The sequence below is a fragment of the Astyanax mexicanus genome, chromosome 2, assembly GCF_023375975.1.
Source record: "Astyanax mexicanus isolate ESR-SI-001 chromosome 2, AstMex3_surface, whole genome shotgun sequence".
Classification (NCBI taxonomy): Eukaryota; Metazoa; Chordata; class Actinopteri; order Characiformes; family Acestrorhamphidae; genus Astyanax; species Astyanax mexicanus.
This window is the reverse complement of record NC_064409.1, coordinates 23,394,929-23,455,876: the sequence shown is the minus strand read 5'-3', so window position 1 is coordinate 23,455,876 and position 60,948 is coordinate 23,394,929. Positions and strand designations below refer to the sequence as shown.

At 39.1% G+C, this 60,948-nt stretch overlaps 2 protein-coding genes across 3 annotated transcripts; both read left to right on the top strand.

The window, feature by feature from the left end:
- Nucleotides 1–1,231: 1,231 nt before the first annotated feature.
- On the top strand, nt 1,232–4,465 carry LOC111192916 (uncharacterized). The gene is made up of 11 exons (XM_049474332.1): nt 1,232–1,477; nt 1,589–1,633; nt 2,108–2,197; nt 2,332–2,408; nt 2,511–2,544; nt 2,776–2,861; nt 2,956–3,052; nt 3,144–3,209; nt 3,362–3,616; nt 3,941–4,009; nt 4,347–4,465. Exons 1-9 carry the CDS (start codon nt 1,439–1,441, stop codon nt 3,467–3,469), a joined length of 642 nt encoding a protein of 213 aa, XP_049330289.1. The 5' UTR covers nt 1,232–1,438; the 3' UTR covers nt 3,470–3,616; nt 3,941–4,009; nt 4,347–4,465.
- A 12,549-nt stretch (nt 4,466–17,014) lies between these two features.
- On the top strand, nt 17,015–30,772 carry mdm2 (MDM2 proto-oncogene). 2 transcript variants are annotated; one of them, XM_007241019.4, is made up of 11 exons: nt 17,015–17,151; nt 19,901–19,969; nt 20,137–20,211; nt 22,481–22,614; nt 23,014–23,063; nt 23,225–23,283; nt 24,549–24,621; nt 26,353–26,510; nt 27,948–28,091; nt 28,355–28,423; nt 29,128–30,772. In XM_007241019.4, the coding sequence occupies exons 2-11, from the start codon at nt 19,910–19,912 to the stop codon at nt 29,779–29,781; spliced, it is 1,476 nt and encodes a 491-aa protein (XP_007241081.2). In that variant the 5' UTR covers nt 17,015–17,151; nt 19,901–19,909; the 3' UTR covers nt 29,782–30,772. The 2 variants fall into 2 exon arrangements, with proteins under 2 accessions (XP_007241081.2, XP_007241080.2); XM_007241018.4 differs by lacking the exon at nt 17,015–17,151 and adding an exon at nt 19,649–19,783.
- Nucleotides 30,773–60,948: the final 30,176 nt, after the last annotated feature.

The window sequence follows — 60,948 nt, the reverse complement described above, 5'->3', positions numbered from 1 at the left end:
CGTTTTAATAAATAAGGTCGGACAAGTGTAGTTAAATTCATGCTATTAAATTCACTAAAGCCAACAAATGTACTGATAATTATTCAAGAGAAATAAGGCAAAATGCGCTGCGCCTCTCTCTCTCTCTCTCTCTCTCTCTCTCTCTCTCTCTCTCTCTCTCTCTCTCTCTCTCTCTCTCTCTTCACAGCCCGGAGCTGAATTCAGCGCAGGTTGAGGTTTTGGTGAGCTGTTTTCACGATTTGAAACTGAAACTAACCAAAACTTTTATTATTATGCGCAGAAAGCCTGTGATTTTTATCCCCAGATGCTATTTTTCCCGTTTTTTTTTTTTCAGTATTACAAGTCTTAGTCATTTTCTTTGGTCGTGTCGAGTGTTTCGTTTCTTATTTTTTTTTAATTCGTTAGATTATATTTTTGTCAACATTTTGGGTTTATTTTCGTTTGTTATTTTTCTAATAATAATAGTAATTATATCATTTATTTTCTTTTGTTCATTTTATGGGGTAAGTAACGCAAGTGTTTATTTTCCTGCTTTTTATTTTATTATTTTATTTTTAGATTTCTTTTTTAACTTTTATTTTATTTTTAGCACAACAAATTAATCTACCTTCGAAAATTAAATGGATTTTTTTTAGCCGTCTAGCTCTATCTATACCGGCTCTTTTTCTCCTGAACTTTCACAGAAAAAAATATATTTATATTATATATTTTTTTATATGTGTATTGTGTATTTGTATTGTATATTGTATTGTGTATTTGTATATATTATGTGTGTGTGTGTGTGTGTGTGTATGTTTGCTTTGTTTTCACATTCTCAAAAAATGGAGCTCCAGGGGCGGATTTTCAGGACAGCAGGAAATAAAATATTTAAAAATAATAATAATTTATATTATAGTAATATTATATTATATTTTTATAAAAAAAAACTTTTCCTTACCCAATTTCTAACTCCCCTTCATATCAGAAAAAATATAACTGATAACTGCTAGAGGGAGCCCGCGAGTCAGTCCAAAATGAATGGGGTGAATAGAGCTAGATTGCTAAAAAAAAAAACAAATTAAAAATAGTTAAAATCCACTTTTTCAGAATTTCCATTTATTTTTCAAAAGTAGATTAATTTGTTGTGCTAAAATAAAATAAAGGTTTAAATAATAATAATAATAAAAAAGATTAGCACGAAGATTCCATTTGTGTTTTTATTCGAACTCTTCGGAGCTCGTGAGTGGCAGCGGCAGCAGCAGCGGAAACTCTTTGACAGAAGGACACTCTACAACTCTTAAACACCAGTTTACTGTTTTATATTCACTGTTTTAATATCTGTATTATCTTTTAATTACTGTATAATTGTATTATCTTTACTGTTTTTCACTTTTTACTAATTAATTGTATTTTTGTTTTTCAGGTTACTGTAGCGGCTGAGGGAGCTCACCGGTCAGGTATGGATCCCCAGTGGAGGAGCGAACCTCTTCCAACAGTGGTGAGTAAACTGGAAACTTCTCACATTTTACACAAAATTCACCCTCAGTAACACTCAGAAAAAACAGAGCTGGATTAGGACAGGAGTTTAAATCAGGGCTTTGTTTTTCAGGCGCAGTCAGGAGACTTTTCTTTCAGGACTCGTCCTGTGTCTCCGGTGAGTCTCTCACTAACTGTTACACCTGCAGCTACTAACTTTCAGACCCGCTCAGAGCGCTTATTATAAAACCTCAGATTTACTGATATAACGTTATACACAACATTTAACTAAACCAGCTTTAGACTGGAGTTTTTGAGTCAACGTTCATTTCTGAAGAGGGTTCTCTGAGTATCCACTGTGCACTCTGTGGAATTTACTAACCTAGTTTAGCTAAGCTAGGGTTAGATAGCCAGCATATATTGTAAAGGAGCTAGTGAAATTATTTAACACTTATTTGTATTGTGTATTTTCCTGTTCTTTTCGGATTTAGATTTGAAGGGAAGGAAATTACTCTTAAAAATATGTGCATATGTGATTCATAACAAATGTGGTTATAGTTTTAGGTAAATATTATACATACAATATGACATTTGGTAATAATAATAAAAAAACGAGGCAGTGATGAGCTGACTGACATACGATTGTCTGCAGTGGCAGGGTGATGAGCCAGCCGCCTGGGAGGAGCCCCCGCCGTGTCAGCCCGGGTCTCTCGAGATGAAGCGGCGGGCCCACATTAAGATGGTGAGAAAAGCACAATAAACAATTAAAGTGTAATCACGTATCATTGTCATACATCTCTGTTTTAGCAGCATCACTAATACGTACAGCTCTGCTTTCACTGAATCTCTATTAACATGAAATTTTATTGTTAACAGTGGATAGAAGGTCAGCTGGAGGGACTCCTGCCCACCTCCCACCCAGAGTCTCCATTGCTTTCGACTACACCTGCAAGGTATCACAGCCTCCTTACCTGCCCCTCTACCACCCTGACACCTCCCATTCCCTCTTTCTGATTCTGAATTACCACCCTGACACCTCCCATTTTCTCTTTCAGGTATGGCTGCAAGACTCTGGTGGCGATTGCGGAGGCAGAACCCTGGAACAGGCTGGACACTAAGAGTTTCTGGTTTATTCTGTATCCTCTCTACCATCTTCCAACTTTTGAAGATTTAAAGTTTTTAGGACACACATACAGTTTTCCCTTACACACACATACACACTATATATACACTTAAAGTATCCAGCTTTCTGCTTCTGTGTGTCTCGCTATCCCTTTACTACTGTAATACTGTTAACTTCCCCACTGTTGGACTCCTAAGCAATTATCTTTATCTGTTTTTGGACAGTGTGAGGAAGCCCGGATCGCGTCCCTCACCACCACCTACCCCCCGGAGACATTCAGCCAGTAAGACACTGCACTTTCATTCACCATCAACACTCAAATAGTCTCTTAAACACCTCACCACCAACAGTAGGACCTCTGTTTTTTCTCATTTCAGGTCAGATGGCCCGATGCTGGTGGCAGAGGCGGATCCCTCTTACAGGCTCGACACCACTGGACCAGTGCCTAGGATTATCCCAGGTCCAGCTGCACAGGTAAGAGTTTGCAATTAGTTCTATATCCTCTCTTTCTCTCTGCTATCTTCAAACGATTGAATATCTAAAGGTTTTAAGAAACCCATTCTAGGCTGTGGCTGACTTGGAGGACGACAGTGGAGAGGAGGAGTTCCTGGAGCAAGCTCCTATAACACAGGTCAGTCTGTAATTGTCTTATATTGTTACGTCTTTCTGCTTAGGCATGCCTTGCTGTTCTCTTGCTGCTGTAATACTGTCAATTTTCCCACTGCTGGATTCATAAGCAATTATCTTATCTTATCTTATCTTGTTTTATCTATTTTTGGACAGTGGGAGGAAGCAGAGGTAGCGTCGCTCACCACCACCTTCCACTCGGAGACATCCAGCCAGGAAGTCACTGCACTATTGCCCATCATTAACACGCACATTATTTCTTAACACCTCGCCACCAACATTAAAACCTCAATTTTCTCTCGTTTCAGGTCAGGTGTCGATGTCCTGGTGCTGGATGCAGAGGCGGATCCCTCTCACAGGCTGGACACCAACAGCACCGAGCCTGAGTCTGAGCCAGTGCCAGTTGCACAGGTGAGAGTTGGGAATCTTGCTGTCAGCTATAGAAGAGGTACCTGCAGTATCAGCTTGTTTAGATATTTTCCATGTATGACCCATTTACTGTATCTCATTTAGTAAAAATACTTTTTATTTAGTGATATAACAATACAGCAATTCTTAAGAAGAGGTTTAAACACCATTTTATTCTGTTTCACTTTCTTTAAAGTATTAAACTTTAACAATTTTTTGCAGTTAAATTATTAGTAAGGTGTTTTTTATTTCACTTTGTCTTTAAACAGTTATAGGTCTACAGTTCTTTGGTAAACCCCTCTATTTTTTTGACTCTGTCTCTTATAGGCTGAGGGGGATCTGGAGAACAGCGTGGAGGTCATGGTGGAGAGCATAGAAACAGCTCCCAAAAACAAGGTCAGAGTTTAGTTTTACCTAAAGCAGCAAGCAAAACGAGTTCACTCTTTAAAAGAACAGGGGTCTTAAAGTCAAATGTTCAGCACAGAACCATAAAACGTGTATATTTGTATGTACAACAAGACATTAGAAACCCATCTGTATTCCATCAGAAATAAGTTTAATATCATTTTAGGTCTGAGAAACATTTTTTAATATTGTAGGCGTATTAACGGGATATTATAGCAATTCTATTGTATGTCTTGTATGTCTACTGTTCTATTGCATGTGTATGGGATGTATATCAGAGGGTTTTACACCATGTCTTATGTTGTTCTGTATTGATGTTTCCCTGCAGAGAGGATGGCTACAGCGCTGCCTGAGACTCTGGAGGAGCACAGCCTCTACCCTACTTTCCTGCTGTCCTTACAGGGTAAATAGATTTAACAAAAAATGGAGAGGATAGATAGATAAATGGACAGATCAATATAAAGGGGGAGGACAGATCAATATAAAGGGGGGGACAGATCTGTAGAAAAGGGGAGGACAGATCAATAGAAAGGGGGAGGGCAGATCAGTATAAAGGGGGAGGGCAGATCAGTATAAAGGGGGAGGGCAGATCAGGCTGCAATTGTAAATAAGAAGTTGTTCTTAATGATTTGCCTGGTAAAATAAAGGTTTAAATAAAAAAAAAAAGAAAGGGGGAGGGCAGATCAATAAATCAATAGAAAGGGGGGACAGACTAATAGAAAGGGGGAGGACATCGATAGAAAGGGGGAGGGCAGATCAATAGATCAATAAAAAGGGGAGGGCAGATAAATAGAAAGGGGGAGGACAGATCAATAGATCAATAGAAAGGGGGAGGGCAGATCAATAGATCAATAGAAAGGGGGAGGACATCAATAGAAAGGGGGGGACAGATCTGTAGAAAAGGGGAGGACAGTTCAATAGAAAGGGGGAGGGCAGATCAGTATAAAGGGGGAGGGCAGATCAGGCTGCAATTGTAAATAAGAAGTTGTTCTTAATGATTTGCCTGGTAAAATAAAGGTTTAAATAAAAAAAAATAGAAAGGGGGGGGGCAGATCAATAAATCAATAGAAAGGGGGGACAGACTAATAGAAAGGGGGAGGACATCGATAGAAAGGGGGAGGGCAGATCAATAGATCAATAAAAAGGGGAGGGCAGATAAATAGAAAGGGGGGCAGATCAATAAATCAATAGAAAGGGGGAGGGCAGATCAGTAGAAAAGGGGAGAGCAGATCAATAAATCAAATCAATAGAAAGGGGGAAGGCAGATCAATAAATCAATAGAAAGGGGAAGGGCAGATCAATAGAAAGGGGGAGGACATCAATTGAAAGGGGGAGGGCAGATCAATAGATTAATAAATAGGGGAAGGACAGATCAATAAAAAGAGGAGGGCAGATCAATAGAAAAGTGGGACCGATCAATAAATCAATAGGAAGGGGAGGGCAGATCAATAGAAAGGGGGAGGACATCAATAAAAAGGGGGAGGACTGATCAATAGAAAGGTGGAGGGCAGATCAATAGATCAATAGAAAGAGGGAGGGCAGATAAATAGATCAATAGAAAGGGGGAGGGCAGATCAATAGAAAGGGGGAGGACATCAATAGAAAGGGGGAGGGCAGATCAATAGATCAATAGAAAGGGGGAGGACATCTATAGAAAGGGGAGGACAGATCAATAGGAAGGGGGAGGGCAGATCAACAGAAACGGGGGGGCAGATCAATAGAAAGGGGGAGGGCAGATCAATAGAAAGGGGGAGGGCAGATCAATACATCAATAGAAAGTGGGAGGGCAGATCAATAAATCAATAAAAAGGGGAGGGCAGATCAGTAGAAAGGGGGATGGCAGATCAATAAATCAATAGAAAGGGGGAGGGCAGATAGAAAGGGGGAGGGCAGATAGGTGGGTAGATAGGGGCGGGCAGATAGGTAGATAGAAAGGGGGAGGGCAGATAGGTAGATAGAAAGGGGGGTAGATAGGTAGGTAGAATGGGAGAGGGCAGATAGGTAGATAGAAAGGGGAAGGGCAGATAGGTAGATAGAGAGGGGGAGGGCAGATAGGTAGATAGAAAGGGGGAGGGTAGATAGGTAGATAGAGAGGGGGAGGGCAGATAGGTAGATAAAAAGTGGGAGGACAGATAGGTAGATAGAGAGGGGGAGAGCATATGGGTAGATAGAGAGGGGGAGGGTAGATAGATAGAAAGGGGGAGGGCAGATAGGTAGATAGAAAGGAGGAGGGTAGATAGGTAGATAGAGAGGGGGGTGGGTAGATAGGTAGATGGAGAGGGGGAGGGCAGATCGGTAGGGGGAGGATAGATAAATAGAAAGAGGGAGGATAGATTGAAAGAGGGGTAGATGGGAGATAGTAAGGGTAGATAGTAAGGGGGAGGGCAGATAGGTAGATAGAGAGGGGGAGGGTAGATAAGTAGACAGAGAGGGGGAGGGTAGATAGCTAGATAGAGAGGGGGAGGGCTGATAGGTAGATAGAGAGGGGAGGGTACATAGGTAGATAGAAAGGGGGAGGGCAGATCGTAGGGGGAGGATAGATTAAAAGGGGGGTAGATGGATACATAGAAAGGGGGAGGGCAGATAGGTAGATAGAGAGGGGGAGGGCAGATAGGTAAATAGAGAGGGGGAGGATAGATGAATAAAAAGGGGAAGGGCAGATAGGTAGATAGAAAGGGGGAGGGCAGATAGGTAGATAGAGAGGGGGTGGATAGATAAATAGAAAGGGGAGGATAGATTGAAAGGGGGTAGATAGGTAGATATGGAGGGGGAGGATGCATAAAAAGAAAGGGGGAGGGTAGATTGAAAGGGGGGTAGATGGGTAGATACTAATGGGGAGGGCAGATAGGTAGATAGAAAGGGGAGGGGAGAAAGGTAAATAGAAAGGGGAAGGGTAGATAGGTAGATAGGGAGGGGGAGGGCAGATATGTAGATAGAAAAGGGGAGGTCAGATAGGTAGATAGAAAGGGGGAGGGCAGTTAGGTAGATAGAAAGGGGGAGGGCAGTTAGGTAGATAGAAAGGGGGAGGGCAGTTAGGTAGATAGAAAGGGGGGAGGGCAGATAGGTAGATAGAAAAGGGGATGGCAGATAGGTAGATAGAAAGGGGGAGGGCAGATAGTTAGATAGAAAGGGGGAGGGTAGATAGGTAGATAGAAAGGGGGAGGGCAGATAGGTAGATAGAAAGGGGAAGGGTACATAGGTAGATAGAAAGGTGGAGGATAGATTAAAAGGGGGTAGATGGATACATAGAAAGGGGGAGGGCAGATCAATACATCAGTAGAAAGTGGGAGGGCAGATCAATAAATCAATAAAAAGGGGAGGGCCGATCAGTAGAAAGGGGGATGGCAGATCAATAAATCAATAGAAAGGGGGAGGGCAGATCAATAAATCAATAGAAAGGGGGAGGGCAGATAGAAAGGGGGAGGGCAGATAGGTGGGTAGATAGGGGGCGGGCAGATAGGTAGATAGAGAGGGGGAGAGCATATGGGTAGATAGAGAGGGGGAGGGTAGATAGATAGAAAGGGGGAGGGCAGATAGGTAGATAGAAAGGGGGAGGGCAGTTAGGTAGATAGAAAGGGGGGAGGGCAGATAGGTAGATAGAAAAGGAGATGGCAGATAGGTAGATAGAAAGGGGGAGGGCAGATAGTTAGATAGAAAGGGGGAGGGTAGATAGGTAGATAGAAAGGGGGAGGGCAGATAGGTAGATAGAAAGGGGGAGGATAGATTAAAAGGGGGTAGATGGATACATAGAAAGGGGGAGGGCAGATCAATACATCAGTAGAAAGTGGGAGGGCAGATCAATAAATCAATAAAAAGGGGAGGGCAGATCAGTAGAAAGGGGGATGGCAGATCAATAAATCAATAGAAAGGGGGAGGGCAGATCAATAAATCAATAGAAAGGGGGAGGGCAGATAGAAAGGGGGAGGGCAGATAGGTGGGTAGATAGGGGGCGGGCAGATAGGTAGATAGAGAGGGGGAGAGCATATGGGTAGATAGAGAGGGGAAGGGTAGATAGATAGAAAGGGGGAGGGCAGATAGGTAGATAGAAAGGGGGAGGGTAGATAGGTAGATAGAGAGGGGGAGGGCAGATAGGTAGATAGAAAGTGGGAGGACAGATAGGTAGATAGAGAGGGGGAGAGCATATGGGTAGATAGAGAGGGGGAGGGTAGATAGATAGAAAGGGGGAGGGCAGATAGGTAGATAGAAAGGGGGAGGGTAGATAGGTAGATAGAGAGGGGGCTGGGTAGATAGGTAGATAGAGAGGGGGAGGGCAGATCGGTAGGGGGAGGATAGATAAATAGAAAGAGGGAGGATAGATTGAAAGAGGGGTAGATGGGAGATAGTAAGGGTAGATAGTAAGTGGGAGGGCAGATAGGTAGATAGAGAGGGGGAGGGTAGATAGCTAGATAGAGAGGGGGAGGGCTGATAGGTAGATAGAGAGGGGGAGGGTACATAGGTAGATAGAAAGGGGGAGGGCAGATCGTAGGGGGAGGATAGATTAAAAGGGGGGTAGATGGATACATAGAAAGGGGGAGGGCAGATAGGTAGATAGAGAGGGGGAGGATAGATGAATAAAAAGGGGGAGGGCAGATAGGTAAATAGAGAGAGGGAGGATAGATGAATAAAAAGGGGGAGGGCAGATAGGTAGATAGAAAGGGGGAGGGCAGATAAGTAGACAGAGAGGGGGAGGGTAGATAGCTAGATAGAGGGGGGAGGGTACATAGGTAGATAGAAAGGGGGAGGGCAGATCGTAGGGGGAGGGCAGATCGTAGGGGGAGGATAGATTAAAAGGGGGGTAGATGGATACATAGAAAGGGGGAGGGCAGATAGGTAGATAGAGAGGGGGAGGGCAGATAGGTAAATACAGAGGGGGAGGATAGATGAATAAAAAAGGGGGAGGGCAGATAGGTAAATAGAGAGAGGGAGGATAGATGAATAAAAAGGGGGAGGGCAGATAGGTAGATAGAAAGGGGGAGGGCAGATAGGTAGACAGAGAGGGGGTGGATAGATAAATAGAAAGGGGAGGATAGATTGAAAGGGGGGCATAGATAGAACGGGGGAGGGCAGATAGGTAGATAGGGAGGGGGGGGCAGATAGGTAAATAGAAAGGGGGCAGATAGGTAGATAGAGAGGGGGAGGGTAGATAGAGAGGGGGAGGGCAGATGGGTAGATAGAAAGGGGGGAGGGTAGATAGAGAGGGGGAGGACAGATGGGTAGATAGAAAAGGGGAGGGTAGATAGGTAGATAGAGAGGGTGGGGCAGATGGGTAAATAGAGAGAGAGGGGCAGGGCAGATAGGTAGGGGGAGGATAGATAAATAGAAAGAGGGAGGATAGATTGAAAGGGGGAGGGCAGATAGGTAGATAGAGAGGGGGAGGGCAGATAGGTAGATAGAAAGGGGGGGATAGATGGAGAGGGGGAGGGCAGATAGGTAGATAGAAAGGGGGAGGGTAGATAGAGAGGGGGAGGGTAGATAGGTAGATAGAAAGGGGGAGGGTAGATAGGTAGATGGAGAGGGGGAGGTCAGATGGGTAGATAGACAGAGGGAGGGCAGATAGGTAGGGGAAGGATAGATAAATAGAAAGAGGGAGGATAAATTAAAAGGTTGGGTAGATAGAAAAGGGGAGAGTAGATAGGTAAATAGAGAGGGGGAGTGCAGATAGGTATATAGAAAGGGGGAGGCCAGATAGGTAGATAGAAAGGGGGAGGGCAGATAGGTAGATAGAAAGGGGGAGGGCAGATAGGTAGATAGAAAGGGGAAGGGTAGATAGGTAGATAGAAAGGGGAAGGGTACATAGGTAGATAGAGAGGGGGAGGGCAGATAGGTAAATAGAGAGGGGGAGGATAGATGAATAGAAAGGGGGAGGGCAGATGGGTAGATAGTAATGGGGAGGGCAGATAGGTAGATAGAAAGGGGAGGGCAGAATGGTAAATAGAAAGGGGAAGGGTAGATAGGTAGATAGAGAGGGGGAGGGCAGATATGTATATAGAAAAGGGGAGGGCAGATAGATAAATAGAAAGGGGAGGATAGATTGAAAGGGGTAGATAGGTAGATAGAACGGGAGAGGGCAGATAGGTAGATAGAAAGGGGGAAGGCAGATAGGTAGATACGGAGGGGGAGGATAGATAAAAAGAAAGGAGGAAGGTAGATAGAAAGGGGGAGGGCAGTTAGGTAGATAGAAAGGAGGAGGGTAGATAGGTAGATAGAGAGGGGGAGGGCAGATAGGTACACTTTAAAAAACAGAGGTATGATAGAGGTACACTCTTCATAATTGTACCCTCAATGGTACAATATTGGTCTTTACTGGGTCAGATTTGTTCCCATTGAAGTACAAAGTCATTCTTAACAGCAATAAGTACAGATTTGTACCATTTAACCAGCCAAAAGGTACAGTCATATGAAAAAGTTTGGGCACCCCTATTAATCTTAATCATTTTTAGTTCTTAATATTTGGGTGTTTGCAACAGCCATTTCAGTTTTATATATCTAATAGCTGATGGACACATGAGGTTTATTGTAATAACAGAAAATGTGCAATATGCATTAAACCAAAATTTGACCGGTGCAAAAGTATGGGAACCCTTATCATTTTATTGATTTGAATACTCCTAACTACTTTTAACTGACTTACTGAAGCACAAAATTGGTTTGGTAACCTCATTGAGCTTTGAACTTTATAGCCAGGTGTATCCAATCATGAGCAAAGGTATTTAAGGTGGCCAATTGCAAGTTGTTCTCCTATTTGAATCTCCTCTGAAGAGTGGCATCATGGGCTCACTCTTTCTACGGCTCTGGCCCTGGATAACCCCTCCTCTTTCCGGTGAACTTGAGCTTCTGGCTGCTGTGCCTGTAGGTTTACATGGTTTGAGGTGGTGAAGTGAGGCACAATTGTGACGATTTGAGTGCTCTAATCAATTCAGTGATTGCTGTGGACAGTGTTGTGCCAGTTCACAGCTTTTCTGAACTAGTTCAAGTTCAGTTCATTTTACTTTTTTCGTGAGATTTTTCACACTACGAGCTAGAAATCACTATACGTTCTTTGAAACTGCTCATTGTAGACATTTGCTCATGACACTGCAATTGTGGGTTTCATACCAATTGATGAAAATATTCATAAGGAGAATCGGTGTCTGTCTCCGTGCATCACTTCCACTAGCATTTTTTTTTAATTGCAGCGCTTTCTCGCACACACTCTCTCTTGTGCGCGCTCCGCGCTCTCCGCGTCGTTGCCAGTATGTTATTAACTAGCCAACGTTCATTTACAGGGATGTCTGCCGTTCATGACACATACTGTGAACTAATTCACATTCAAGTTCTTTATTAAAAAAGTGTTGCGTTCAGTTCAACGTTCACGGAAAAATGAGCGTGTTCAATATACGCGTGCTTTTGAACTCGTTCACGCACAACACTGGCCGTGGACAGGCCAAGTTCCGATTTAAAGACTTTAAGCTCTTTTTAGCTGCTCCGGTTTTTGCGGTGCTGCTGCTTTCTCTTTTGGTGAAGCTGTTTGATCCAGCTGTTATATTAATACCATTTTAACGGTCATTAGATTGTTTGTTTTTGTCCATTCTTTTGTTTTGTTTATATATACATATTTCCTTTGAGTGTGGCTTGGTTTGTTTAATTTCATCCCCAGACACGTTTTTCCATTTTTTCCTGTTTTTTTCAGTATTACAAGTTTTAGTAATTTTCTTTGGCTGTGTGGAGTCTTTTTTTTTTTTTTAATTCGTTAGATTATATTTTCGTCAACATTTTGGGTTCATTTTCGTTTGTTATTTTTCTAATAATAGTAGTAAATACATAATTGAGTTTCTTTTTTTTATACGGGCGAATAACGAAAGTAACGCCATAGTTACTTTTACTGGTAACTAGTTGCTTTTATAGTGGAGTAACTCAGTTAGTAACTCAGTTACTTTTTTGGAGAATGAACGAGTAACTATAACTAATTACCTTTTCAAAGTAACGTGCCCAACACTGGTAGTGTCTATTTATGGATAAAGTCCCGCCCTTCAGAAATAAGAGCCAGTCAGCTTGCTGTTTATGTAGAAAGAGGAAGAAATTCGTAGTACTGGAGTGGAAGCTCCGTCCTGTCTGTGGAGATCTGCACAGACAGTAGCCATAACGAGCCAAAAATACATTTTTGTGCATTTTTCAAAAATGCAAAAGTCAAAAATGAGAAACTATTCATAATGTTTTCAGCAAATTTCATCAGATTACATTTAAATATGTGTTTTAAATGGCAATTTGACCTTCAGTTTAGAGTATTTTGGTCTCTCCCCTTTTAAACTGATAAGACACTGATCTTGCATCATAGCATATAGGTGCCCGGCTGTGTTGCCTGGATTGCTTAGAAGTGTACTGACTTGCCTACATTGACTTTGGGTGGCATATTTTAGTCTTTACTTAGTTGGAGGGGAGGAGTTATAAACACAAACACAGTGAGCACACAAACAGGAGGTAGAGGGCACATTTAGAAAACAAATTAACAAAATTCACAAATAACGCACATAATTTTTGTGGAACTCCATGTTCCATAGTATATAAATAAAGTATATAAATAAAGCCATATCAACGATAGACGTTAGTTATGTTGTATGTTTATACATTAGTATTTAATTTTACACACAATTTGATAATACAATAATTTAAGCAACAAAAAAAAACACTTTCATTTACTGGCCACTTTAATAGAAACCACTTGCTGTAGTTTGCCCAGACATGACTGCATCCAGCACTAGATGAAGGGTAATTAGACAGACAGGGTGTGTAATTGTGTGTCTGTGTGTGTGTGTTTATGTGCACAGTCTGCCTCACAGAAACTAGCACTTCTTTGTCTCAACTTTTTAACCCAACACTCAAATAAAGTGTAATTAATCTAATGTTGCTATTATAATTACTTTTATAATAATGTGTACAGTAAGTAATTCCAGTTATTCCAGATTAAGCTCAGTGTTTGTGAGGAATGTGAGGCAGGCTGTGATTGGCTGGCAGCAGGATGCAGTTCGTCTGCTTTAATCTGAGGGTTTGAACTTTATCTTGGCTGTTTTCCAGCATCTCACTCGTCTAGGAACTGAGTCACCGTTCCAGCTCTACAAGCCCAAACATGTCGAGCCGAGAGGAACATGTGGTTCTAGAGTAAAGCCTGAGTCATTAAACTGAGGGAACACAGGAACGTGACTGAATCATTCCTCACTGAGCTCTGGAATGCAGGAATAATAAACACAACAGTGACCCATCAGAACAAGCCTGGTACATGTTTCTGATCCAGCCGTGGAACGTACCATGTATATTATGTATATATTCCTATAATACCTGTTCAAAATGTACGTGCATTGCCTCATCGACACCAATCTAACTACAGACTGTTCAGTCTGATTGCACTATGACAAGTTTATAGTAAATAACTGGCAAAAGTTGCCACTAATCTACTGTAAAAGTGTTAATATTTACTGCAATATTACTGTAACAGGTTGCAATTTGTCATGTATTTATATTACATAACTTTTCTTGAGTTTTTACAGGAACTGTACCTATAATCCAATTCAAAGAAATGGACTGACAATTCTTCAAAAGCCTTTAAAAGACAGTAATTTGCAGTAAATAATATTTATTCTGGCCTTATCCGTGCCATATCACTTATCATTAAAAATTTAAATTGCATTAGTATTTCTTCACAAAAGGAGACAACCACAATGTGACAAATCAAACATTATTTAAAACTGTCCAGATGGAGCAGGGTACAATATTAGGTATTTCTACAATATATAAGGCATAAATAGATTGCTATAAATATATGTAAAAATATAGTTTGCTATATTTGTTTCAGTAAATTTGGCATAAAAGGTCAACAGTCAAGAGATTAGTGCAGCTTCATCAAACCTGGTGACAGAGCAGAGCATCTACCGCTCTGGCTTCTGATTCTAGGATCAGAGGTTTAGGGTGTGTTGAGCACAGGTCCAACAGCCACACTGCCCTCCCTTAAAAAACGTGAACTGTAAATTAATTTAAGAAGAGTTTCCAGGAGGGGTCAGTGTGTCACATCAAAAGAAATTTAATAATTTAGATTCAAATCAGACACACAAACTATTATGTATATGGGGCAGGTGTATTAGCTTCATTATCTGGTCTAATTTAAATATTATAGCTAAAACATAAAAAAAAGATACTCAAAACTGAGTATGGATTTTTCAGGGCATCTGCTTACACTGAGCAGTGAAAAACAGTTTAGTTTTTCACATGAATCTGAATATGGCACTTTATTTTTTGAAAACAAACGCAAAATCCATTACTGACTGACTGACTGACTGGCCACACACATACACACACGCATGGCGTATCGCGTGTGTTTGCTAACCAGAGAGAACCTAGATTATTTGTAATCTGTATCAGTAAAATACAGATAATGCATTTTAGTACTTAACTGCAGTAATGAAGTAGATCTACTTCGTTACTGTAGGTTACATCTCTGCTGGTTACCTTATTTTAAGTTTAAGCCCTCAGTCCTCTTTCCTTGAAGTCCAAAATGCCACGTCATGGCATTCTACAAGTGCTTGAAGCTACCTGGCTAATCCTACCTAGTCAGACAACTATCTAATGCCAGTGACACTGGGAAGTGATATTGCCCCCAATTTATTTTTACAGGGTGAGTAGGGAGTGACAGTTAGTAATTTATTTAACGGTTAGCTTGTTACATTTAACTAATATAAAATTGAACCTGAACGATGTAAGTTAAGAAATAATATAAAAAGTACTTCTTTTTTTGTTTTGACAGTGGTGTGTATTGGACTTGGATACAAATTTTTGATTGGATACACGGATTTATTTCCCCACAGACATACTGTACTGTGCTTGATTTATACACACCATTTGAGATATAGTATCTCAATGCTTAAAATTCGTTTAAATAATAAACTGCATGCATCAAATATCCAAAGCTAGTTTGTAGACTAGGATCAAGAGCTTGATCATGAACAAACCTGAACAGTTTATATTGTTCAATTCAATGCACAAAAAACATGATTTTTCAGGTTGTTGTTGAGGCTTCTGCGCTTGTGCACATCTCCACAGCGCAGAGGGGCTTCTCCACCAGTATGCTGACTCTCTTCTGCAAAAACATGAGTGTTTTTGCTAAAGGACGGAGCTCCATGATTAACGTTAGGAGAAATCCTATTCACACAGCACTCAGTGGCCTGTCTCTTCATTTTTAAGATCTTTGAAGACAGGTCCCCAAGCTATGATAAACAGCCTGACCCATCCTGACCCGTCCTCATCTATTTGTAATTTTTTTATCACTCGTTGCACCCATTTAATCCTATTCATATTTAAAAATATACATTTAGCAACTCCTTGAAACACAACTAGAATAACTAGTAGTACTAAAAGTACTACAACTTTTAATCATTTACGTAATTTAGTTATTTACTCTATTATTATAAAGTAGTTTGTGTTGCATTTCAACCCTACTGAAAATATCTGTCTGGCCAACTTATGCTTGACCACCTTTACCACTGAAGACCAGCTTAGGCCACCTGATGTTAATAATAATAATAATAATAATAATAATAATAATAATAATAATAATAATAATAATAATGAGTAGTAGTTCTAATACCAGTAGTAGTGTTAGTAGAACTACAACTACTTCAAATAAAAAATTGTACTTCATTTTGCATAATTTAACAATAATATGTATTGAAATCATTATTAACGGGCAGGATTCTGTGCTGACAGTACTGGAATCCAGTTAATCAGCTATGAAACCAGGCATTGACGTTCCACTCAGTGTGAGAATCATTGATCCCATCACTACACACACACACATTTCTCCCTTTTATCCATAAGAAAGGTGTGAAAAAGAGTTGACACCAAAATTACAGTCCTCATAGTTTCTGATGACGAATAGGCATAGCTTCTTTAATCTCAAAAGTGTTTAAGTGATTTGATTTTTTTTGTTTCCTTTGTAATGTTTAGTGCATGTTTTAACTAAAATGCAGAATATTGGATGTGTTTATTTATTTATGTTAGTTTGTTTTAAAGATTCTTTAAGAATCCTGGAGCTCTATACCAAATCATACAAGTGATGCATGTTTTTTTTTTTTCTGTAAGGCAGCTTTAAATTAATCGAACATTTATTTTTGTATTGTGTGTTTTCTTGTAAACTTTTGATGGCTGTTTATTTGACCACAAAAGATAAATACATTTTATATACCAAAAATAAACTTATTTCAAACATTTTTCTATTTGGATCTAGATAATTATATACACACCTTGGCAAATTTAAGCCAAAAAATCAAATGCTATAAATGCATTGGTGCTTTGTATGTGAATCCCACTATTTTTTGCTGTTGTTTTGTTGTTTGTTTGCTTTTTTGTTTTTATTATAGTATATTTTAATGTTAATATATTGGATATATGAATTGTGAAATTGGCCTATTGCTGGTTCTATATATGTTTGTTGGATTGTATTAAGTTCAAAAGTCAATAAAAAAAGTATGTAAAATGTAATAATTTATATTAAATATAAATAACCCAGTGTAAAATAAACATTTATACATTAAAAATGAATACATGTAATAATATGTTGTTTTTTTCTCATAGAATTAATGCTAATTCCTTAGGGACGTTTATCAATATTGGGACCTTCCTCATACACTAGACACTACATATAAGCTTGACTTTTATTGTGAAATCCGACTGAGACCCAAATTTCTCCACTAAAACCAAATGTAGTAAATTCCTTAACATTTAAAATCTTGTATTGTCGTTTTTTTAAATATATTTTTTTTACAAAAAAGTTGTTTTAATGTAATAAATTATTTTATGAATAAAATATAATATACTATTTCACTTAAAAGTCAATATGTGTATTGCATTTACACGTTTTATTATTGTAGTTGTTAATGTAAAATGTAATATTTTACTGTGCAGTAAATGAGTTTAATATATTTTGTTGTAAATCAAATAAAGAATAGTATGAAAGAGAGTAAAATAAGTTAATAAATTATTATTTGGGGGCGCGTGTGCCGCACGTGAGTCTGCGATTCGTTAGTTTTCAAATCTTCAAATTTCCAACGGTCCAGCAGGAGGCGCTGAAACAGCCGCGCGCTGCAGGTCCGCTACAGAAGCTGCTGCAGGTAGGAGAAGCCTATATATTTGTATATAAGGTTAATAAAGTGCCTGTGTTTGCTTTATTAAAACTCTGAATGTCAAGACATACAGTATATTTAATCTCATTTGCTGTTGAAATGTGTTGGTAAGGTCAGAGAGTGAGTTAGGTTCGGTTAGCCTAAAGCTAGCAGTGCTGCGGTTAGGCCTGGGCAGCCGCGGTGTTTCCCAGGGAGCGTGCGGGACACAGGCGCTCTCACAGCGTCGAGGAGCCGTGGGCTTCTCCGCGGGGATAACTTTAAAAGCGGGCTGCTTGAACCTGCCTCAGGGAAGTGTGGAGATGTAACAGAGCGGATTTAAATGTGGATTATGACAACACTGGAGCTTTAGGACCAGTTAGACTAAAGTATATTTCTTGTTATTGAATAGTTGGTTTCACACTTGAGAAGCAGTGTTTGTATACAGTTTCTCTGCAGGTCTATTCGGTCTATTTTATGCTTAGCATTTGCTGCTTCAGGCTGCTTCATCTGCCTGCCTGATTAATATGTTTATTTGTCTCTCATATCTATCTGCCTAGCAGTCTGTCACTTTGTCGTTCTGTTCATCTTTTTGTCTGTTTCTATGTGTATGCTTTCCTATGTCTTCATATGTGTCTAATTTTCTGTGTGTAACTATATACACTACCACTTACAAGTTCGAAAGTTTGGACATGTCACAAATTGTGTTTTTCATTACGAAAAAATGGTCTGCATTATAGATGACTACGCCATTTAACCTATGAAAAAACGTATGGAATTAGATTACTTCTTTGCACATCTTGGCATTTTCTCAGTCAGCTTTATGATGTGAAGTCACCTGAAGTGGCTTTCTGTTTTCTGTTTCTGTCGGCTGTGCTGAACTTGTCAATAGTTAATTTGAATTTGTTTAAGTGTTTTGAAAGCATCAGTTTCGTTTTGTGAAGAGGTAGAGTTGGTACACACTGAATAGCCCCTTTTAAGTAATTAACTAATACGTATCATGCCAAGAACTACTTAACTAAGTAAAGAATTAAAAAAAAGTATTTTAGAAATGAAGGTCATTCAATCTGAAAAAAAAAAGAACTTTTCCTGAAGTTCAGCCGTAAAGACCATCAAAAACCTTTTGAAGAAAGCACCTGTCTAGACTTGGCTGTTGCAGATTGTGCTTCATCCTCAATAACCCTGCAGCTGTTACTTCAACACTATAGTTTCTTGTTTTTGCAGCTGTTTTTAGACATATGGTTCTAAACGAAACCTTCAAAACTCTTATTCAGGCAAATATTTTAATGTGCTGTAAAGTGTAAAATTGCTGTAAAATTAATTGAAGTGTATTATTTCTGTTAAGATTTTAGTTTTGCATGTGATCTCAAGAGTGGGTTTTATGGCATAATAAAGCAGCCCGCAGTAATAAAATTCAGCTAATTGCAAACATGAAAATCAGTTCCTTAGTAATTGATTTAACCCCTTTAAAAAATAATTTATCCCACTTGTGTAAATATCTTGACTTTTTAATGGTCCCATTTTCTTGAAATCAAACCATATAGATGTATAGCTTTTGGGCTGACTTTTTAATTGCAGTAAATTGACTGTCTTGGTAAATAATGACATATAAATTTAATGGAATATATTTAAACATCAAATCATTTTAATTGATAAAATTTGAGAAATTAAGTGCATTTTGCACATTCTAATTGGTGAATGAGCTCAGTATTAAAAAAGGTGCAGTCAGCAACTTGCTGCCAATACAGCCCAACTGCAGCATCAGCTATTTACATACTCACATTTAGAGCTGCCTCAATAATAATATATGCTTGATATATGCATATTATATTAAATTGTAGTATTGTCACTTTAAGACTATTGTATGTCAGTGACATACTTATAATGCCATAATGAGGTAATTACAATGCCATGAAATGCCATCAACTTCAACTACAGTAAAATTCTATTTTCTATATTTAATGCATGCATGTAAATTGCAAACATAAACAATTACACAAAAATTCCCTTAACTCTGCAGAAAATAGATTGCTCTCATGTCAGAATATTGCCATTATTACCATATGGATTTTTTTTTTAAATAGCCATATTAGCTCACAATACAGCTTTCCCCTTCTAAACATCATTCCCACGAAAGACTAAGGTGTTCTTAATTTAATCTTCATAATAAATGTCCAGTGATGGGTCCAGTTAGCCCTGGCCTCATAATAAGTGTCCAGTGACATGTCCAGTAAGCCCTGGCCGTTGGTCCACTTGTCCGATGGCTTTGCTGAGAGGTGTTAACAGCTCAGCCTGGGTCGGTCCGACTCAGAGTGATGACTGTTGCACAATGCAGGCTGCTCTGTGAGTAAGGGCTCGGGCCAGGGAACATGCCCGGACATGTACGCCAGCATTATAGAAGATGCGTGTGCTGCTGCTTCCCGGCCACTAGGTGCCTCTCATTCTGCTCCAGTCATGCTTAGACATGTCAGCTGCTCTCCGCCCTTACACATCTTCTGCTAGCCCTGACATGTCTCTGCTGGGCTATTTAAATCAGCAGCCGGCCCACAGCAAGCTCCCACTTCCACTGAGCTCACTACAGCACTTTATGTACAGATGGAGAGTGTATAGTATATTAACTCTAACTTAAAATATATTTATTCAGGTAATTTGGTATATTGTATCTCTTTGAATTGGTTTGCATGAAGTGGTGATGTTGGTGTTTGGTTAGGAACTTAACTTTTTTTATAACTAAATTTATTTTCTGTGTTTACCTCAACAGATTATAGATATGGCTACAGAGAGCTGTCTGAGTAGCTCCCAGATCAACAAGATCGACAATGAAAAACTAGTGAGTAAAAGAAATTCAGCCTATGAGGATTAAAACTTTACATTTCTGACTTGTAGACTCTTAGTTAAAGTGGTTTCTCATGTAGATTGACAAACTTAATTTTGATTACTTATTTTTTTTATTATCATGCTGTAGAGCTCACAAGTTTTCTGTTTTTTCCACTTCAGGTAAGACCAAAAGTGCAATTGCAAACCCTGTTAAAAGATGTAGGTGCAGACAAGGACGTCTTTACCATGAAGGAGGTAGGTGTGGTGCACCTGACAACAGGTTCTACCTGTCAACTCCTATTGCACCTGAGCCCAGGTATTAGACAGTGTGTTTATGTACGCTCCTACCTGCTCATATCTGATTACGGCAGAACGTACAGGGCCGTTTTTTCAGATAGGGCTTAAGTTTGTTCCTTCAATTGGAAATCTCCTTTCAAAATGCTTGGTAGTCCAAGGCTAGGCTTAATCAGGGCTGTGTACTGGGGAAAATTCTGGCGATACAACACTGCTATGTAGTGGTTGGAACCTAAATGAAACACAAATTGAACCAATGCCTGACATTGTGTGAAGATCACATATTAACTAATAATACATAAATCAGTTTGTTTTTAGTAATACAGTATTGCAAAACAAAATGTAATGATACAATATTAATCCTGATAATTTCTTACAACCCTTGACCTAATTCTTGTCTGGAAAACAGTTTGTCAGTAATCTGATCAATGCATTTCTGAGTTTTTGCTCTGCAGCCCAGCCAATAAACTCACAGAATTCACTGTTGCTCTGAAAGTTGGATGCCATCTTGCAGGTGCTGTGTTTAAGCAGGTTTTGAGTGTGTGTGTAAATGGACACACACTAAATGATTAAGTCAGGTTCTCTCCCTTAATATGACTTTTTCATGGATAATCAGACTTGACAGCATAAATCCTAGTCTTAACACCATGCTTAATATCTGGGCTGCTCTGGAGGAACTTTGCTTTGATCATGGTCTCTAGGGTTGATGTATCATTTTAATCTGATCAGTGTTTCTTATGTATTTGTAATAGGATAGAAGTGCAGTGTTTGAGCTTTGCCAGTGAAGTGGAAATGTTATGTTCTGAAGGTTAAAAATAATCAGTTTACTCAAGTTTCAAGCCGGTTTAATCTTGTACCAGTAAACATAACTGTAGTGTGCAGACGTGTCCTTTAAGAGTCCTCAGCATTTTCATTTCAGTTTTTAATGAGTAACTCCTTTGTGTTTTCAGTTTTGTTTGTTTATTAAGTGAATGCTAAGATAAGTAGGCTGTAATTTAATGAACTGGATTACAGTGTAGTAAGTCTACAGTGTAGTTTTGCATCTATTTTGAATATGTGAGAGATAAGAAGGAGCACATCTGATTGGCTGGTTTGGTTGTGCAGATAAATAGCCGATGTGTCACTGTGACTCGTGTACTGTGGTTTTAATCAGTATGTGGTTTACTGGAACTTGTGAGTCATATGTGACCATAGCCACAGTTTCCCTGTCTGACACATACAGAGGAAAGGAAGCAGGAGATGCTCTGTTCACTCTATTAAATATTTAACCCTTTAAGCTGGAGTTACATTATACTTTAAGCTTTATTTTAACCCCAGTTTCCAGTTGTGGAAGCCTGTGATAGTTGGCTCTAGTCTGCAGACTTTGGTTCAATCTGAGCTGACAGTTGGAGTGAAAGTTCTTTAGTCTGTGATGGCCTCAAAGTCGCATCTGATTTCAGTTGCAAAAAATCAACATACTTAGGGCAGGACAATGATTCAGTATTAGTATATATTTATAAAACTCAATTAAAATTAAAATATAAAATTCAATTATTTATTAATATTTTATATTTATACGTTTGTTTATCACATATTTAGTATTCCAATTCCATTATGTGAATATGCTTTTTAATGAAATATTTAAAAAATAAAAATGAAAATGGTATACATTTATTAGTCTGTTTTGTTATATCAGTGGCATAAAATTATCTTAAAATAATGACAATAATATTGTTTCAGTTATTTATGTGATATTGCCTATTGAAACACACTTATGCACTACAGCAATTGGCAGATAAACTTCTCAACTGTTTCTAGGTGCAGACATCTGGTGTGGGAGTTATTGTCAATTTAATATATAGGTCTTTTTTATTTGGTTATATTGTCGAGTTTTAACTATAGTGCAACCAAGTGTCTAACTGAGAGCCTGCAGAAAACTGTAGACTGTTGAATTGCAGCCTCTAATTAAAGGCTCTTTCAAAGTAGTCTGTAATTACGCCACTTCAGTTCATTTCAGTAGACCCTTCATCTTCCATGTTCCCTTTCACCTTGAATTGGATAGATGGCTGCAGCAGTAGCTTTGAGCTTTGGGGTTCTGTGGAGACTGGCTGTGTCCTCGGGCTGTTTGGGATTTACTGTGTTGATCTTATCAGTACTTCTGTTTTGTCTCTGAAGTGTAGGGACGTGATGTACCTTCGTATTGCTAATCACTTCCATTGTGTCTCTGTATGTTTGCTCTTGCTCCTTTCAGGTGATGTTTTACCTGGGTAAGTACATCATGAGCAAGGAGCTTTACGACAAGCAGCAGCAGCACATCGTCCACTGCGGGAACGACGCACTCGGTGAAGTGCTGGGTGTGACCAGCTTTTCTGTCAAAGAACCACGGTGAGTTTGCCCTGCATAAGCCGGGTCCCCTGTAAATGTGCTCATCTGCTGTGCCACTTTGACTGTTTGAGACAGGCAGAAACAGCTGTGCTACTGATATGTGTCTCATAGGAGTGTAGTGTAGGGGGTGGGGCCAGTGGAGTCACAGGTGGCTTGACTATTTTATTCTTATTCTTGGATTAATCTCATACAATAAGCCCTTTGTGTTGCATGCATTTAGATTAAATCAGCTTCCTGGAAAAGTGAATTAACTAAAATTAATTGAATTATTTTGATACATTTGCCTTTCCTGTTGTTGCAGCTGCCTTGTCTCTGTGTGTGAATGCAAATTTGCAGGACATTTGACATTTGAAACTGAGACCTTTCCAGGATGTTAATATTTAGCTTTTTTCTTTCCAGTGCTTTATTTGCAATGATTTCGAAAAACCTCATAGCAGTGAAAAACCCAGGTATACATATATATGAATACTTTGATTTTAGATATTTGATATTAATGTTTAAAATTGTTTTTTGTTTATTTTTCAATCTTTTTATTTAATTTATTACTTCAACATTTTTTTGTTTTGTGGAATATTTTTGTTTCTAAATGTGTCTCTTTATTCATTTATAGAGTCCCAGTCATCCTTAACAGAGCCCAGGAGTCGAACTGAACCAGACAGGGGGCAAGAGGTAAATTAATTTGTTCCAGCGCCTATCTCTGTGCAGTTTAAAGCTGCATTAACACTGAGTGGTGAATCGCTGCGCTAATGTCTTTAATAAGATTTGCAGTGCGGATGTAGACGTAGTCGAGCATGCAGACAGATTTTGTTTATAGTTGTGGTAATTAGTGTTATCTGGCTAACATATCAGTTTATTTAACCTCTCCAGAGTGTGTTTGGAACCACCTCCACTAGCAGGTCTCGGCCCGTTTTTTTTTTTTTTTTTTTTTTGGGACTCACACCCGAGTTCAATAACTGTTTTAACACCTGCTCAATCAAACCACACTAAGTGTACAAACAAACCAGAGTCCGTTTTACCAGGACCAAATAGTATAGTGCTTGTTTATAATTAGTCGTTTAGATGTAAAGATTGACACTAATCTTTTACATCAAAACTAATAATTAAAAATCAGTACTGTTTTTGAAAATCAATACAGTATTGCAAAACTTATCATGATATGCTATCTTACGATGTACTGTTATACTACAATATATTTTATTTCACCTCTACTGTCAACCAGAGTAAACCTCCGAGCTTAGAGTATCTCATAGTGTGCAGACCAACAGATATTTTGTTATTGCTGTTATTGAACTGAACCGTTTAGATTTTTATGACAATGTGTAAATTAAAACCTTTCTAATCATAAATATCTATGCGTTTTCACTTAACAGTAATTGGCCATTAGGCATACAGTACCAGTCAAAAGTTTAGAACCACAGCTTCTCATTTAGTGTAGATTACTATTGATTACAACAGAGCTATAAAGACATATGTAACACACATGAATTATTTAGTGAATGAAAGGAACGTTTTGCTCTGATGCCAGCTTTGCTCATTCTTGGCTTTCTCTCAGTCAGATTCTGATTCCTAACTTATCCAGAACCAGCTTAGTTGTGTTAAGGATGGGTAATTGTGGAGCACAAACAAACTTGTATTCAATCTTAATTAACAGAAAATGAGAAAATGGTACATTTCTACATTGATTAATACTCTGTGTGCACATTAACTTGGCTGTTTTTTAACATGCATGCTTTAACTTGATACTTGCACCTTTTAGTAGCAGTACATATTTTATCTTCTAAATGAAGTTCTAACTCTCCAAAGCACACTGAATCAGGGCTGCTGGCTCTCTCAGACAGTTATACACTGCTGGCCTTTTGGGTTGAACGGTTTTATAGAGCTCCATCTCGTTTTGAGTCTCAATGGTGGGACTGAATCTTGTTTATCTGTTCCAGGAGACAAACTCTGATTCATCTACCTCAGTGCAGCAGCAGCAGCAGCGCAGGAGACGGAGAAGCAGTGATACTGGTGAGAACACACACACACACACAAATACCGGAGGGGAAAAATGAAAATGACACAGACAGTTGAAGCATTTTTATATTTGCTAAAGCCCCAGAGCAAATTTAACATGCTGTGTGGAATACTGGGTTATGTTTAGTTTTACATACACTGTGTCAAAATATTTGTGCACACCCCTTCTAATGGATGCACTCAATGCTAACACAGATGTGCAAATGCGCACACACAGCTTGTCCAATCCCTGTAGAAAAGGTGCTGCCAATAGAATATGACACTCTGGAGCAGATGAACAAGCATGAATCTTTTGACACTATTATTAATGCCAGGCATGGGCTAGAGGGGTATTAAGCCCCCATTCTTGAAAGCCTCACTAATGCCATCAGATATTTACATCAATGATCCAGATCTGGTAAAAAGTTTTCCCTGGACAGTAGAGACAGTTACTTTAACAAAAAACACATTTGTTCAGGTATTATGACCCCAGATAATGTAAGTCAAAGTTCAATATTAAGATCATCACTATCAGATGTGCTCCAGTTTCAAACCAGTCATATACAGGGCTCCCAGTCAGGCTGTAGTTCTGTTCAGCGCACCAGGGGCAGATTCTGCCTAAAGAGCTGTCAGCGTTTTGAAAATGCTCATTACATGCTTTAGCTGTGTCAGGAATTTACGTAGCATAATCATAAACCTGTTTGGGGAGCTCTAAAGACCTGCATCATCAGCCCCAGCTATACAGAAAACTACTGTAGATCAGTGCTGCTATTTTCAGCCATATTTAGGTTTTGGGATGTGTACGCAGGCTGTGGTGTTAATGTGCGTCTGACAGTTCCCCCAGTGTGTGCGGCAGGTCCCCCGCCCTGAAGGACAGCATGTGTGGGCAACATGTGGCAGCGCTAATGACTGCTCTCTTTATCCCTGCGCACAGCCGCCCATTAGCAGTAAAGGACACGATGGTCTGGAGGCAGTGCAGAATGTGCTCAGATGACTGCTGCTCTACAGTGGCTCACTTCCAGGCTGTAAAGGGCCGCACAAAGGCAGGCTGTTTCATCAGGCAACAGTTTGGAATTTAGTTTGAGGCGCTGTTTAGAAACTGTGCTGTTGCTGCGAGCAGCTGTGGCGGAGCATTCGTACACATCAGGATATTGGGACGTGCAGAGAGATAATTAGAGTTCATGTGGTGCTTATGATGAAGTTCTTTTGAAGAGTGTTAAGTGAACTTAGTAAATTTTACTCAAAAGAAGGGATGCATTGGTCCGATTTTAGAAACGAAGATCAGTCCTGATATTAACACTCCAGATAAAACAAAAATGGCTACTGTACTAGTGTGTACACAATCTTTTTGTCTCTGCCACATTGGATGACCAGAAATAAACTGGGTCATAAAATTCAAATATATAGAGATATTCAGTTTACTTACATTTTAGTGCCAACTAAATTGATATATATGTTAGTCAGTTATATTTTTTGTAGTAGAAAGTTAGTAAAATAATGTTGAAGTCAATCATTATGATTATGATATGGAAAAGCTAAAACGCACAAAATTCCCTTCAGTGCCCCCCCCCAAGCAGAAAGTGAGGACTAGTGTCCACTAGAAGTGTGTCTAACCCCTGCCCTGATTGGACTGAGTTCACTGTATGAGCTCAGATTAACAGGGGTATTCTGCTGTGTTAAATATTTCATCTGCTGAGTTCTGGTTCTAAATGTATTTATTAATTTGTCCTACTTTCTGTTTTTCAGCGAGTTTCTCAGTGGAGGAGGAAAGCAGCGAGCCCAGGAAGAGGCACAAGTCAGACAGCTTCTCCCTGACATTTGACGACAGCCTGTCGTGGTGCGTGATCGGAGGACTGCGCAGAGAGAGCGGGAGCAGCGAGTCTTCAGACTCACGCAGCATATCGGTTAGTATTTCATTTACCCCTGTGTTTATACATACATTTGTCTGAGAATACTGAGTTGGGTTACTATAAATTATAAAAGATTCTGTCACTAATTCTTTGGCCTTTAGGGATTATACTGTTCGGGCTGTTGGTATGTTTGTATTACTATAGGTTGGCGATATGGCGCTAAAATAATATCACAATATTTCAGGCTAATTTTGTAAAAACAATATTTTGGTGGTATGACACAACTTTTCAAGAATATGCTTCTGCAGCAAAAAAAATATTAAAGTCTCATTTAGTATGAAAACATACTTATTTAATATGAAAACAGACATTCATACATGTATAATAAAATGTGTAACACAATAAAAATATAGTATAAAATAGTGAATAGTAAAAAAAACTTTCAAAAAGGCTATTACTATAAAAATTATACGGAGTTTTTTTTTTTTATTGTGTCAAAATATGTTTCGATATAGTGTACAATACAATATGGTACACCTCCTAATAACAATAAAGAGCCACTGTACATCCAATATAAAATGCAATACATACAATATGATATATAAAATATACACGTACGCAAGATATAAGCAGGTAGTAGAAGTTCAACAATATACAGAGAATAATACATAATACTTGTTTTTAAGAAATATGTGCATTTGTTTAAATTCACAAAGCTTCTCTTTGCAGAAGTTCTGATCTAAGATCTGTTCCTGTCATCAGCATTCCTACCATAAAAAGCTTAGTAAATTCAGGCCATTGTCTATTTGTTGTTGCCCATGTTTGTTGTGTATATATTCTGTATGTGATGTCTTGATTTTGCACATGTACATTCAGACTAGACCCATCACAAGATGTTGTTGTTAACTGTTTTTGGAGGATATATTGTACCAGAAATAATGACATAATAGCATAATAATAGCTACACTCTTTTTAAGGATTATTAAACTGTTAATGATTACAAAGATTCAGACACTGGAATAGTAATATAAATATTTTGAATGCCCTAGGTAAGTAAAGCATAACAAAAATAAAACCACAGTTTTTAACATTGTCATACAGTCTTATGCATTAATGGGCTGTGTTTTCTAGAAAATTACAATGAGCAATATTGGGATTAAATAAAATGTGCTGTTTTTTTGTTATGGGCCTATATGTAACATGTTTGGCAAAGTTTTTAGAGTGACAACACTGACTTAAGACTACATTTTTAGTAGTTTTTTCTTATTTTCTATCTCATTGTATTTATCCCAAATTAGTATGTGTACAAAAATTAATTAGGATACAGTTTACAGCCAGTGTCTGAGTTTCTATAGTACTAGAGACTCACCAACAGCTGGAATCAGATTCCTCGTTTGTGTCAAAATACTTGACCAATGAATCAGATTCTGATATGCCTTAAATATGTGACATTCGCTCTTTCTAAGTAGTGTTTTTCTCTCTGCTCCACAGGATGTAGGTATAGCTCGAAGTGAGGACAGTGAAGAAAGTGAGGATTCAGACTCTGATAACTTCAGTGTGGAGTTTGAGGTGGAGTCCATCGATTCGGATGCGTACAGCGAGAATGATGACGACTCTGTACCAGGGGAAGACGAGGTCTGAGCTCTCAGTTTTGTGGTGCCAGTAAAACAGAACAAAGCCCTTACTTTTATAGGTCTCCTCAAGCGTTCTGCTTCCAAATGAGGATTTGGTTGCATAATTGAAATATTTTCAAATCTGGCTCCCTCTATTGGATGCTAATGGAATTTTCGTCCAGTTGCTGTCATCTATATTTACTTTTCTTAGTCAGCTGTTGCTGTGATGTGCTTTGTTCTTTTTCTTTGTGTTTTGTTCTTCATTGTAATGTTTTTGGTTTGTAGGTGTACGAGGTTACTATTTTTGCAGAAGATGAAGATTCCTTTGATGAAGATTTGGAGATCAGTGAGGCCGTATGTTCCTTTTTTTTCTTAAACATTTGACAAAAACTTTTCTGTTGGCTTGTCTTGTGTCCCTTTTTCTGTTACATATTAAGCATTTTGTTTTGTTTTTACTACACTCTGTCTTTAGAAACCCTCATTTTAGGGATGTCCTGAAATAGTTTTGTCTTGTCTTTTGTAGAAAAAGTAGTTATAGAACTACAATTTAAAAACACAATACATTTACCACAGCTGTGTTTTTCTTATCCTGAATTTATTTCCGCAGTGCCGTTTTAGTCATACATTTACTTCTTACTGCTACTCAAGTTAGGTGTGAGTGAAATTTACACAGAAAAACTCAGCCCATCTAACAAACAAACAAATGCTAATGCTCATATTGGATCTGTACTTTTATCTTACTTATATAATGTTTAGCTTATATCTTTTATCTAGAAAAAGACAGTTTGTTAAAAGGCAGTAAACTAAGTAAACTGATGCTGGGAATGAAAAGTGATTCTGAACCTGCAATAAATTCTGCCAAGCCTAGTTACTGTGTCTGTTAGCACTGCAGCTCCAACCCTGCTGAGCCCAGCTGTTAGCATCACAACATTCGCCACTACTGGGGAAACAAAATTTTTAAATTTATTTTATATGTATCCATTAAGTTGTGTATTTCTATGGTTTGCTTCTCTATAAATAAATAAACTAAATAATTTGGGTGCTCTGTGCTTCTTCAGGACTACTGGAAGTGCTCAGAGTGTGAAGAGCTGAACCCCCCGCTACCTCGACACTGCAAGAGCTGCTGGAAGGTACGGCCAGATTGGCTGCCAGAAAACGATTCATGTCTGGAGAACCCCAGCGATGAAACCCAAGCCAGTGCTGCAGCCGCTGACAGCACCTGCCTTGGTTTGACAGTCGGCTCCGCCTTAGAGTCCAAACCTCTGCCCTCAAATCCTCCCAGCCCCACCCCCGATTCTGATGAAGGAATGGACGTACCGGATGGCAAGGTTTCCCGGTCACTGAATGCCAGCAGAGACGAATCTAAGGCTGCCACAGCTGCTGCCACCGCCGCCGTCGCTTCTGGCCCAGACTCTCAGGGCCTGAGCCTGTCCTCCTCTCAGCCCTCCACTTCCTCCTCACAGGGTAACAACAGCCAGGAAGACACTCCCGAGCTGGAGCGCTTCAACAGCATGGAGGCCTGCCTCCCTGCCACCTGCCTGGAGCCCTGTGTCATCTGCCAGAGCCGGCCCAAGAACGGCTGCATCGTCCACGGCCGCACCGGACATCTTATGGCCTGCTACACCTGCGCCAAGAAGCTGAAGAACCGCAACAAGCTGTGTCCTGTTTGCCGGGAGCCCATTCAGTCTGTCGTGCTGACCTATGTGAGCTGATGGAGGACAAAAACAAATAATAAAATTACCTCAATTTTTCTCACCCGCCTTATTCTAAAATACCCTTAAAGCAAATACAATTAAAACATGAATGTTGTGTTAAATTATACAGTTTTCGTTGGATTTAAAATATTTTTGTGGTAACAATTAATGCCATAAGAATTGTGTATAAATATTCATATATTTCTGTGTAAATATAAATACTTTCAGTAAAACAATCTTTTGTAGGTATAATAATTATTAATATTATTTTCCCGTGCAGTCCAGTTAAGATTGTACAGATAATAATTTATATTTAGTGAATATTTTTCATGTTAATCTAATCTTTATGTCCCGGCTTTAACGTTAAAACCACCTCTTTTGTTTTTTACGCACATACACCATTTGATTGACTCCACTGATCATATACGACACATTGTAGTTCTATAATTTCAAACTGCCTTTCTGCATATTTTATTATTCTCCTTTTACTCTGGTGTTGTGCTTGTAAAACAGGCACAGTAGTGCTGCTGGAGTTTTTAAACATCTTAGAGTCCTGGTGGACTGAAAATAGGCCACCAACAGCGTTCAGTAACAGTATTTTAAAAACTGTCTGTTCTGATTAGTGTCACTTCAGTGCTCAGAATAACCCGCCACCCAAATTATAGCTGCTGCTGTGTGCTTGTCTATCCTGTGAGGTCCTGTGTATTGAAGAACAGAGAAAAGGAGGATGATAGTAAAGTATGCAGAAAAACAGATACAGGACCTGTCTGTAATTATAGAACTACAAAACTGTATGATCAGTGGAGCTGAAAAAAAGGCATGATGAGGTGAGGAACAAGGAGGTGGTCATAATGTTATGACAGATTTTTGTGTTATTTTTTGATGCTCTGAAGTACTGAAGTTATTAAATGCCTCTGATGTTCTCTTTTGCACTGTTGTGCTGCACAGACTGCTACTCACTCCTTAATGTCTCTACGTTTGCTGGAATAAATGACTGATTGCTTATGTATTTATTGTATTTTTTTAAATACACAGCTTTATTGTCTGGCTTATTTACTGCATAGTATTTTGTAGTTGTTTTTTCTGTGATTTTGTGGGGTTTTTTCCCGTGAAGATATGGCTTTATAGGTCAGAAGGGTAGGTTTGGAATCACAACAACTACAGTAAGTGGAACTTGTGTAGGGCTGGGTATCACAATTAATTTACAAAATCTTTTCAATTTAATTCAATATTAGTTCATTTAGGGATATTTTGGGTACATCCTTAGATTTTCTTCATATATGAAAGAGAATTTTATAGAACCTAATGTTATAATTGTACAAAGAACACTCTACCTACAATTATTGAACATAGTGCATGCATTGCGAGGTGACTCAAGACAGTTACATTACCCTGATAGCAAAGAACATTGAATAAAAGTTAATTATTTGGTTGCATTACAAATTTTAAGGTTGATGATGTAAAAACAACCTTAAAACAACCCTTATTTAACATTGTCTAATAGGCATTGGTTATTGTTGAAAATCTTAACATTGAATCAATGTTCGTTTAAAGATTTTGAGTGGTTGGGGCTCTGATAATTTAATTATTATTTAAATGTCCCTTTCCTACACTGCAAAACCACAGTACAGGCCATAACAATACAATACATATACAAAACAAGATATACATATTTAATGTAAGTAAAGTTTAATACAAGCATACATGCATATAAAACCATTGAATGAAGAAGTGAATCAGTTCTGATGTCAATTGACCAATGGTATGTCAATATATTATTGAGGAAGCTTCATTCAATGTCTTTTTTGTTATCTGTGCAGCTAATATTTTTATTATTCATTATAACCTGTTCATAACACAACAGTGTAAACATACACTTGCTGTGATTTTCACACGTCTGCTTCAGTGTCAGAAGAGACATTGAAAAAGACTTTAAATATGTTATAAAAAAAATATTTACTTTGCAATAGATTGGATTGTAATTGATGGATTTTCTTTTACATTGAATGTAACTGCCGATGCATTTAAGAGAAATAGAAAATTTGGGGAACTTAAGTAAGATTTAAATTTACTAAAAGTAATGGCTAACATTAGCTTACATTCTCTAAAATGAAAGCATGTTGTGGAACTACTGCAAACTTACAAATAAATAAATATATTTATGCCTATATTAAGCATAAAAACCTGCCAGTGGTGTAATCACATTTGTCTTAAGGTTGTTTTTTTTTAAATAATCTCTAAATCTTTACAATAAGACTTGAATCTACCAAAATTTTCTGGTTTTATATTTAAAATTTGGGCCCAAAAAAAATAACTTGACTTGTTGACCTTAGATAAGGCCAAAAAATTCCAGAACAAGCCTACCAGAGCGTGAACACATTCTGTCTGAGCCCATTTTTTAGCATGTAGACCATTAAACTGACCTTTGTAACTACAATTTTAAAGTGAAATGCGGACAATGCGCACAGCGCAGTGCTGCAAGATTATAGCATTCTGATTTGTGCAACTTTTTTTTATACATCACAGTGGGATTTGTTATTTTGCTGTATTGTAATCATCACGCCAAAGCTTTTATAACATGAAAAACAGCTTTAAAATACACAGACCTACCTTACAGACCATTTTCTGGGGTCTGACCAAACTTTAAGTTATGTATAATTATATTATTTAAAATACTGTGAAAATTCTAAGTGATTAAGGTTGTTGTTCCTAAAATAAGCTAATAAACACTTACAGTGGTTGGTAAGAAAAAAAAAGATTTATTGCTATGAAATTAAATATTTTCTTTAAGATTTTGCAGTGAAAGTGCAGCTTCAGTTTACCAGCATGGTAGTGGTGTATACCATGCTGCTTTTGTCTTTGTTGTTGACTTTGTTACTAGGAGAATCCCCTGGTTACCAGACCCATTCTTTTCACACAGACAGGGCTGGTGGGGGTAGGTGGGCATGTTCCAGCCTGTTCTGTGTTTATAGAGTCTCCCTGTTAACAGTTAAGCTCACACAAAACGGCTCTGTCATTTAGATATAGCCAGAATTCCCACAGGGCCCAGCTCAATCTCCCCAGCACCGGGGCCTCCTTTCTCCTGTATTAAACATACTGTCATTCTCTCTTCAGTCCCTAAATCATCAGATGAGTGACAGAAAACTCTAATTCTTTAAAACTGAACTGTTTATTTGGCCTTAAATTAAATAACACAATTCTTTTTATTCTGTATCCTATTTGACATATTCAGGATTTATTGTATTGCGTTATTACATATTATACCACAGATACTTGTGACCCAGCAGTGTGACCAATGATTGGCTCAAAGATGTCTTATAAGTGCCAGTATTGCACAAATATTAGTATTTCCACTATATTACCATAGTTTAATGTGTAGTTTCAAAGATTGCTACTTTCCCGGTCCAACTTAAAGTGGCAGTCTGTATTATTTTGTTTCTACACTGAAAGCAGAAGCAATTTTGAGTGTAAAAGGGACAAAATAATGTAATGTGTTTAATGGTAGCAGTGTACTGGGTTTATCATTCCTGCTAAGCCAAATATATTCATTCTAAAAACTGGGGTGTCGGGTCGCTTATTGCTGGAATTCTTCTTGCCACGTCACGCATCTTTACGTAATTACGTCACATGAACAGCCTTTAAAAGAGGATCTGGCTCAGTTTTACTGAACGTGAGTGACTGGTGGAGCAATGGAGACTTCAGAAGGGGAAACTCAGAGCTCAGTAGCTCATTCACTCACAGTAAAAAGTAAATGTATAGAGGCCAAAATATGTTTGTTATGGCTGCTGCACCTGTGCATATCTCCACAGTGAGGGATGCTTCCCTAACACTAACACTAGCTCTCCTTTGTTCTCTGCCCAACCAGCCAACTGTTTGTATATGGAGATTATTACATTCTGTAATTAATCAATAAGATATATGTACAGTTGTGTAACACTCACGTAAATAATAACAGTAAGCCCAGATTTTTAAACACCAACTAAACTTTGGCCATTGTTTTTGATTGAGGTTAAGATGTAATATCATTAAGTGTTTAATATGTGTCCAGACGAGCAAATACTTTCTCACAGTACAGTATGTGAAACTACACTGGATATTTGTTTTTGTCTTTTTTCTTTTGTTCAGTTTAATACTGTTTCATCCCTAAGCGAGATCAGTAATCAGCTTTTCAGTATTTTGGCTTCAAAGCACAAAGTGGTTCATCAATAAAAGTAATCTTTTAAATATAGATCTGCTTCATAAAACTGGTTTCTTCTGGACTCCCAACAACTCGCTGTACACTTTTCCTCTATTCCTGAGTGTTTTAGCCTGGAGGGAAATCTTATCAATCTAAAGGATTTGGTATATATGTAATATGTATACAGTACAGGCCAAAAGTTTGGACACACCTTCTCTTTTTTAATGTGTTTTCTTTATTTTCATGACTATTTACATTGTAGATTCTCACTGAATGCATCAAAACTATGAATGAACACATTAGGAGTTTTGTACTTAACAATAATAACTAAAATATGTTTTTTGTTTATATTCTAGTTTCTTTAAAATAGCCACCCTTTGCTCTGATTACTGCTTTGCACACTCTTGGCATTCTCTCAATGAGCTTCAAGAGGTGGTCACCTGAAATGGTTTTCCAACAGTCTTGAAGGAGTTCCCAGAGGTGTTTAGCAGTTGTTGCCCCTTTGCCTTCACTCTGTGGTTCAGCTCAGCCCAAACCATCTGGATTGGGTTCAGGTCCGGTCCGACTGTGGAGGCCAGATCATTTTTTGTTAAGAACATAAAACTCCACATGTGTTCACTTATAGTTTTGATGCCTTCAGTGAGAATCTACAATGTTTATAGTCATGAAAATAAAGAAACTGCATTGAATGAGAAGGTGTGTCCAAACTTTTGCCCTGTACTGAAAGTTATGCAGACAGATACTGAACAATTGCTGTGGAGATTCTTTAGGCTGGAGTTTTGCAACATTGCCATTTGGACACTTGTTCCACTTGGCTAATGTGATTTGTCCACAGTTGGGACACTGTCTGGATTTTTATAATTCTCCTGCTGTAACTGATGGACGAGTGCAATAGAGTCAAAGGGAACAACTCAAACATCTGTAAGATCCTTAAAAGGATGTCATATCATATGCTTTGTTCTGTTACATGAGGTTCTGTCCTGTCAGGTCATGTCACTTCTGTCTGTTGCATGATAGGGGGTGTCCCAGACAGTGGGTGGAGATGGAAATGATTAATTGGGGAGAAGAAAACTGGAACAAAAGTAATTAATGCCAAAAACTATGTAGATGGTTGGATTAAATAATAATGTTATAATATCCAAAATGCTTTGTGTTCTCGGCTCTTGTTAAAACAACAGATTTGCATAATAAAAGTACGCAATTTGAAAGTTTATCTGAAAATAAACATACAGTGTAGCCAGCGTCCTCTTTTACGCTGTAGTGTGTTGGGGAAGCAGCATCAGCAAGAGGGATGCTGGACGACTGGACAGGCTGGTGAGGAAAGCTGGTTCTGTGCTGGGTTTAGAGCTGGAGTGCTTAACACCACTGGCAGAGAGGAGAGCCCTCAGCAAGCTGCTGAACATCATGGACAATGTTCACCACCCTCTGCACAGCACCATCACCAGGCAGAGGAGCTCATTCAGCGGCAGACTGCTGTCCCAGTCCTGATCCACAGACAGACTCCGAAAGTCTTTTGTCCCTCAGGCCATAAGACTGTTCAACTCCTCTCAGCACAGCAAACTGAAGACTCTGTGACACTTTTTCTTTCCAGCAATTCTGGCCACACCACGGACACACCCTCATCTATGGTCACACTCTCAGTCTTGCTGATGCCTATAACACAATTTTATAGTTCTACCCTATTTTGCACTAGTAGTTCATTCACTAGTTCATTCATCTACTGTTTACGCATCATTTGCACTGCTAAATTTAAATTATTGTTTAACTGTATATTTGCACTTTCTGTATGGCTGACATCAGTTATCCTTACTTTTTGCACATCAACTGGTGTCCACTGTCTATTGTGTTCAACTGCACTACCTCCATTTTATATCACACACACACACTAAAGACTGTACTTTTATACTTTTCATTTTATTTTTATTTTTTTGTATTTATATGTATCATTATATTTTATCTTTTTGTAACTTTGTGTACTATCTTAAACCACATGACAACAATTCCCAAATCTTTTTTTTTGCAATTAATTTAATCCTAATGCTTTGCCAATTATTACACTGTACATGCTTTGATAACAACAAATATCCATCAGTATATTTGGCCTGTGGAAAGGCCTGCAGTTTAGAGTGAGATTTATTTATTAGTATTGGGTTATAAAATTCCCAGATCAACACATACTCTATTTTTTTTAATACAGTTAAATTATAATATGCCCTTTTTGTTCATTCTGTCATAAATAAAGGCATTTTTGTCTGACTATGACATACCTGTTGATGCAGATGGGACTACAGAGGTGGCAGATTCTAATTAAAGTGGAAAAAAAAACATCTTCCAAAAGTAATAAACGCATTTGCTGAAGGGAGAAATGTTGCATGTAATTTGGGAACACAATTAAAGTGTCACTGATGGCTGTAAACACGAGGGGCTGCAGAACTAAACTTTTGTACAGTTATTGTCAAAGGAATAGGTGCAACAATAGCTGAGCCGAGCTGTTGGGATTGTAATGTTATTCATAAGAAAGATAAAAGTTTAATCAATAAAAGTTACCAGAACAATCAATGATTATAAATTTACAATGCTATGTGTTGATAACACATCCAACATCCAGCCTTCCACACATTTTCAATCAAGGATCGGTCTGGAGATAAGGCTGATCAGGGCACAGCATCTTTATCTTTAAGGCAAGCTCTTGGGGTGTGTGTTTAGAAAAGGTAAAACCAGTGGTTGCACCTCCCAGTATTAATTTTTATTAGCTCCACTGGTCTTATAGGACACCACAGAGCAGATATTATTAGGGTTCAAGCACCGAAGGTGCGTAGAACCCTATTGTATTTGCTAAGATTTTTCTTCTTCTTCTTCTTCTTCTTATTATTATTATTATTCTTTTTCTCCTGAAAAAACAGTTGTGCAGCCTAAACCGTAAGTCATAGAGAAATGAAACTTGGCAGGTAGATGTAGGATCAGTGCATCTCGGTGGACAACAAAAATGGCACCGATTGGTCACGTGGTGGCGCTATAAACAAGGAAATTCTTTTTTCACAATTTTCTCAATAACTCAAAAACCATAAGACCTACATTCAAAATTCTTTTTTTGATGGATTCCTTGGGTCAATACCAACAACTTTCCAATTTGGACCATGCACTTCCGTCTATATAGATTTTTTGCTAATTTGCATAATATGCAAAACCTACTTTTGAAAACTAGTCCTAGGAATTTTGACCAATCCTGGCATGTTTGGTATCAAAACACTCGTGAGAGCATGCGCTTCAATATTCATTAAGAAAAAGTTGAAATATGTAAACAATATGGCCGCCATATGCAAATTAGTCCTTCCGGATATATGCCCCATTCACTTCAAGAGGTAAATTTGGAGCACTGTTTCTCAGCAACCGTGCAACCTAGCAAGTTGAAACTTTGCATGCAGAATCTATCATACAGCCTCTAAAGGATGTTCAAAGGGCAACTTAATCAATCAACATGGCTGAACACCATCAGCCAATCAGCATTCAGCAGACATTTTGGCAGGCTGAATGTTGCCCAATCTGGATGATATTTGGCAGTTATGTTCAGGTGGAGAAACTGTAGTGACCTGCAAAGTGCTGAAACAATCCGCCCACTGGGGGGCGCTGTTCCAAAAAAACGAGTATATGTCAATCATGCTGTACTATTTTGACATCTAATTGTTTTTGCCATATTTAGTACAGTGGCTCTGACAAATTTCTCAATACAACTATGTTTAAAAAGTGCTTTGTTCATTCATAATTGCTAATTGTTTGAAAATAGCTATATTGAAACTACTCTCTGGATATTTGGCCTATCACCTCCATTTCAGTCTTGCTGCACACTGTAGAGTCTCTAGGTAAATGTTCATTAAAAACATTTGTGAAAATTTCACATACAATACTCTCCAGGCATCAAGCAATCTGTGCGTCCTTGGAATTTCTAACCTAAATTGCTGTAACTCTGCAGTATTTGCTGTAATCTCACAATGTTAAAGACCTCTGTACAATATCACTCTGATGAAGCGCCATTTAATACAGAACTAGATTAAGAATAATTTGACATTACATGTCATATCAGAACATTCACTCCTTTGTGCCTCTTCTCAACATTAATAACAGGTGAAAGACTTTTGATCATTTTAAATGTGACAGAATGTCTCCAATTGTGTTAGACCTTCTTACACATCACCATCCTATGCTCTAGTAGGCACCATTGTGCTAGTTGGTGCTTGATGAAGCGCCATTTAATTCAGAACTAGATTTATAATAACTTCGTAATTACATGTCATATCAGAACATTCACTCCTTTGTGTTAATTCAAACTTGTTTGGTCAAACATTTCAGCTTGTTCTGCAAAGGTTCAAAGGTCAATCTGAATACCACTTTGTGAACATTCTGGTTGAAGCCACCTGATCAATACCAATAACATGTAGACACCTTTTGACTAGTTCTAACTCACTTAATGAATATCCTACAAAGTTCACTAGATTTACATGTGAATTTAAGCACTGATCAGGTTGAAAGGCCTCTGCTCAACATTAATAACAGGTGAAAAACTTGAAAATTTCTAAATGTAACAGGGCATCGCCAATCATATTAGACCTTCTTACACATCTCCATTCAATGCTCCAGTAGGCACCATTGTGCAAGTTGGTGCTTGAACCCGATGATTGCCGCTTGCGGCTATATTTATTATTATTATTATTATTTAGGTGGTGGGTCATTATTCTCAGTAGTGCAGTGATTAGCACTGATTACCATGGTGTATGAGGCGTTCATGTGTGTTTTGCTGGTACGAGTGGATCTATTAGTCATACTAGTCTTTCATCAGTGATCAGAAATGCTGTTAGCAGTCTATTCGCAGTCCAGCAGTGAACCTTAAGTGTTTAAAAACTCCAGCAGCACTGCTGTATCTGATCCACTCATACCATCAGTACAACACACACCACCACCATGATAATCAGTGCTAATCACTGCAGTGCTGAGAATAATGACCCACCATCCAAATATTAATAGTCGCTCGTGGGGGTCTATCCTGTAAGGTTCTGAGTATTGAAGAACAGAGTGAAAGGAGGAGGATAATAATAATAAAGTATACAGAGAAACAGATACTGAACTACAATCTGTAATGATAGAACCTTCTCTCCCTCATGGAACATAAGAGCAGTTTCAGTGGCAGGTTCCTGTCACAGAGATGCTCTACAGATAGACTCAGGAGATCCTTTGTCCCAAGAGCCATCAGTCTTTTTAACTCCTCCCAGTGGAGCTGAAGGAGAGTGGATGATAGATGAGGATTGAGTCTTATATGGTTTTTAAGGGTGCTTTCACACCTGCCTCGTTTGGTCCGGACTTTCTGACTTTTCAGTTTGGTCCGAACCAAAGTAGCAGGTGTGAAAGGGGCCGCAAACCACAGATCTTCTGAACCATGGTCCGGTTCGCCTGCAGTGTGAAAGCGCTTTTCTGGATGGTTCAAACTTTTGGACCAATTACAGGCTGCTGAGCAGGTCTTTCTCAGCAATGGCAGCAGATAAAGAAAAAGAACCGGAAAAGCCGGAAAAATGAGCAGTGGATACAGTTGCTTCAGGACAAGCACGTTCATTTGGTGAATTTAAACTAACCTAGAGTACTGTGCCTGAAGTTGATGATGCTGGTATAAAAAACACAATAGCAGCAGCACTACTATGGAGACGAAATGAATCTGTTCATTCATTTTATCCTTATCTTGGAAAGGCTTCCCGCCGAATGAACCACCCGCTGAATTGTCAACACGCCAACGTCAGACGCATGTTCTTCTAAAACCAATCAGCGTCAAGTTAAGGAAAAAGCATCATAAGTGATACGTAAGTGATGATGAAAGGATGTAGAAGAATCACACAAAGGTCTTTGGTGCGCTCCCTAAACTGCAGTGTGAAAACAAAAATAAGCAGATCAAATATATACAATGTAGCAAACACATGAACCTTGGTTCGGACCACGGTCCGGACTTTCATGTGTGAAAGCACCCTAAAACACAGCCTATTTGTACACTTGCACTCCTGGAAATTTTCACTTTACTGTACATCCTATACATTTGCACTCCTGGGCACTACTTAACTTAAATACAATACTTGCACAGGTTTATTCTTTGTATTTCTGCACTACTTCCTATTTTCGGTTGGGTTACTTTCATACTTTGTATAGTTTTTGTATTTATATATTCTTGTAAATATTCTTTGACTAATATAGTGGTTGAGATACTTATCTGATGTTACATGATCTATCTGATTTAAGGATTTAAAATAGTTGAATTTACTCATTAGAATGTGTCCCGATACTTTTAATGGATTTAAAAGAACTTTGGCCAGTTCTGTAGTCTGCTGCAGTGTCTGTCCTTTATTGCAACTTATTTTATTTACATTTATTTTTCCTTATTTCGTGAGAACAGTTATCTCCAGCCATTAATTTACCTTCATTTATCTTTTGTTTAAAATCTGGAGACTTTAAAAATAAAGCCAAGTACATGACAATAGTCTTGGCGCGGAGCCAGCCTGCATCACTCAGCATTTGCGCTGTGTTATCAGACATTTATGAAACGCAGTTCTGAGGAACAGATGTCTGCCCAGACGGCTTTATGTAAATGAGGGTATATAAATGTCTGCAGTGAGAGCTTCTTCTTTCCCATCGTTTTATTCTCAGTAACCAGAACAAACACTTTTTCTTCACCCTGCTGACCTACCGCAGCCCTTAGCATAGAGTTCAGCTCACGGTCAGGGGCTAGAAGATGCTAAATTAGCCTAGCTAGCTGTAGTAGTAACCTTTACTGTAATATTTACTGTCCTCTGGATTTAGGCCCAAAACATACAGCGCAATTAGCTTAGAAAAAACAAGCACCTTTAACCTAAAGAATTAGAATTGAGCTGTTATATCAGCTATTCTCAGAAAATACATATTAGACATGAATTTAATAAAATCAACATTGCTGTGAAACTAAAGGACCTTTTGGCCATGCCTTAATGGCTACAATTGAATTAACTTGTTTTCAAGCCTTAATAAATTGTAGCCACACCTTAATAATTTAATTCCCCCACATTAGTATTTTGTTTCAGTGCCTTATGAGCTCTTTCCCATGCTGTAATAAGTTGAAACCACACATTGTTTTTTTACATGATGTCACCTTAGGGGCTCTGTGTAAAATAGTTGCTAAATAATTAGCCTAGCTTCTTGTAGTAGCCTTAACTGATATTTAACATTATATTCAGGGCTGATGTAGGCCAGAAAATTGCTAAATTATCCTATATTATTGTACAAAACAGTCAGTAAAACAGCCTACAGCTAGTTTTAGTAGTGACTCAATGTAAATTAAGGTCAAGTGCTGACAGGAAGATGCAGTTGAACAAAACAGTTGGTCAAATTAGCCTATTGCTAATTGTAGTAGCCTCAAATCATATTTTATGTAACACTAAGTAAATGTAGGCCAGGAAGGCACAGAAGTAGCCTATAAGTAGTGGTAGTAGCCATAACTGGTATTAATGTATGGTTAAGTGCTGACATAGGGCCAAAAGACACTCTGATCAGCTCATAACTAGTGATGTAACCTCCACTGATGTTTACTTTAATGTTGGGTTCTAATGTAGGCCAATAAAGTGTATGCTTGATTTAGCAAGTAAGTGTAATGACACTGGGCAAGAGTATGGAATGTTCTAATTGGGATATATAGCATTACTAAGCTAATCAATATCATAGTAAACACAATGGACAATCAGTTACAGAGCTATTGATTACTCTTAATTAATGATAAAGAAGTATTTGGTATGGCTGACTCTGACTCATAGAAAAGTCATATTCACTCATATTGATTAAACTGTAAAATGGATTATGACGTATTTTCAGGCAGCTCCAGAGTATGGCAGCAGAGGGCGCTCTCTCACTGTGGAGAGCAGCAGTCTATAACACTTCCTGAACGGACACAGTGTCTTCTGTTCTGCACCTTTATAACTATTTGTGGACATCTCTTCTTGCTATAGAGATTTAAAGCTGACAGAGGCATTTTGAATATTTGAATTAAATGTAACTGAATTTTAATAAACCTAAAATATTAATTAACATAATTTAGCAATGCTTTTTATGTTGTGAACTGGTGGTAAAGGAGGTGAATTCTGCTTCTGAAAACAAAAAGTTCTTCAAAATAACAAGGTACAATTTTTAGATAAAAAAAAAAAACAAAACATGGCCATACATTTCAGATGCCTACATTTGGATACATACATTTTCAGATTTTAAAAAGTCAGACCACACATTTTCAGAAAAAAAAAAAAATCTGATTTCATATATATATATATATATATATATATATATATATATATATATATATATATATATATATATAAGGCTAACCATAGTTTTTCTGATTTAAAAAAAAATCTGATCTTTAAATTTAATTCTATTTAAATCAAAACTCAGAAATACATATTTAGATCAAAGGTGACACATCCAAATGGCAGATTAAATTTATAGATCTAAAATGTACAGAACTTTTTTAATCTGAAACACTTGCTGAAGCAGATGTGCAAATGCACTGTAGAGAAGTACCACGAAATTAGGTAAAGTAAGACACAATGTAAATAAATAAATAAAGCAATAAAGCAATAAATAATTAGATAAAAGTAATTTAAAAAAAGTAACACAAGGTAAAATTATAAACGGGTGTATCTATAAAATACTAGAGTAGATTTGTTTAAATAAAACTGGGATATTTGTGCAATTGGTAGATAAAGAAAGCAAAAACAGAGAAAAATGTAAATTACAAAAAAAAAAAAAAACAAAGCTTATAAAATACGTATTTAGCTGCCTTTTTCAATCATTTATTTTCACAAGTTTTATCCATTTTCTTCCCCATTTTGCGAAGTCAATTAGCACACACACTCCTCCTCTGAGACATCAGTTAACAGACACCTGTTCCAGGCAGCATCACAGTGGGAGTGATGATCTGAGAGAGCGTCACCTTGCACCTTGCATTTTTAAAGTCATGTACTGATGTGGCGTGTCTAATCTTAGTTGGTGAGCTTTTTATGGTTTTGAATTCATTAAAAAAACAAGAAGAAAAAGTCCTGTTTATAATCATTAACAATAACTGATCTGTAGTCTGATCACCTGATTTTCCTTTTATTATCAATTTTCACCCAGAGTTTAGAGCTGAAAGCAGCCAGTCTGATTAGCATTGAAATGAAATTCATATTGTTAGCGTCGGCTCAGGCAGATGAAAGCCATTTAAATGAAGAGGCTTTATTTCATTGGGTCATTAAGCCTTAGGTGCTTCTCTCTGCAGCGGGCAAACAATGGTTCTAAACCCGTGTTAGTGTATCCACCTTATTTTCTATGATGCCAGCACAGCCGTGGAACACTGATATAGGTTACACCCACAGTGATAATAAACATACAGAATGAGTAATGTAATATATTCAGGTACCTACAGGGAGTCACAAGATTTAGAAGAAAATGAGAATTCATCTTGATCGGTAGAGTTATCAAAACAACACCGAAAACTTGCAGTTTCGAGGAGTTCCATTTAATTTACATTCACCTCCTTCATCAGAAGAGGAGCTGCATCTGTGGTTGAATGTCCCAAGCTTAAAACATCCACTCCACTCAAACAAATATAGAAGATGTCTGCACTTTCCATTCTGTGGAGGAAAACCAACACTAGAACACCCCGCTTATTGCAGCATTCATGTAGATTAGCTTTAGGCTAGCGCTAAGGCTAATGTGCTCTCTAACAGCTTCACAGCATCCGAAACTGTTTTGAGTTTTGGAAATGAGCGGCATTAGGAAAATCTTTTGTTTATACTTTTTGTCTATTATCATAAAAAACAGGAGGTTTATTATGCCCTACTCCAAGAGAATTAAGTGAGTAAGACACGCATTAAGTGAGTAATGTTTTTATCCCATTGTCACATCCTAGCCCTGTTTCCTGTCGTCTCCCTTCTGTGCTCATGTTTTTGTGTTTATTTATCTTCTCTGTGCCTGTCTTTCCCCTGCGTTTGCCTGTGTGTTCCCCACGTGACCCGTGTTCCTTAGTGTTTCATAGACCACTGAAGTCGTGTCATCATTTTCTAGTCGGCGCCATGTTGTTTATGCCCATATTTGGGTTTGCCATGTCTAAGCCGTCCATGTAAACGGCGACTTTTAATGGGCTTTTCAGAAACTCGCCTCTGTCACATTCTATGGTAAATAAAAATGTTCAGAACCCTGTACGTTTTATTCTGTGTTAATTTACCTTCTAAATATCACTGAATTTCGTGATCGTTTAAGGTTAGTAATTAAAAAATTAACTTTAAGCTAATGCTTAACTGACGTCACATCACAGCGGCTGGAAATGACCCCAGACTGCATTCTGCATAACAACAGCGAACTCCGGTTTTGGATTATTATGCTTCTTCACAGAGGATCATTAAAGCATTTAAACAGATGAAAACTCTTTCAGTTATGTTGAGCAGTGTGATGTTGAGCAGTGTAGTCTGTGTTAGAGCTTTAAAAGGCAGATAATAAGAGAAAATGGTTCTCAGTTTAGCAGCGGTCATTAGTTTATACTAATTACAACACCTGACCCAAATAATCAACTAACTAATCAACTAATCAACTAACTACCTGCCCTCACTGAGGTGGCAACCAACCAGAAACACCCATTTATTTCACTGCATGATAAAGACGGTAAATGTTAAAACATGTACAGCTGGTTCTGGACTATCACTGTCCTGTTTTAGTGATTTTTTGCTGTGACACTCTCAGCTCTCCTCAGTAAGGGCAGTTAATTCATTAGTTGGCTCAGCTGTGTGTAAAATGCTCCAAACTTACGGCCGGAGTTCTCTGGTGTTGTGCCGAAAATAGTCTCCTGCTGATCTCTGCAGCGGCGCTGGGAGGTCAGTTCACTCCGCTGTAGCATTAGCTTAAAGTTAGCATTTTTCTCCTTATGACTCTTAAACGATTTCATAATTCAAAGGATCCAATGATGTTCAGGAGTAAAATGTACACAGAATAAAACATACAGGGGTCTGAACAGATTTATTTACCACAGAATATGACAGAGACGTGTTTTTGAATGCCCACTCATTTTCCTCATAGAAAAATAAACGCTTAGACATGGAAAGACATGGAGGACTACAGAATGACGCATGACTTCAGTGGTCTATCGCCCTCACCTGTGTTCATTTGTAGCTCCGCCCCTAGACCCAAGTGTTTCCACTTCCCGTCTGTTTATATAGTCAGTGTATTTCCTCTTCCTGTGTCAGTCCTTGTACGTGTATCATCTGTTATGGCTGCGGCTGTGGTTCTTGTTTTCAGTTTTGTTCCAGCCCTTTGTTTGTTTATTTTTGTCTTTTGTTATTTGTTGAATAAAACCTCTCGCATTTGTGTCCGCTCTCCTCGTCCGCTCTCCTTGCATTTTACAATACAAACTGTCTGCATCAATTTATTGACCTCTTGTTACTGAGACGCCCACAACTGGGAAACTCGGGGCTTATCTAAATATCTGAGTTTCCCACTGGTAAATATAAGTTTGTGGTGGTGTGTGTGTGCTCTCATCTCATAAATACAATATTTCTGACATGACTTGTAGGCAGCATGATTTTGGATGTTTGGGTGAATGTTTTAAACTTAGCTCCTTCAACCACAGATGTAACTCCCCTTCTCTGTTGGTAAAGTTAGTTCACTAGATAGATAAATGGTGTCCCCAACAAAACCCCTTTTTGTGTCTTATATTTGAAAGCTACTTCACTTAGCTTTGGTCTAAATAGCTGTAAATATGGTAAAATTTTCTGTGGAATGCTAGGTTAGCATTGTTAGCTACTTTAAGATCAGTGGAGTGTAGTAGCTTTGGTTGGTCTCACTGGTAAACAGAGTAATCAGAGCTCATCTATGGCACTGTAGTTTGATGTAATTTGATGGAAATGTGAATGCTTTGCTACTAAATACATGAACTGCACTCTTAGTGTTGGGAAAATACACTTATTGGACAAGCTAGACAAACTGGGAATCCAGTGGATAAATCTGCTTCTGCTTCTTTAAGCTGCACTGTAATGAAGGCAGTCTCAATCCATCCAACGCAATGTATCTATCCAATCAGAGAGCAGGTGTTTGCATGATACGTGTCCTCAGAGCAGTGTGTGAAAATATTTTAGTTCCATTTTAAGCGTTCCAGAGAAGCATGGAAGAAAAGCTAATCATACCGGTTTCAGGCTTCCCTGTCGTTTATGATCAACCCCTGCTGATTTACAGTGACTCTGATCAGTGTAATACAGCCTGGAGAAAGGCTGCAGAGATTATTGGGGTCTCTGGTGGGTTTAAAAAAATGTAATATTAATTAAACTTGATGTTTTTCTTGTGTGAGCCTATACACTGTCTACTCACTAGACAGTGTTCTGAAGCTAAATTGAACATTTCTATATTTATAAATATACATTTATTTATTATATTTATTTATTAGTTTATAGGAGATAAAGCTTGTATAAAACTGTTTCCCATATATTAAAGGGATTTACGATGCAGGGAACGCCTTTGTAATGCCCACATGTGTGCACACACAGAAGAAGAATCATATAATCCACAATATAGCAGTCTTGTCTGAGCTGTATTGTTTGTTGGGGGGAGGAACACCTGTTGCTGGAAATCCCATCATATCTGAAAGTGTGTGTGTAATATGTTTGAAAGGGTCCACAGTGAATAGGCTTCAGATGAACAGTGGATGAGGTTCTGTCCTGAACCTCTGCAACACACGCACACACACACACACACACACACACACACACACACACACACACACACACACACACACACACAAACACTCTCTCTCTCTCTCTCTCTCTCTCTCTCTTTCTCTCTCTCTCACACACACTGTTTTTAATCCCCTCAGAAACAGGATACGTGGCAGGTATCAGGGATAATCCAAACATTCAATAAACCTTACCTTACCAGAAGAGACTGGACACGGGTTCTGGAGCGACGGTTGACCTTCCCTCCTTTATTCATCCACTAATCCGCTTGTAGTTTGGGTCACAAGAGGTCCAGAGCCTCGCCAAATTCACCGGACACAGACTACCCACATTAATTATTTATCCAGTAATCAAAAAAATGGTGTATACTGAAATATTTAATGATTAAACAGACTTTCAATATTATTTCATTAGATATGTTAATGCTGAGTGATGGAAAAGACAAAGTACAATCAGTATCCAGAAAGATCTGATGTTAGACAGCAAAATGACAGGCCACTGTTGTCCTTTCTATTTATATGTTGTAACAACCTTTTTTTTAGTAAGTATTTTTATTAAATATATACAACCTTATTAATAACCATGAATTAACCCCTTAATAACCTTTTTCGAATTCATAAATCATTTAATTAGGAGCCTTAATTTAAAGTAGTCCCTTAGAAAGTCCTGGGTGGGTTCTTTATTATTTCCACACAGCTCAATACTGGGGGCTCAATACCCTTTTACCCCACACTTGGCATTAGGCATGTTTCCAATAGGTTCGTGTTTATCTGCTCCAGAGAGTCCTAATCTATTGCCATTTGGAGAAAGGAAAACAATGGATTCCAGCAAGAACCTTTTCCCAACTATGAAACATGGTGGTGGTAGTATCATGGTTTTGGCCTGTTTTGCTGCATCTTGGCCAGAATGGTTTGTCTTCATTGATGGAACAATGAATTCTAAATTATATCAAAGAGTTCTAACAGAAAATGTCAGGAGATCTGAATATAAGCTGAATCTTAAGAGAAGGTGGGTCAACAACCCAGACAGCAACCCTACGTACACAAACCATTCTATCTAAGGATGGTGGAGGAATCCATCATCACATGGATTATGGACTTCCTGATAGGTCGCCCACAGCTACAGGGCTGTGTGTCAGACATGGCCAATTGCAGCACGGGGGTTCCTCAGGGAACTGTATTATCACAGTTCCTGTTCAACATCTACACCTCTGACTTCAGATATAATTCTGGAGCATGTCATCTACAGAAATTTTCAGATGACTCTGCCATTGTGGGATGTATCAGGAACGGACAAGAGGAGGAATACAGAAAGCTGGTGTCTGAATTTGTTGACCAGTGTAACTTAAACCACCTGCTAATTAACATCAGTAAGACGAAGGAAATGTTGGTTGACTTCAGGAGATCCAGACCTCCTACATTACCAGTCACCATCAATGGTGAGGATTTGGAGGTTGTTGGCACTTATAAGTACTTGGGCGTTCATCTGGACAAAAATATGGCTGTCCTCCCTATCCGCTGTACGGTCTTGGGGTCTGAACTGTTGCAGTTCCCAAACCAGACGAGACCAGATGGGTCCAATAATATTGGATCATTACATATAAATGAATAAATAAATTACCAATTATAATATTATTTATATTTTTGTCTCATTTAACTGGGTTATCTTTATTTACTTTTAGGACTTGATGAAGTTTTAGGTCAACATTTCTGACACCAACGAACATGGCAATGCTGGAAAAGGCTGTACTGTATATTTTAAAGAAGACTGGATTGCAGCAGTTAAATAGTACAGTCATATAGTCTCTGGGAGCCTCTAGTGGCTGGCTGTGGTACAACGTTTAGCCCCAGCCCTTCCCATACAAGTAAAAGTAAGCTTTAATTTAAAAATACTCTTTACATCCAAAATGAACTGTCTATTTTGCAGGCTCCTCACACATTAATACTCTATTAGTATGTACTTCCTTGAGTATGTGCTTGCAAAGTAACACAATTTAGCATTATTTACAATTTATTACATTGGATACTAAATACCACTTATCAAATCATTAATATAAAGTGTGTCATATACTCTAACAGTCATCTTACCCGCAGCTATCAGACTGTATAATGACTTGGCTCACAGTCGGGGCAGTGGAGATCTCCTGCTGCTGGACTGATGATTAATAAGGTCAGTGACATTTATTAGCATAGCTTCATACTATTACAGTACTGTCTGATTTCCCATCATTACTGTAATCCAATCACCAGCTGATCAGTCATAGCTGCTGCAGGCCCCGTTTCACACTGATACTGTAGATCCTGATACCTAATTTAACACAGATTTACTCTCCATCAACTCTATCTGGTCTTTATGTGTGTCTGTCTCTATGGCTTAAGGAAAAAGAAAACACTGCTATGGCAATTCTGGATCTAGAAAAAGTTAATGAATTAATTGAGCAAGGAAAGTGTGGAATTGGAGTTTTCTTTGACTTGATTTGACACTATTTATTTATTTATTTATTTATTATGGTATTAGAGGTATAGCATTCAGATGGTTTAGAATTATTTTTATGCGAGCAACCTATATGTCGCTATAAACATTCATAAGTCAGAGTACCCAACAATGGAATATGGTGTTCCTCTGGACCACTACTTTTAATTTTATATATAAATGATTTTATATTCTCCTCATATATTTTACATCAAATATTATTTGCAGATGATACAAATGTATTTGTATCTCATAAAAATATAAATAACTTGGTAACTATCATAAATGATGAATTAAATAAAGGTAACATATGGTTAAAATGTAATAAATAATCTCTAAATATATATACAGTGCCCTCCATAATTATTGGCACCCCTGGTTAAGATGTGTTCTTTAGCTTCTCATAAATTGAGTTTTATTCAAAATAATATAGGACCACGATGGAAAAAAAGAGTAAAATACAACCTTTAACTCAAGTGAATTTATTCAGTAGGAAAAAAATCCCACATTAAGAAATAATTATTTAACATCAAATCATGTGTGCCACAATTATTAGCACCCCTGATGTTAATACTTTGTACAACCCCCTTTTGCCAACAAAACAGCACCTAATCTTCTCCTGTAATGTTTCATTATCTTGCTGAAAGACCCAGTGACGACCCATCTTCAGCTTTCGGGCAGAAGCCACCAGATTTTGTTTTAAAATGTCCTGGTATTTTAGAGCATTCATGATGCCATGCACCCTAACAAGGTTCCCAGGGCCTTTAGAAGAGAAACAGGCCCACAGCATCACTGATCCCCCGCCGTATTTCACAGTGGGCATGAGGTGCTTTTCTGCATACTCAGCTCTTGTGTTACGCCAGACCCACTTAGAGCATTTATTGCCAAAAAGCTCTATCTTTGTTTCATCTGACCAAAGCACACGGCCCCAGTTGAAGTCATAGTACCGCTTAGCAAACTCCAAACGTTTGCGTTTATGATTGTGAGTGAGAAATGGTTTCTTCCGTGCATGCCTCCCAAACAGCTTGTTGGCATGTAGATAGTGCCTGATGGTTGTTTTGGAGACTTTGTGACCCCAAGAAGCTACCATTTGTTGCAATTCTGTAACAGTGAGCTTTGGAGAACTTTTTATTTCTCTTATCATCCTCCTCACTGTGCGTGGTGGCAAAATAAACTTGCGTCCTCGTCCAGGCTTGTTTACCACTGTTCCAGTTGTTTTAAACTTCTTAATAATTCCTCTGACAGTAGATATGGACAGGTGTAGGCGAGTAGCGATTTTCTTGTAGCCATTGCCTGACTTGTGAAGGTCAACACACATCTGCCTCACTTGAATGGTATGTTCCTTTGTCTTTCCCATGTTGAAGATAAATGGCCTCTGTGTCACGTCATATTTATACCCCAGGGAAACAGGAAGTTGTGAATTACTAATTAAACGTTCCTACATACTCTGATCAACTTCGTAAACTACTGTAGAAGTGACAGAAATACTTTTATTAAATTTATTTCCTAAGAATTGTTAGGGGTGCCAATAATTGTGGAACAGGTGATTTTATGAAGAATAATTATTTCTTAGTCAGGGATTTTATTTCCCCCTTAAAATTTACTTGAGTTAAAGGTTGGACTTTACTTTTTTTCCCCATCGTGGTCCTATATTATTTTGAACAAAACTCAATTTATGAGAAGCTAAAGAACACATCTTAACCAGGGGTGCCAATAATTATGGAGGGCACTGTATATATTTTTTTTGATTATTTGTAATTCTTATAGTAATTGGAGTAATATTGAACAAGTCAAAATAGAAATACATGGTAGCCCTATTGCGAGAGTATTATCCACTAAATTCCCGGGCGTCCGTAGGGACAGGTTCCTTAATTTTTGGATGCCATATTGATGAATTAACAAGAAAACTATTCAAATATTTTGGATAAATTTTTAAATTGAGGCATTTTTTACCCAGCGAGACACTTCTAACATTATAATAGACATTATTCGAACCTCACTTGAATTATTGTAATATTATTTGGAGTTATACATTTCCCAGTCACCTGAGGAAACAGCTCATCTTGCAGAAGAAAATTATCTTTTTTCATTCAGTGGTCCAGATTTGATGCTCCTTCTGATCCACTTTTCTGTCAATTGGGCTTTGTGAAAATTACTGAGCTTAATATTCTGCATTATGCTTGTACCATGCATTCTGTTGTAAATAAGCTTAAGGATAGACTTTGTTATCTAATTCCAATCTATTTCCCCTCACATAGAGGAAACTTTATATCATTATAACAAAATTTGTTTCTATTATTTGTTACATGCTATACGTATTTTGTGCATGGGCCCCATTTAAAACCTTTTCAGGGTGTCCCTTTTTGCATAATTTAAATGTCAAAAAATGTTTTTACACTTGTTGCGTAAACTTGTTGCTTAAAATATGTGAATAAAAGGATGATGATGATGTCTGTCTAGACTATATTGCTATATTGCCAAAAGTTTTTGCTTGCCTGCCTTCACACACATTTGCACTTAAGTGACATTCTATTCTCAATACGTAGGGTTTAAAACCCTTTTACACCCCTTTACATCTATAACAGCTGCATGTCTTCTGGGAGGGCTTTCCACACATTTTAGGAGTGTGTTGTCGTGGAAATTGACAAACGACCAAGTCCAGGATAATGAAGAAAAGTACTTTATTTGTACAAAGTATGAAAAGAAAAAGTATAAGCAAAAAATAAGAAATTGAGAATCAGAAAAAGAGTGAGCGCACGCTGTCACCTCCTCTCAATGGGACACTTATATACAATGAAAAGGGTGCGGCAACACATAAACATACAGAAATCTTCCTGTCTTTAGCTGCCCGTTTGTGCAAAATATTATTAGTAAATTGGTAAATAGTAATTATTTTTATTAGTAAAAATGGTAATGAGTTGAGCCCCCCACTGTAGTTGAGAGCTTGAACACTCCACTTTTGCCCTTACACATATGCCCCTAAAACAGGAATTAAAAACCTTCATGTAGTAGGACAAAAATTATAAGACACATGATGTACTGAACATTCAGATAAAGATGATGTATCAGTGGGCCATTGGATGGCCCTCATCTGTTTCTAGGCAGAAAAGTTTTTTTTTTCCAGACTAGGCCTTACACAAGGTCTTTATGAAACATACATTAACATAAGAGATCAGGCATAAAACACATAAAAGTAATATAATGTAAAATACATAAGCTAGTAATATAATGTATAACAAATAATCAAATGGAGGAAAGTTTATTAATCAAGAATAAACCTCTGATTGGACAATCAGAATGATAATAAGGATTTAATAATCACTAAGAAAGGAGTAAACTGCTGATTTTACTCAGTGTTTTTCAGAAGCACACCTCAGATAGCAGGCGTGTTTGGGCTCGGATCATGGACCATGTTTGTAGTCATTGGGGGCAGTGTGTGATCCTGTAGGAAGAGAGAGGTGGTCAGTGAAGTCCAGAGAGACAGGCTTCATGGCCTCAGAGGCGGCGGTGCCCTCAGCTCTTCAGAGGCTGAGAGAAGGCTGGTGGTAAATAGCTGTTGACTGAGAGTGGTGGGGTTCAGAGCGTGGTAGTGAAAACCCTGGCAGCCATTATCGAGGCTAGCGTCATCACCGGTTCAGCTCGGCAATCATGCTCTCGCGCCACAACTTTCACACTCCTCCCTTTCATCTGCACTGACAGCTACCCTGAAACCGCTCTTAGAAGGGGGAGGATGAAAACAAATTGTCTGCACATCTATTCCGCATTTATTTGCGTTGGCTGGCAAACAAACTGACAGTTAATTTTCTTGGCTGGAGCTGAAGCTGTTTTCATAAACACACTGATATTACCAATTAAAGGCCACGTCCGCCATGACGGGCCAAAAAGAGACGTGCCTAAAAGCAGCAAACAGAAAAGTTCTCTATAGACGACCTGAACTTTCAAAGAAAGCGTGTCCGATTGCATTTTGTGAGCAAACAAAAGTCTAGAGACAGACAGGGGTGCAACTGCATACTTTTTACGGTGTATGCAAACAAACTGCATACCCCCCCTCAACCAAAATTATTTGTAGATGCAGAATATCAGTTATGTAATATAAAAACAGCGTTGGCAACCCAACTTTATCCTTGAACTGGCTCAGTGATTTGCGTCAAGAGATTTTACATTCACAGCGGACAGAGGCCTGTCTCCTTATTAATAATACAGCTGAACTGAGTGAAACGATTCGGGGCTACTGGAAATTTATTCAGGGCTAAAGCCCCGTAAGCCCAGGTCAGGCGACACCCCTGTGTATTTTCATACATGTACAAACAGCTCTTACAGAAAATGCTGACTAGAAATTATTTTCCGGCATCGATTTGGCGCCCCCTCTAGTGCGGAGCCCCCTCTAGTGCAGTTCCCCTATGCGTCGCATACGCTGCATACCCCCTTTTTGCGCCACTGGGGACAGACCTCATTTTGATATAGCCAATTTAAGTTGTGTGGGCTGTGTCTCTAAGCAACAAAAAGACAGGTATCTATTGAGAATTCAGATTCAGAAATGCTTGCAATTACACTATTTGAAAAAGGGATTTGAAAAATATTAGGACACCCCTACAACATTCCAAGATGGCGGCGCGTGCACACACTGCGGCTTCTCTCCCCCCCGAGGAAACAGCTGTTTCCGTGTTTTTTGTCTCGTAAGTCGCAGTGTTTTTGTACGTCTTTGTCGTGCGTTCACGTCCTGAAACGCACCTACAGCCGTGAGTTTCTGCTTGGAGTCGGCAGAAACTCACTTTTGGAGTTAAACCGCGGACTCCGAGAAGAACTGCGAGTCTGCGGCGTGCTCCGGACACCCGCACCCCCACCGACCCCCACCGCTGCAGCTCGCCCACAATGGAAGCGCCACAGGCGGCAGGCGAGAAGGCAGAAACGGGGTAAGCGCGGGGGTATCTGAGCGAGGCTAGCGGCTAGCCCACACAAGCCAGCTATCCCCACCGTACTTTTGGCCAATGTACGCTCTCTACAATAAACTGGATTACATCCGCTTACTTCAGTCAACTCAGAAGACCGTGAGAGACTGTTGTGTTTATGTTTTCACCGAAACCTGGCTCAACAACAGCGTCCCGGACCACGCCGTTCAGCTGGAGCGGCTAACATGCTATCGGGTGGACCGCGCGCTAGCTGACGGAGTTAAGAGCCGCGGCGGCGGGCTCTGTGTTTACATCAGCGATGCTTGGTGTCGGAACGTTGTTGTGGTCTGTAAACACTGCTCACCGGTAGTGGAACTGATGATTATCAAATGCCGTCCGTTCTATCTACCGAGAGATTTCTCCGCCGTGCTTATCGCTGCTGTTTACATCCCTCCAACCTCCAACAACAGCGTGAGGAGTGAAGCACTGAATGAACTGTACCAGTACATCAGTGAACAGCAGACAGCGCACCCAGATGCTTTTCTCATTCTGGCTGGAGATTTCAACCATGCAGACCCAAAGAGTGTGTTTTCTGGACTTTTTAAACACATAGACTTTCCAACCAGGGGAAACAACATATTGGACCAGGTCTTTACTACACACAGAGGAGCCTACCGAGCCTCCCCCCTCCCCCACCTGGGAGCCTCTGATCACCTCACCATTATGCTAATGCCAGCTTACAGACCACTGGTTAAAGTCACCAAACCAGTTCTTAAGCAGGTACGAGTATGGCCAGAGGGTTCCTCAGAGGCACTTCAGGACTGTTTCAGCACAACAGACTGGAATATGTTCAGAGAGGCTGCCACCCACAACAACTCCACAGACATTCAGGAGTACACAGAAACTGTCTCTGCCTACATCACCAAGTGCACTGATGATGTAACCGACCTCAAGACCGTCACTGTTCGAGCGAATCAGAAACCATGGCTGACAGGAGAGGTCCACAAGCTCCTGAAGGGCAGAAATGCAGCCTTCAGAACAGGTGACCAGGCAGGCCTGAGGTCAGCCAGGGCCAACCTGTCCCGCGGGATCAGGAAAGCTAAGAGGCTGTACTCAAAGAAGATTTCCCAACACTTCAGTGACAGCAGAGACACACAGAACCTGTGGCAGGGTATCCAGTCTATCACAGGCTATAAACCACATCCACAGACCTGCGACAGCGACACATCTCTGCTGAACGACCTGAATGGGTTCTTCGCAATGTTCGAGCCACTCAACAACACACCCGCCCAGAAATCCATCCTTCCTCCTGGTGACCAGGTGCTGACGCTGTCCCCAGACAGTGTGAGGAGAGCATTCAGCAGGATCAATGCTCGGAAAGCTCCTGGGCCTGACAACATTCCTGGCCGTGTGCTGAGAGACTGTGCCTGGGAACTCGCAGAGGTTTATACTGACATTTATAACACCTCTCTGAGTCAGGCGGTGGTTCCCACATGCTTCAAAGCCACCACTATCATCCCTGTCCCAAAGAAGGCATCGCCATCCTGTTTCAATGACTATCGTCCAGTTGCACTCACCCCCATCCTCATGAAGTGCTTCGAACGACTAGTCATGCATCACATCAAGTCTTTGCTCCCCCCCTCCCTGGACCCCTACCAGTTTGCTTATCGGTCAAATCGCTCGACCGATGATGCCATCTCCACTGTTCTCCACTCAGCCCTCACACACCTAGACAAGAAGAACACCTACGTCAGAATGCTGTTTGTTGACTTCAGCTCAGCATTCAACACAATCGTCCCCCAACAGCTCATACACAAACTGGACAGTCTGGGGCTGAGCACTTCACTGTGCAACTGGCTGTTAGACTTCCTGACTGGAAGACCACAGGCAGTGCGGGTTGGCAGCAGCACATCCAGCCTCACCACACTGAACACAGGGGCTCCCCAAGGATGTGTGCTGAGCCCCCTTCTGTTCACTCTGCTGACCCACGATTGCACACCAGCACACACCTCCAACCTCTTCGTCAAGTTTGCGGATGACACAACGGTGGTGGGTCTCATCAGCAACAACGATGAGTCACACTACAGAATCTCTCTCTGAACACAGAGAAGACCAAGGAGATTGTTGTGGACTTCAGGAGAACTCACACACTGCACACCCCTCTGTTCATCAACGGAACTGCTGTGGAGAGGGTGAGCAGCACCAAGTTCCTGGGTGTGCACGTCACAGAGGACCTCTCCTGGAGCACCAACTCAGCGTCACTGGCCAGGAAGGCAAATCAGCGTCTCTACTTTCTCCGCAAGCTGAGAAGAGCTGGAGCCCCCACCCCCATCATGACCACCTTCTACAGAGGGGCCATCGAGAGCATACTGACCAGCTATGGGGTCTGGTACGGGGCCTGCACAGCATCCTGCCGCAGGACCCTCCAGCGCATCGTGAGAGCAGCTGAGAAGATTGTTGGCACCTCTCTCCCCTCCCTTCAGGACTTGTACAGCTCCCGCCTCACACGGAAAGCCCTCCGTCTGGCAGGAGATCCCTCTCACCCACTACACAGCTTCTTCAGCCTGCTGCCATCAGGGAGGAGACTGCGGAGTCTCGGGGCGAGGACCAGCAGACTGCGAGACAGCCCCATCCATCAGGCTGTGAGGATGCTGAACTCTCTTCCTGCTCTACCCCCCATCCCAATCCTGCCCCCAGCACACACTCACTCAGCATCCTGAACCCCCCCACTAATAAAGTACTGAAACTCTGCACTACAATGCACAAAGTACTGGTCCCTTCCAAACGGACTTGCACTACACAACACCTGCACTACTGATATACTTGCACTGTCTATACGCACTTTAATTCCACTTAATTAAACTGTGAACTTTAAGGACTTACGCACCCATTCACTTTACCAGCCTTAAGCTATATACCATATACCGTATTTGCACTATTGTGATTTACTATTTTTACTGTCATTCCATCTCAATCACCATCAATATTGCACTATTGTCTTACGTATGTTTATTGTGTCTTGCTGTATTGAACATATAGTGTCTCCCACTCTTTTATATTATAATTATATATCTATTTTTTACTTATTTACTTATATTTATATATCTATTCCTCCCCCACACCTTGTTTTTGTCTCATGTATGTCTATTTGTGTCCCTGCTGTATTGTACACATAGTGTCTCCAATTCTCCTTTATTATATCTATTATCTGTACTTGCTGTAAAATTGGGAAGGAGAGTAACGTAATTTAAATTCTCTGTATGTCCTGTACATATGCAGTATTGACAATAAAACTACTTGACTTGACTTGACTTGACTTGACATTAGCATTGCCACTGCTATTAATAGGGCCATTTTTATTAGGGTCTTTTTATGACTTGGATTTTTAAAGAATGTGTTTGCAATGATGCTGTAGATGAATTATGATGTGGATGAAAGTACTGGGAAACCCCTCATATTAATATTGCCTATTAAAGACCACGACTTGAGCTTTCAAAAGTCATTTTCGCAATAACACTATAATACAGTGGCGTGCAGTTAATATAGTGGGTACCCCTTCTGCAACACCCCACCCCCACCGACCTACACATAAATTGATATTACAATAACTACATATAAACATATTCTCTGTCTTGAGCAAGTAATATAAACTTAATACACCATAACAGCCCACACACACAGCTTCAAATGAAAATAAAGTACCATGTACAATAGACCAAAAACAATCAATGCTTAATTCTCCTACAAGTACAGCCATTCTACAAAGATCACTCATTTGTATGTCTACAGTACACCAGAGCAGCCAAAACATTAAGTACACACAAAAGCTCACTAGTCAGACGGCCCATTATTGTGAATTAGTTTCACATTAAAGGGTAGCTAACTATTGAACTAATCCAGCATGCACTCTGTTACAACTAACCAATGCATAGTCTCTTCATCAGAACGCTGAAAAGGGGTTAGACAGTCATGGCCCTGCCCCTCAGTAAAAATAAGAATTTGATTGGTTAGATTGTTGGATGACTTTGCTAATTGCCTCATTACCACACCCCCTTCAAACTATCAGTAGAAAGGCCACACAGACCCGTGGGAAGAAGCCATTTTAAAAAGCAGTTTTAATTGGTTAGTACTGCTGTCAGTCAGATATGCGTCCTGTAGCAACTGAAAAAAGTAGATAGATAATGCTTTGAATTAGTTGCTGTTTTTTATTTTAGTTAATTTATGAAATACATGCTTACAATTTAAATTAACCATAATATATATTTTCTGATTAAACATTATGTAATGATTTACATGCACCTATTGTCACTGTCACAGCCTGTGACATTTTTTTCTCATTGTTTTTTTGGACCTTCCTGCTCCTGTCCTCTGTTCTCTTGTTTTGTTTTCCTTCCCATATGTTCCATGTGAAGCACATGGCTCTGTTTAGTGTTTGGTCTTGTGTCCGCCTTAGCCCCACCCTGTCATCTGTTACCCCTCCTGTTTCATTTGTAACTTGTAACCCCGCCCTTCTCGTTACTTCCACAGGTGTCCCTTGTGTGCGCCTGTTCATAAATACCCCATGTGCTCGTTTGTTCTCTGCCGTGCTTTTTGTTTGTGCGTGTGACCATCAGTCTTTGTCAGCTCTAGTCTTTGTTTCCATACCCTGTCTTAGTAGATTCCAGTCTTATGTTTGATTTCTCTTTGTTTGATCCTTTATCCTTCTGTGTTGTGTAAGTTTAGTTTTCTTTAGTTTGTTCCTATGTTTGCTTATTGTCCCTGTTTATTAGTCTTATGGTTAATCTTTTGTTTTATTGTCTTTATAGTTTTGTAGAGTTTGTTTCACTTCCCTAGTGTTTGTTCTTTGTTTATGATTCGAGTTATGGAAAATAAGAGACTTGCATTTGCATCCTGCTTCCACGGTGTTACAGTCATCCCTTCTCTGAAGGGTTAGAAGGGCCTCACTGCACACCTCTGCTAAAATATACACAAAAGTATTGGGACATACCTCATACTCATACTGCATATTAAAAGCCAGAACTTGTACTTAGATAGAATGCTAATAGAATACAGTGTATTAGTGATGGGATTTTCGGCTCTATTTTGAGATGCGGCTCTAATAGCTCTTCTTACTGTGGAGAGCCGGCTCTTTTGGCTCCCAAACGGCTCCCCATATATTTTTTTTACATTATTAATTAATTAATAGCTTAAAGCACTTGTGATGAGTAAAAATGCTGCATAACAAAGTGGACAAACTTTTTTTTTCAGTGTTTCCCCGTCACGTAATTGAAAGCTCCGTGTGATTGGTCAGATGCGTGGAGCACATGCTTGACATGCGGACAGTGGAGACATTAAGGCACCGACTGAGGGAGGGTGGGCTGGGCGGGTGAAAAAAAACGACGTTGGAAAAAAAATGTCGGCTCTGTGGCACTTGCAGAGCACAAGCGCAACGACAGGGAGGCGAAGAGACAGCGGGATCCTGAAGGAAAAAAACGTCTTCCAAATAGAATCCTAAAACGTCTCCCATTCCAATTGTTCACTTCAAAGAAGTGTTGGAACACTTCATTTTGATACTGCAAAGTGAAAGGTTTACGCCATGGACTTTTTTCAAAAAAGATGCTTGCATATGGACAAAAGCATTAGAACAAACATCATAGTGATATAACCACTGTTTGTCATGTGCATTGTGCCTAAGAGCAACAAAAAGAAAATGTTTCTATTGCTGACTTGGACTTTTTCAGAAAGTGCTTGCAATTACAATAGATGGTATTTGTATACAATCCAAAAGTCTTGTAACTGTGTCCTTTGATGAGATGTCAGCACTGATACAGCTCTATCTGGCCAAGCACTGTGTCCAAGAACAACAAAAGGAAAGATCTGTACTGAAAACTTGGACTAAGAGCATAGAAAGTGCTTGCATTTACATTATATGAACGAAGTTATCAGATGCATGCCTATTAATGACAACAGCCATGTCAGTCCCATGTGAACTATGCCTAAAATTGTAATTACACTATATGGACAAAGTAAAAAGGCCCATTCCACCACGTCGGCACATCTTAATTCTGTCTAAATGCAACACTTTTGACAGCTTGCACTTTCAAAGAAAGTGTCTGCAATTACACTTGTGTAGACAAAAGTATTATGACACATCTTATATTGATTTTTCCAAATAAAGGCCACGTTCGTCAAATCAGGATCCATGTGAGCTTAGTAAAAAAAAAAAAAAAAGCAACAAAAAAGGACTTGGGATCCTTTTGTACTCTTTTAATCATTGAAATTTCATGTTTTACTGAGTCACACTGCCACAGTCAATAACTGCCGAATTCCACACCTGCTGACAGAACCGCATAGGGAGACCGACTCCACACTAATGACTACAAGTTTAAAATGGACAATATATAAAAAAAACTCTTTTAGGTGTAACGTGTGGGTCTCAATAATTACTGTATGTCCATACAGTTTATCTGGAAGTAGTAATAAGTGTGGCCAGTCCTGTTTTAAATTTTTTTTTCATGTTGTCATTAATTAATCAGTGCTTTTCATGATAGCCGGCTAGTCACGCCTTATCTAATCATTCAGTCTTAGTCCTCTCCCACAGCAGTGCACTTACAATTCATGACTTATTGATTAGGCAAGGAGATAAATCATTAAACAAAGGATGAAAGATCTTACATTTCAGAACCGCCCATCTGAATCACATTCATTTATCCCACACTGAAATATTATACCTCCATCTCTGGCCATATGTTTATCCATCTGGTCCATCCATCCATCCATCCATCCATGGTGTTACTGCAACCAAAGTCTGCACACTAGAGACACAGGTGGCACCAGACTCGCCAGCTCTGGCCAAACTCAGTGTCTCAGACTGCCTTCATTGAGGTTACAGTGCAGCTTACCTCTGAGCCAAAACGGAGCA

Excerpts from the sequence above, each read along its gene's own strand:
- LOC111192916 (XM_049474332.1), top strand. The coding sequence starts at position 1,439 with ATGGATCCCCAGTGGAGGAGCGAACCTCTTCCAACAGTG. Across the intron at positions 2,198-2,331 it reads GGCGGGCCCACATTAAGATG|TGGATAGAAGGTCAGCTGGA; the intron begins GTGAGAAAAGCA and ends TATTGTTAACAG. Across the intron at positions 3,210-3,361 it reads AGCAAGCTCCTATAACACAG|TGGGAGGAAGCAGAGGTAGC; the intron begins GTCAGTCTGTAA and ends ATTTTTGGACAG.
- mdm2 (XM_007241019.4), top strand. The coding sequence starts at position 19,910 with ATGGCTACAGAGAGCTGTCTGAGTAGCTCCCAGATCAACAAGATCGAC. Across the intron at positions 23,064-23,224 it reads CATAGCAGTGAAAAACCCAG|AGTCCCAGTCATCCTTAACA; the intron begins GTATACATATAT and ends ATTCATTTATAG. Across the intron at positions 23,284-24,548 it reads AACCAGACAGGGGGCAAGAG|GAGACAAACTCTGATTCATC; the intron begins GTAAATTAATTT and ends TATCTGTTCCAG.